Source organism: Brachypodium distachyon, chromosome 1, assembly GCF_000005505.3.
Source record: "Brachypodium distachyon strain Bd21 chromosome 1, Brachypodium_distachyon_v3.0, whole genome shotgun sequence".
Taxonomy (NCBI): Eukaryota; Viridiplantae; Streptophyta; class Magnoliopsida; order Poales; family Poaceae; genus Brachypodium; species Brachypodium distachyon.
Window position 1 is genome coordinate 62,474,774 of NC_016131.3, and position 68,688 is coordinate 62,543,461.

Consider the following 68,688-nt stretch of genomic DNA (forward strand, 5'->3'; position numbering starts at 1 on the left):
GTTTCTGGCAAGCATTTGTAGCGATGGGCACGTGTGGGCTGGCGCCAACGAGAGGCCGGATAGCAGACAAGGCTCGGCGGCAAAATCCGCCCCGTGAAAGCGTTTCCTTTGGAGCCTTGCATGCACCACGTCTCATCGCCTCCAAAAACAAACAAGTTCCTTGCCCTCAACTCTCACGATGTTCTATGAAAATGCCAAAAATCCAGCTAAGGTAGCCAGACATCGAGTTCTCTAGAAATAGCGCATAACTATTCAAGGAAAAGTATGTACGAATCAAAGTATCAAACATATGCATGTGTAGAGACTATTCGTGTCCTCGATCGCGGTCAGATGCGCAAGCTCGATCTCATCTATACGCCAAACGCGCACGCTACTACTACTACTTCCTATTTATCACAAGATATAATCAATATCTCTCGATATACATAACCATGCATGCCAAGAATCAAAGTAGCCGCGCGCGCCGATGCATGCCAAGCTAGCTCGCACTGACTAGCTGGAGTATGATCACATGATTATCAACCCGTAGTGTTGGTGCAATCAATGAAGCTAGCTGATCTCGAAGCCCAGCGCTGCACGGCATATATACGCGCGCGTACGCGTGATACGCATTTGTCGCGAGCTAGCTCATCCTGCACGTAATGCCGCCGCTGCAGCTGCTGCCATTGTTGTCAAGCCCACGCCGTAACAACGCATGAACACCCCCCTGGTGCATGCCATATGTGCCCCCCTTCACGAGCAGATTCCCTCGCCTTGCGCCCGGCCACACAGTCCCGACCCTGATCGACCTCGTGCACGCACGCAAGCAAACACACGACGTCACAAGCTATAGCTTAATTACATGTATATACATACAATTATACAAAAGAATTATGAAACGGAGGGAGTACGTCTATAGCTAGGTATATATCGATGGTTTTGCTCTATTGTATTGATGTGGCTGATGATATACACACCATGGTTAAATTTGCTCACTCCTTTTCTGGCGTTGTCGCATACGTTACGTGCGTACGTATCATCACATGCATGGTACGTTAGCTAGTCTGCTAGTGCATGCCGTGGTGTTATCTATAATCGACTTCTCTCGCGTCTCGGAATAATTAGAACAAAGAGAAGAAAACCTTATCTCGTCGGTCCCGTCTGTCTCTGGCTGACTGACTCCACGGATAGATCGATAAAGAGATAGAGATATAACAAGCTTCAAGGTGCTTTTGATCGATGCAATGCACGTACGCGTGCGTGCGTGCGCGCAGAGAGCAGCTAGCTAGCTTCCGGAACAGAAAATAATAATTGTCCAGGGAACAAGTTGAGCGGCCAAGATCATGAGGGCAGTAGTATAAACTAAAGTTGTGCATATACACATGAGAATGTTTTGCGACTGGATGCGTACGCGGTGGTGTGATCTGATGACTAATATAATACTAGTACTAAACTAGTATATGCAGTGACAACACGTGTTGTTAATTAATTTTTACATTGCATACATATGTTCCATTTGCGAGCATCCAAGGTGTGTTGACATGCTATCAGATTTTTCTTTATTTTCTATAGTGTTCATAGGTACATTTATTGTGGGAAGCGGAATTTGAAAATCCCGCCCCAAGAAACGTCCCCTCTTTGACCTCCACCCTCGCCCCCCCACCTCTGAGAACCGGCGACCTTCAATGGCATGCATAGCCATTAGCGTCGATGGAGATGGTGGAGGGCAGATGGATGGGACGGCTGAAGCAGAGGGCAAACATGGATACAAAATGATGGTCTAAGGGCTCAAGAGGTGGTTGGGGGTGGAGCTACTCCTCTGTGGTCATGGGTACAAAATCATCATAAGCTTAGGTGTGTATGGTATACGTGCCAGATAACTCTATCATTATACATTGACAAGCCCACCACTAGCTAGTACGTGAAATTGGGATTATGGTGGCTAGAAGTTTCAATTCAGGTGGGCGAGGTAGGTATAAATGAATCTCCCTCCAACCTTATCCTTAGGTTTTCTGGCTTGAAGTTGCCTAGGTCAGGTCTTAACTCGAGGGGATCATTTACTTGATCCGGGTGGGTAGGATCCAAGTTGGAAGTTGAGGCTTTCGCAAAATCATGGGAGGAAAATGAAAATATCGATGACCAAGGATGACCCACAACAAACAAGATCTCTAATGCACAAATGTCGTCTGCGGGTGAAACTTAACCACATACCCCCCCCCCCCCCCCCCCAACTAATTTCCATCACGCCCCGGTCTCGTCAGGCTGGGCCATTATACCCACACACCCCCAGGCCCCACACATTTATGTATACTCCTCGAATCTTCACAGGAGCCACAACACTGTATATACAGTGCCTGGTGGTGTTGATATAGACGTTGTTAGCCACCCAAACGCAACAAGTTTTCCTCAAGTGATGACTCAAGGTCAAGGTTATCAAAACGTCGGTGTTTCATGGGTTCGTCAGTAGAAACTCTCAGGTAACTTGACACGTATAATAACACAACCGGAATATGAAATAAAGACGTGAAATTATGCCTAAGTTATTCTAGATCTATGTGTTCTATACCAAGACTGTGTACTTAGCTAGATGTGCCATCGCGACGAGGAGGAACAGGTAGGTAAGAAGAAAGAATAGGTTCACCACTGCCAGACAGGTAAAATTGGCACTCCTCGGGCTTAATTAGATTGAGTGCTAAGACGGTAGTCTTGCTTGCCGCTAGCGCCAGAGCTGACGAGGTGGTTCAAGGGCGGTTGTGATGAAAGAATTGGTGGACATCTGGAAGAGCAGAAGTAGGAGGGGGCTCTCCCTAGCTAAGAAAACAGGGTGTACACCTCAATTGTGTCCGAAAACTCGTGATGAATACATTTCTCGATTGGTTCTCACTCATACACATGGTGTACCATGGATGTTAGGAGGCTCTCCGACATGATGGCATGGTACGTAACCTCACCGTGGCGCTAGTTAATGGTTGGACGGTTCGAAGGTTCTAGAAAATCATGAAAAATATTGGACACATTATTACGATAATATAAGATGATCGAATGGTGTGATTGAAAAAAAAATACGACTATAATGTGCCCACGGTGGGAAAAAACAAGCATCTTGGGCATATATGTCTACTGGCGAACGAATTTTTTTCCCTACATACACACAGAGCCAAGATGCCGTGGGTAAAAAAATCAAGATTTCTGAGAACTTAGGGTAGAAGGAGGTGGATGAGGATAGGAAGAAAACGAAGGTTAGCAAGCCACTCACTGACATGTGGTCCATAGTGCATAGAGGAGTTACTCCCTCCAATCCCTAAAGGAGAACATCTTAGTTTTGTCCTAAGTTCTCGATTTTTTTTAAAGTTTGACCTTCTACTGATAAGAAATTCGACATCTACAATGTCGAATCAATACTAATATGTTGGCATGAAATATGTTTACATGGTATATTTACTTAGTATTATAGGATTTGATATTTTTATCAAGAAACACAGTCAAACTTCAAAAGATTTGACTTATGAAAAACTAATATGTTCTCTTTTAGGGAATAATGGAGGAAGTACTGACTGATTAGCCAAGACATTGCCATCTCAGTCCCAAAACAGTTCTCGAGGGTAATTCGTGTACTTCTGAAAATTAAGATCCAAACAAACGATTCTAAAGTTTAGGGTTTTAGTGGGACCAGATAGGGTCTAATTCCATATATTTTCACTTGTTTACCAGAAAAGAAATGGGAAGGATAACAACAAGAATATACAAGGAAAAGGTCACGTGTGGCCACCGGGAGCGCACTATATAGATATGGAGAGCAAGCTCTAGCCTTCTCAGTCCTCCATCGAAGTAAGCTGTCCCCAAACACAGTTCGCTTTCCTAGCCTCTGCCGTCTCTCTACCTATCTATCTCTCCCTTTCCGTTGGGCTGTGAGGAAGAAGGATAGACAGAGAAAGGGATGATGTCGAGGGAGCGCAAGAAAGTGGCTGCTCTGCAGGAGAAGCTGCAAATCCTCCGCTCTATCACTCACTCCCATGCTGTAATTGATCTTCTTAATTAGTTTGTCGATTTCCGTTTCAGTTATCCATATGCTTTTCTTAACTCTCCATTGATTAATACATATATATAGTTCTGTGATCTTTACCTTGCTAGCGTGATCTTTCTTTTGGGTGATTAAATCGATCTAATGCATGGCTGCAGTTGAGCAACACGTCCATAATCATGGACGCTTCGAAGTACATCAAGGAGCTGAAGCAGAAGGTCGTGATGCTGAACCAGGAGATCGCTTGCGCGCAAGACTCTCGCAGCAAGCAGAGCTCCTACCCGACGGTACGTACGATTTATAGACGTACATATATACATATTACTAGTATGCGTGATTTTGTTTCGTACCACTATGTATATACATATTACTAGTATGCGTGATTTTGTTTCGTACCACTATTTATACACGGTATTATATCAGTTCACATGATAACAAGTCAGTGAAGTTTGGACCGAAAAGGTGAACAGTAGATATGTGTAGGACCCGCGTGTACTCACATGCATAAAAGCTTCCAAAGCCCTGCATTTATCAGTTGCTGATCGATCGCATCGATTTGGTCGAATGAAATCAAACTAGTAAGGATACATATATATGCAGGTGACCGTTGAAACCCTAGGACACGGGTCGTTCCTCGTCAACGTGTTCTCCGACAAGAGCTGCCCGGGGCTTCTCGTTTCCATCCTCGAGGCCTTCGACGACCTGGGCCTTGGGGTCCTGGAAGCCACCGCCGCTTGCGCCGACACATTCCGCCTAGAAGCCATAGGAGGGGAGGTAATTAATTGGCAGATTTTAGGCCGAATTAACAGATCACAGAAGATCAAGGTGCGCCATGGCGATCCAATGTACTAACCTCGTACGTAAAGTAATTTCCATTTCTTGTGCTGGCGCAGAACCTGGCGGAGAACGTGGACGAGCACGTGGTGAAGCAGGCCGTGCTCCGGGCCATAAGCGCCTGCTCCTCCCAGTCCCCGAGCGCCGGCGCCGAGCACGACGACGAGCAAATATAGCGCAGTACGACGTCGAGCTAGCGCCCATGATAGCATCTCCGGCGTCGATCGATCGTGTGAAAATCTGCATCGATCGATCATATATATTAGTTAATGATCTGTATCATTATCTCTCTATATATCTCTCCCTCGATCTCATTCCTTCCTATTCGTTCACCTGTGTGTGGGCACTAGTGCGATCAATGCATATGGCTCGTCGTCGTAGCTAATTAATTCCGTGAATCAGCACGATATATATATCCTGTAATGCTAGCAGTCAATTAGGGGATGAGCGGGGGATAATATGAAAATAATCAAGAGTGATCTTGATTATGCATGTAACATGTGATGGCCAGGTCTGGAAGCTAAGCTAATCGGAGCTAGTAATTGGCCTATTATTGTATGAACTCTTCTTTATGCATGATGAATTGGACCGATAATAACATGCACGTCCATGAATAATGCCCCCTTGTCCCACCGATCGAATAATACAATAGCTAGCTAGCCCCATGCATGAAGCTGATGAGATCATCAGGGCCTGCCTGACCACGCATATGCACGAGCACAACAGTTCTTGCGTCGTTGCAGAAGAGCTCGATCTTGCTAGGCTCCGAAACGATATACTCCTATATAATGAGTCACTAAAAAGGCAGAACAATGGAGCCCAATGTTTCACCGTACGTAATGCGATCATTGGTCCAATTTTTGAAGAAGCGCGCGACTCAATTATCTTACAAGTAGTAGTCACAGTCATCAGATAGTACTGCAACCCAGAACTGGTCATTAGTTCTTTACTGTAACCCATGAGATTAATTACCCTGACGATCGATGAAAGGGGGAAGGAGCAGCAAAGGCCGGCCGGCCGGGTTCCAAAAACCGCGGAAAGCAACCAACGATAAGCTCTAGATCTCTCGGCCCGTGCACGTACGGTGAGAGTGATTTAACCGGCCGCGGTCACTCTCGCTACACTAGTTTGGTTCGACGGGCGCAGGAGGGCTCGGAGCAACGTCGTGCCATATCTTTAGGGAGCACGAGTGCAGCTCTACCTGTACGTTGCTATACTGCTAACTAAGCACAGCCTACGTACTATCCTATGCTCCCCGTGACCACGGGTGTGGCTCACGCGCCACGCGATTCGTATCCTTCCTGCTCCTCTCTTCATGAGTGTAACAGGGTGTCCTGCTCCGGTATATGAGTCCAAAGTCCAGGCTCCAGAGAGTAGCCAGAGCCCCAGAGACCGAGCGATCAGCGTTGCCGCCTCGATCCGGCCGGGCTAGCGCTGTCCTGATGACGGAAGAAACCGGCGAATAGCTACCACTGGCACCGCAGGCGGCGGCATGCAGGCCAGCCAGTCCTTACGCCTCACGAGAGGGATTTGCGCAGCAACCCGTGGCTCGATGTGTCGCTGCTCGGCTGCTGTCGTCGTCGGGGTCTCGCCCTGGCCGGGCGCGTAGCCTCTGCTCGTTCGTTGGCCAGATGCAGGGGTGCTGTTGCGCGCGAGGCGACAATCAGGACGCTGAAACACTGCGCAGGTCACTCATTCCCTTGCCCCCGGGATGAGAATATGACTGGTGACGGGACGTTCGGTTTGAGACAGGAGGTCGATCGGGATTAGATTAGCATCGATGTGAATCAGTGTTTGTAAAGGAGTTCAGATGCTTACAGCCTTAAAAATACGAATTTAAAGAGCGCATGCATGCAACACGTACTACTGCTTTATTATGCCTGCCTGCAGATTGGCACTTGCAATGGCTACCTTTTTCAAAGGAGAAGTAGAAACAGTCAGTGAATCAATCAAACAGAGACTTTGCTGTTGCATTTGGCAAACGGGACACTTACAGTCTGCGGGTCATCCTAGTCTAATCAATCAATGGCTCAGGCTCTCAGTATTGTCCCCGTGAGAGAGAAAAAAAAAAGGTAAGCCAACTTTGCCTGCCCACAAGTCAGGCTCCTGTATGGGGAAATGCTTGGAGGAGAAACATGATTTGCATTTCAGAAAAGGGATTTAGTTTGGGTTCTTGTCCACCTTGTGGTCAGCTTGACAAAGAAATCAGCCACCGCCAGAACTCTTTCGAGCCGTTTTCGCTCGAATGTAATCCTCTCTCCATGCTGTATACGCTGTCCTAACTTCATCCAACTGAGAATCCGGTATGCTGGTGAAGTGGTCCAAGTTCTCCACCCATTCCTCCCACGGAGGTTCGGATGCATCCAAGTATTTTGCCAGCTCAGGCACAAGAGCTGCCTTGTAAAATTCCATTACTCCCTTCTTGACTTCTTTAGATTCGTTTATCGATTGGATGCCAGGGCGAACAATGCTGCCTTGCTTGTTCCTTGTGCAGAAACTGTTGTCTCTAAGGATCAGAACTTCAGATGGAGCGATCGGTAAGACGATGCGAGAAAACTTTGCGAGAGACAGTTCTATAATCTCTTTCGGTAGTAATCCACGCTTCACTGCCACAGCAGTACCAACCATCTTGCGGATCTGAGGTCAACAAAAGGAACAGCAACACTACAAGTCAGAGATCCATGTATGCAGAGTATTTTTCACTGTCAGGACATACATTCATCCTAAACATCTTATCAATTTGGTACATCAGTAACCAATTCTGCATCATAAACCCAAATTGAACTATTTTACAGGTGATGCTAAACATCGTACTAATCTGGTAAACATCAGCAATACATTCTACTTTGAAATGCAAATTGAACTATTTTACAGGTCATGCGTACATCTAAGAAACGACTACATTAATACATTATTGACACTAAATACTGAATACTATTGTTCAGCAACCATATATCCCACTTGGAGAGAACTAGCTAGTGAAGAGGGGGACTGTATTCAAGTATACAATTCCGTTGAGAAAAATCACTAAGCCTAGAAAGATAGTCTCTTAACAATATATGAAATTTAGTTTGCACTAATGTTGGGGGGCCATATCTTAATGGAATCTGCATACCTGATGTAGCATAAAAGACACTCCACATATAGTCAGTTCAACAAATTGAATTCCTGAAGAACTCTGCAACTCTCCACATGAGCAAGTGATGATGTCTCTGAAGTGTGAAGCACTTAATCTATCATTTTCATTAGGCTCATGGAGCCATCTAGCTTGAATCTGCACATGATTCTCATGATGTTTGGGATTATCCTTATTCCAATCGTTTTCTGGTAAACTGGAATCAACTACTGACGAAAAATTTAAGTGTTCATCATCTGCATCTGAAGTAGCACCATCATCATTAGGGCTTTGGTCCACAGCCAATTCAGAGGGAATGGAATTTATGGTTGAGCTTGTTTCCTTGGACCTTCGGTGCGCTCCAGCTAGAACTTTCCTGTACTTCGCACGGGCAGTGTAATTATGAAATGGGTGGTTCCCCTGCAAGCAGAAACAGTATAATGAAGCCTGTGAAGATGTAGAAGAATAACAATTGAATGAGCAGAATTACTATCTGATCATTTCTTCCATTAGTGTGCTGTGTAAAAACGAAAGCAAAACCACTTCACCTGGGCCATATTAAAGATTTATCATAGAAAGACATGCCGAATGTAAAAATGGGAATATCACCCTGATCTGATCAGTCAGGTCTTCTACAAATTTATATTAGTTCTACAAAGGTACAAACTGCAAGTCTACAATGTGAAGAGTACATTGAACCACCATATTGCATCACTTCTTCAGTTATTTCACTGTCCCCTAGTGCTTATTTAACTTTTGATTTCAGTCTGGCGGAAAGCCAAAATTGTTTAACTGTTCGCTTAAGTCTTTTCATCGGTAAAGTAACTGGACAAAGACAAGGTAGACCACAATGAAGATACAAAACCTGCTTAATTATGCCATTAGCCCATTACCTCTATGATCACGCTTACTTTACGCAGCTTAGGTGTTTAGATGACAATTTACATTCTGATAGGCCATACCCGAAAAAATAAGAAAGATGACAGGCTAAAATTCAAATTTAAGATCTAATTATTGGACTAACAGGACAGCTTTGATTACCCCTTGTGTAATCTTCTTCTGTCGCGTCTCATTCTTATTAGTCATCTATATGCTTATATCAATGTCTCCCTCAAAAATATGTTTGTTATCAGATTATTCAGCAAAGACGATATTCATAAGCCCTGTTCTTTTGTACAATCAACTCCAAATAATACACAAGGCATATTTAAACACACGATTACCTCAAAACCTTTCAGTATGCTATTGAATTCAATCAAGTGCTCCTCTACTTCTTCAGAGCTACAACCGCTTTTAATTCCGATAATTTCAGCAGGGAGAAGATAGAAGTATTCCCGGTACAAGCATTCCCTCCTTACATCAAAACTCCTGCAGTGGAATGTACAGTATCATGGCAGGAAGTGGTATGTTATGAGTAATTGAGTTGATCATCTGACAAGGAATATTTCTATAAAACACCCCTGCTACCTTTGCGCAGGCAAGATACTGAAAACTTTGATATTGTTTGGTAGATTCGAGTTAATGAAATTCGCAAGAGCTATGCCATCAGGATCGTTCTCCCATGCTCGATCAGGGATTTCCATCTTCAGAGAGATCATTGTAGCCAGTGAATGTACCTGAAATTAGTCCATACTAAGCATGCATACAAGCTTTGTTAGCCAAGAAGATATAGAACACATGTTTCCAGTCTGTGCAATTCAAGCCCTACCCCTTTATCGGTTCGGCTACTCCTTTCCCAACCAACTTTTTGCAGCTTTCCGTAATTACTCTCAAGAATGCCCCCTGCCTTGAAGATGGCAGATTCCAAGACTGACTCAATGGCTACAGAAGAAGATCAGAAAGTTTTAATAAGCATATGCTGATTCTCCATGATGGTACTTGAAATTTGACGAAAGAACTAGGGTCATCTCAGAACCTCCCCATTTTGGCACCTAACTAGATAACATATAGTATGAGTTTGATGTGTTGTTCATACTTGTGTACCTATATAGCATGCATGTTATATACTGTAAGATGGAGGCATAGTCACCAGTTTCGCGGTTCGCTCGATTCGCAATTCGAATTCACGGTTCGGGATTCGCTGCCTTATACGAATTGGGTTCGTTAGGGGGTATACATCTCTGATTCACGAATCGGATATTTCTGATTCGCATATAGTAGTACAAAGTCTATGGAAAAGAAACCACAGAAGATCCCAGATCAATAACACAAGAGAAAAATTAAAATATACAGAAAAGCTGTGTTAGCCAGCCAGCTCAGGCTCAGCCCAAAGAGGCCCACGGCCACCATCATGGATGATTCCAAGACTGACTTAATGGCTACTCATAATCACCTTGCTGTAACATTACAGGACAAAGAATTATTGAATTGTATAACCAGTTGACCCAAAAGCCAAAGCTGAGAGGGGGGATCGGACATTACACTCGAACACTCCCCTCAAGATATGCTCCTTTGGAACTATGATGTGGGTAGGGTAAGTGGGGGCGGGCTGCAATTATCTGTTAGTTAACTGGGATTTGAACTCAAATACTCACATTTGCAAGTTGTGTGCACTTAACCATTTCATCTACCAGACCAAGCTGATGGTGAAAGTAGCGCAATATATTTCAACAATCTCCTGTGAAGTGGATGGGGGAAGTTGGGGCCGGCTGCAATTATCTGTCAAGTTAACTGGGTTTTGAACTCAAAAACTCTCGGTTGCAACTTGCAAGTTGTATCACCTAACCATTTCATCTACCAGACTAAGCTGATGGGGAAAGTAGGGCAAATTATTTCAACAATCTCCCTCACATATAGGATCTTGAGGCCTTAGGCATGGGATCAATGTAGGCTGCAAATAATATTGTGTTGGTTTGGTCTTCAACTCGAGACCTATTTGCTCTGATACCGTATTGAATTGCATTCACCACACAGTTCACTCAAAAGCCTAAGATGAGAGAGAGGGGTCGGACATTACACCCTAACAAGCATAATTCCGAGTATTCCATGGTAATGGTAGCACTAAAAATAACCAGCAGAGACATTGACTTTAATTTACTTTAGTGCAAGAATACACAGAAGGAGTAAGAACAATTCGGCGTACAACTAATACAGTAAACAAGCAAATCTTCCCCCACAATGCTTTTTTGCAACTCAACTGCTAAATCGCCAAGAACAACAGCTAGTACCAATAATTCAAACACATGAGCAATTAAGTTACGGCAAAAACATCGAAGCTTACTGGAATCCGCGCTGAGCTCTCGCTGTTTCTGGAGACCTGAAAGAAAAAGAGAACACTGCACTGAATCAATCCCTCGAGTGAAGACCAGCCTGGTAACCCATCAATCATTAGGATACAAACCCACGAGCGAGACATCCCATCCAACCTCGGTACTCGCTGCCGACGTAGCCTACGCGGAGCACGACTCTCTTCTTCCGCGTGGACTCCCACCTCAGACCGCCACCTCCTTCGCCGGAGCAGGTGGTAAGCGGAGGCGCAGGCGGTGCTGGTGTTGAAGAGGCAAGGGCGGGAGCAGACGCAGAGTGCGAGAAGCATAGAGGGGTAAGGATAGGATTCGCGTAGCGCGCGAGGACAGTAGAAGAGAAGGGTCTACGGAGAAGCCAGAACGACGTCGCGGCGGCGGCGGCGGCGACCGCCATAGGTGCGGCGCGGCGGGAGGTCCAAGGCTCTAGCGGATGTGGAGGTCGACCGGATTAGAAATATGGAAGTTTTTTTTTAGCAAAGGATGGGCGGATTCTTTTTCTTAGGTGGGCCGGATTTGATTTGCGAACGAATTTCATATTGGGCCCTTTATTGGGTTGAAATAACGCACGAAAGTGCCCGCATTAGTCATCTCCGCCTACCGGGTCAGAGAGTTCTACTCATTGCAGATCTGATGTATCCGATCTTGCAGATTTTGAGTTTGTATTCTCGCTGATGTTTTATGCGGATTTGATGAGTTTTTGTTCGGGTGTCATGTTACTTTCGTGGTATGGTCTTTTGTGGCTTTGGAGTTCTCCTCTGGTGTCTTAGTAAATATTTTGTGATTCGACGACTTGTACTTTTAGAGGAACATCCACGGCCCATGACTTCCCATCTTGGATGGGTGACTCAACGGGCTTTCTGAAACCTTTAAAGGCAGTCAACTTCGTACAGGGCACGAGTGGCTGTGTTGCTGCTCAAGTCTAATTGCAGTCCCTTTGCCGGAGCCTTGACGAAATTTCGTGTTGCAAAGATTAATATCATGAAAAAGACGATTTTGATAGATTTCATTGCAATTCTCAGTTATATGAGTTGCTTTGAAACACTGTACCTGTAACAATTATTAAGTTTAATGAAGTTACAACCTTGCGTGTGATTCTAAAAAGCGGGACAGTTTGCATGCAGCGGCACCATCTAGAGCAGCAACAGCATCTAGGACAGCAGCATCAGCTAAGCACTCATGTGCATGTGTCAACTAAGCACTCAGTGCCACACGGTGTCTTATTTTGTGTATACAACTTCAAAGTGATCTATCTTTTAAACCGTACATTGAATTTACGATCTGTCTTCATGGTTAACTTTATCTTGATAAATATTTCGAAACAAGATCTCATATTGATATGTTTTGACAAAAAACAATCATCTTAAAAGTTGCCACCCTTTAGTATATATATAGCCGCCACCATGTAATATATAGAGTTGTCGGTATTCGATATATAAAGTAGCAATATCGTGTCACGGTGTCAGCCAATCCGTGTCAGCTCAAATGGCCTTTTCATGCCAAGTCCCAACAGCATGTCATGTTGTGTCTACAGATCCAGCACGCGACGGCTGCATCAGAGCAACAAGCCATGTTTATCCTTACTAGGACAGCATCAGCTTGTGGCACGTTAGGTTTGTCACCGTTAATACACACAATTGACACCAGTAATACACACAAATTGCCATGCCTAGTGAACACAAATTGCCACATCTAATGACCAATTGTCACCTCTCGTGAACATAAATTGTTACGCATAATGCAGATAAATTGCCACCTCTAGTGAACACAGATAGTCACACCCTACTGAACACATACAATTATATGTCTTTCCATTTCGATCAAAATCTAACACTCAACGTTCTCTCTGCCCGCTTGATTCCGTCGTCGCGATCCTGAATCTCGCCGGTGTGTAGCGAGTGTGCAGAGCTCCTCCCGAATCCAAGCCTTGCGAAGGAGGCACCACCGCTCGGTCCACCCCTCAATTACAATTTACGACCAAGCATCCTGATTCTCCCCCGAATGGGAAAGAGCAGCTAGGTCACCGACAAATCGGTTTCATCCTTGTGTTTCACCCACGCAACCGCCGGACAAGATGAGCCAGCAGTCGGCAGCAGCCAGATAGTCCACAACAGGTCAGCAGCCACACGAACGCGCACGCATGCATGTCACAGAAGCAGCAGCAGCAGCTCCTAGCGCAGCAGCGATGCGTTCGCGCATGCATGGCACATCAGCAACGTGACACAACAGCGAGCGGGCCGCGCGGAAACACGCGCACGCGTCATAATTTCTGTTTTTATTTGAGCAATGAAGATTTAGTACTCTAGTGGCCACTTTGGTTTTCTCTCTAACGAATGTGGGGTATCGTGTTATGAAAAATAGATTTTGCTAAAACATTATGGGAAAATCTACCTGCTGAATTTGGGGAGTGTTTAGTTCCATCGATTTGGTGGAGTTGACCATTAGCTTCACTTTTTGTGAAGATGGTGATATAATAATTTCAGGAATGCAACAAGATAGGACTACGAAGCATCTAAAATACCCATATAGGTCAGCAAGACGAAAAAAGTGAAACTAAGAATGACAATCTATACCAAATATGTGGAGCTGAAACTATCCCAAACACATGCACCCTTGGACAAGAGTTTGTTTAGGTTGTTCTATCCTCGCTCGCTGCTCGCATGTGCCTTCGAGTGCCTCATTCGCTAAAAGAGGGCATATTAATAGTCATAGTTGTTTTATTTAAATTTAACTAAGTTTATAAAACAATATTAGCAGCCACAACAAATCCAGCCACCATGAGATATGTTCTAATTGTGTATTTATTTGGTGTTATAAATATACAGATTTTTATCAATAAGGTCAAACTTAAAGTTTGACTTCGACAAAATTAACAAATCCTTTTCTAGCTAGGGAATGGACCGATCTTTAGGACGTCCAAAAAGGTAGGTGGTTAGCCGACTCTTAAAAACTACTCCTTCTGACCCATAATAACTGTCGGGAATTTAGTACAAAGTAAGTACAACTTTGTATAAATCCCCGACACCGGAAGGAGTATTGATGTTAGAGGAGGGACAAGAAATTAAACCGACTCTTCGTGAAGATCAGTTAAAAATTGATCACATTATATTACTTTTGTACATTCTCAAATTTAATACTAACAAATCATGCAAAGTCAATTAAAACATGACTTGGCATAAGTTATTTTAGTGTCGACTCTGTAATGGAAAAATGGAGAGTCGATACTAATCTTATCTTTTTAGATGTCATGGGGACTTAAGGACCCGCCAAAAAGAACGGAAAAGGACAGATTTGCTGCTTATTTTCCTATCCTAATCAAACTTAAAGAATAATTAAAGATCGACGTGTGTACAATTAATCGAAGGCACCGCATCATGTGCTAGAAAAAGATATATAAGCCATGTGCATGGACATGCATGCACGCCTATTTCCATATTCAGTTACCCCCTCAGTCTAACAAAAGATGTCTCAGTTTTGATCAAATTTGAATGCATCTATACACTAAGTAATGTCTAGATATATTCAAATTTTGACAAATTTGAGACATCTTTTGTTGAACGGAGGAAGTATTTGTTTAATTATCAAGCTAATGAAGCCTATGGATTTATTGTACGCGTTCAGATCATGATTTATTGCATATGTTTAGACGTGTACATCAACCTTCAACCCCCAACAAGCTAGCTAGCACTGGCAGCCGGACACACATGTGTGGTTATGACTTATTCCGAAAGATACAGTATGTTAATCCTGTCGTTGATCACTGTTTGTGTTAATTTAGATTCCATTTGTACAGATTTTCAAGGAAACATGACCGACTATTAGTTCGTATAGTCTAGCTAGCGCTAGTTGGTCATGGGGTCACGTCTCTAATTTGTTACGGAGTAATTAATTAATGAGTGTGTGGCTTTTTTTCAGTCGACTGAAGTGTTAGATCAGTTGACGTATCCGATCCGTTGGATCAACTCCCTGTTTCTCTCCCACTTCTATTGTTGATTAGGATCCAACGATAAAAAAATAACAGTCAACTTTCCCTCCTTAGTTACTTATTTGTACGCGGAACGCATCCATGTCTAACTGAGCTCGTGCAGCAGTGCATACTGCAGAGAGAAGCGGGGGGTATGGCAGCACGACAAACATGAGATCTAGTTGATTAGCTAGATACCAGACAGCTTGTGGGCCACATAGATATCTGTCCGAAATCAGCTCACATGGAGTTGTACAGTGACACAAGAAGAGTGGAGTGAGGAGCGTGGCCTATATACATACACGCATATGCAAAGGAAAGGCACCTGCATTGATCTCTCTACCAGACAGACAGATAGATGATCATGGGGTTTTCCGGCGGCAGCGTCGTTCCTCCAGCTGTGGCGACGGCGATCCTGCTGCTGCTGGGCCTGGCCGCGGCGGCGTCGGCTCAGCTGTCGGCGACGTTCTACGACGCGTCCTGCCCGAGCGCGCTTGCGACGATCAAGAGCGCCGTGACGGCGGCGGTGAGCAAGGAGCCACGCATGGGGGCTTCCCTGCTCAGGCTTCACTTCCACGACTGCTTTGTCCAAGCAAGTCACCTTACATCTCTCTCTGTTTCTCGCCCTCTGGCCTCTGCTTCCGTACAAATCCAGTATGTAGTGATTCAGATAAAGTGCGACCCTTGTATCTGCTTGCATAAATCAGTACTGCTGCTGCTGTTGAATTTTTCCAACGTACTCTCTCCGTTCCAAATTAACTGTCATGGATTACATGATGTTGATCATGCATGCCACGTCAAATTAACGGCTAATTTGCATTCGCTGGCTTTTATCTTGTACGTTACGTTATTAACACCGGTAGCTGGCTGCTGGCGGCCCGATCGACGTGTATCTATTTTGTAGCTGCACGTACGTACGCAAACTAGCTATCACGTCGATTTACACACTGTAGTGTCGACGGTGGGTTCTAAGCTGGCTTGCATATACATGCATGTCGTGGTGTGTGACAGGGATGCGACGCGTCGGTGCTGCTTGCCGACACCGCCAACTTCACCGGTGAGCAGACCGCTTTCCCCAACGCCAACTCCATCAGAGGCCTCGACGTCATCGACACCGTCAAGGCGCAGGTCGAGGCCGTCTGCACGCAGATCGTCTCCTGCGCCGATATCCTCGCCGTCGCCGCCCGTGACTCGGTCGTCACGGTAATTAATGGCAAGCTTCATGTCCTAGCCAATGCAACCAAAAGACCGATTTTATGAAAGTGGCTAAACAATCCATTTATATTTCAACAATTAACTCTACTTCTAAACCAAATATGATGAATATATAGAATTATATATAGATCAACCGTAGTTTTTGAGAACTAAAGGTCGATTGATTATTTACTTGCAGCTAGGAGGGCCGTCGTATACGGTTCCATTGGGGAGGAGGGACTCCACCACGGCGAGCCTCTCCCTGGCGAACAACGACCTCCCTCCGCCCACCTCCGACCTTGCCGATCTCGTCGGCAACTTCTCCAGGAAGGGGCTCAGCACCACCGACATGGTTGCACTATCAGGTAATTATTCGGGACCTCTGCTGATTTGCTTCAGTTAAGTTTCGGGGCGCAATGTATAGGCAGCAGACTTAACAAGTGAAGACGTTTCAGTTTTTCACGTGCTCGTTTAGAAAGTAGAACATGCCTCCTCGATCACAGATCATTGTTCACAGAAAAATGACACGCATTTTTTTTTCTTTTACATCAGAAAATGACATGATGCTAACAACCCTACAATTGATATGACGAGCAATGACACGTATGTTTTTTCTCTTTAATTTACACCAGAGAAATGACATGTATGCTAACAACCCAACAATTTGATATGACGACAATGACACGTATGTTTTTTTCTTTTTCACCAGAGAAATGACATGTATGCTAACAACCCTACAATTTGATATGACGAGCAATACCTACATGGCTACATAGTTAGTAACCGGCGAGTGACAAGTGACCAGACGGTGGCATCTATAGCAGATGATCAGACCTTACATTTATTTATAATTACTTTGCTACAAAATGCTCCATCCGTTCCTCATTTTTTTTACGTTGTTTTAGTTCAAATTTGCACTAAAATCGCGACAAGAATTTAGAGACGGAGGGAACAGTATTTGTTATATATGTGCATTTTTCACATTAGGGTGTCTAATTTTTTCCAAGAGTCTAAAAAACATGTGCGCATAAGAGATACGTGTATTTTTTCGTCCTTCAACTAAAATTTGGACTTTGTCTGTCAACTATATTTTGGTACACATTTTGTCCCTCAACTATTGGCATCGGTTAAATTTGGTCTCATGTCGGTTTAGGATGATCAAAACTGGATTTGACCTGACCAGCTGATGGATGGACTGATCAGTGCCATGATGTCGCAATTTTTTGTGGACCTCACCCTACCATCCCATGAAAAATCATCACATCATGTGCCAACATGGTTAAAAGTCAACCATTCATCCGTCATGTCAGGTCAATTTTGGTTTGACGTACCATGCTAAACTAGCATGTGGACCAAATTTGCCCAATATTGAAAATTGAATGACCAAGTTCGTGCAAATAGGTGTTGAGGAACAAAGTCTGTACTTTCTCAAGAGTTGAGAGACGAAGTCTGTACTTCCGCAATTATTGAGAGACGAAACTACACTTAGCCATGGACTAATTAATCCCATTTAAAAGGATAGCTGAGCTGGAACCATCAAAAGAGAAATCACGTCGTCCACGAGACCAGGACAGCTTAACAAACATTTTTGGGGTAGGCAGCCAGCAGACTTCTTCCAGCCAGTCTGCATGCTGCTCCTTACGCAGTCCGCCGTCGCCACACGGATCCCAGCCGTGGCATGCATGCACCGCTCAAAGCTGCACGATCCGGTGCACCCAGCCCTTGTTGCGTAGGGCAACAAGGCATGCAGCACCAGGGTTTTGAGAATTCCAAAAGTATACATGGCTCTTAATTTCAACATTATCTTTTCTCAAATTCTAAATATGTGACCCATGCATGCAGGAGCCCACACGATCGGGCAGGCGGCGTGCACCAACTTCCAGAGCCGAATCTACGGCGAGTCCAACATCAATGCGGCGTACGCGGCGTCACTGCAGGCCAACTGCCCTCAGTCCGGCGGCGACGGCAACTTCGCGCCGCTTGACGTGGCGACCCCCAACGCCTTCGACAATGCTTACTACGGCAACCTGGTCTCGCAGCAAGGGCTCCTCCACTCCGACCAGCAGCTCCTCAACGGCGGATCCACCGACGCCCTTGTCAGCACCTACGCGTCCAGTGCCACTCAGTTCAGCGCCGACTTCGCAGCGGCCATGGTGAGCATGGGCAATATCGGCGTGCTCACGGGCTCTCAAGGGCAGATCAGGCTCAACTGCGCCAAGGTAAATTGAGTGAAAGTGACAAAACCCATATATATAAATTTGTGGAGCATTTGCGACTGCCAGTTAGTTGGGATGGCAACTTTACAAGAATTGAGTAACAATGAAAGTCTTTTTTTCCCGAGTAATATCAAAGTGAACCATATATAGCTCCTCTGTGTAAAACAATACCATATATATTTCTTGATATTTTTTTAATCTAGTGGCCCTTTTCTCCATTTCAAATCAAAGGACCATCGATACGATCTCAAATTTTCACTACCTCCTCCGATCCATATTAATTGTTTCGATCGAGGGAGTAATACAAAAACTCATCATCCTGAACAAACTCCAAGTCATCACTGACACTGGCACACTGGACATGTTTGTGATGAAGGTCTATGCCACCTCCGGGTGGCGCATACACCTCACAGAAGGACATCTTTGACGAGCCTCTAGATAAGAAGCGTCAGAGGTGGTGAGGTCTCCTCAGATGGGCTGCCCGTATAACACGTCAGCGGTAGGAGGTTGCGGGACCCTTGGACGACATAAGCGCTACATTGATTGCCCTACAAAAAAGGCTAGCCAATATTTTGGTCAAGGTTTGGCTCATCCATGAATTTTCCAACATTGAGAAGAAAAATGAACTCAATGCCAAATTAATGGACTATTAGCAAGCAAAAAATTGACAACCATCCAAACAAAAATTAATCAAGTATTTGGTCATGACCAAACAACTGGTGGGGTTTAATTTGGCCACAATCCAAACAGACCCTAGTTGGCCATATTACAACTCCTCCATGACCCAATAGAAAAGTCATCACACACTCATTGATTTAGGCTCCAATCGCCATTGCAATGTAGAACCAACTTTGCAAGTGCAATACCACCCAAGAGATGACCACAAAACAACACAAACAAAAACCAACGCAGATACAGGCTCCTCAACAACCTCCAAGGAGGGAATATATGGTTCCACAGCCGGCCCATCATCACATGATTTGTTTCCTCCTCCTAACGACCTTATTCTCTAATCAACATCTATGTTGCAAAATGATCAACCTTCATCACCGCTATTTTCCAGACACAACAACTTCCCCACCACAGAGGCTTCTGTCACAACTGCAACCCAAACAAAACAGAACCACAATCTATGATTGAAAAATATGTATTACCATTGTGAAATTGGGCCTGCCTCTTTTTAGTTCTGACCTTTTGTTCAATGTTCTACGAAGTGTTTTGGAGTTTTTGAGGAGTATTTTCAGTCGTACTCCTTTTACTACTCCCTCCGGCCCGAATTATTTGTCCAAATATTACATGTATTTAGACGTTTTTTACACATAGATACATCCGTATTTGGGCAAATTTGAGACAAGTAATACCGGTCGGAGGGAGTAGTAAAGTGGCACATCCAAGTTATGTGCAATTTGTACTGACAACAATTCGCAACCACGAGAATTTGATTTATTTATTTTTTGTACATTTCATATCATGTTGTTTAAATTGCACAATAAGTAGATCGTTGAGAAACTTAGAGAGTATCGTTGTGAAAGTGGGTATTCCTTCGTTCCTTTTTATCTTTCTTTTGTGTTGTGTGAAGTCTTTTTTGGAGCAGCACACCTCTTGCTAGTAAAATTGCACTTTCAAGTTATGTGCGTTTTTTAGTGATAGCATTTTGCCACTACAAGATTTTTTTTTCTCAACTACCATTTGTAATTCCTACTAATGTTGTGGCCCCATAGTGTGAAATTTAGGCTTACCAATGTAAAATTGTATGTTTATTCTCGTTAGCAGTAAAGTTACAAGGCTAAGTAGTATGCAGGACTAGTATTCTAGTTCATCTTGACTATTCGTTGTTTTTTCTCCAATTTCTCTTTTTATCCAGTCTAGGAACCAAACCAATAAAATCGGTTAGCCCAAAAACTAGCAGGAGGCTTATCATGCTCATCTGTTGCACACCTGGGCCCAAAGACCTCGAGCCCACATAGTACATCTACAACGCTGGCGTGAGAATGTGAAATACATTGTCAATTGTGAAATACAGAAATAGTTTTTTTTTAAATGGAAGCTTTTATTGATGTCAAGGTTATATCGAGCAATACAACCAAAGAAAACACAGAAATAGTATGTCCTCAGAGAAAAAAGACTGAGAAATAGTAATTTCTCACACGATGACTGACCCACACCACACATGCAAGACAGCAAGACCAAACGTAGTTCATTAAAATAAATAAAATGTATTACATGATGAGAAATCGAAATCATAAAGGACGGGAACATTTTTTCCACTTAAAAAACAAACAAACGTCGGAATCAAATGAAATGCTAGAGTGCAAGAATCCACAACGATACGTGCAGTAGACACGATTAAGAACCCTATCTGACAGTGCTTCCGAAAGAAGCACTCCATCCATTTTGACGTCTCTCTATAACGCCAGATTCAAACCTCTCGGCTCGTGAATTAACCATCGATGGCACATTCATTACTAGTAGCCGTTCACTTTCCTGCAGTTGGCGCGGATCTCGCCGCTGCTCCCGGTGAGCGGGGCGAGGCTGCTCATCCTGACCATGGCCTCGGCGAAGTCCCTCCTGAACGCCTCGGGGTTAGCGCCGTAGAACCTCACGAGCCCCTCCGTGGCACCGGCGGCTAACAACTGCTGGTCCGAGTGCAGCAGTGCCTTGCTGCGCAGCAACGAGCCGTAGTACGCGCCGTCGAACCGCGCGGGCGTCGGGTCGAGCGGCGCGAGGTTGTCGTCTCCGTCCCCGGCCGGCCGCGGGCAGACCGCCCTGAGCGACGCGGCCAGGGAGGCGTCCAGTGTGGCCGTCTCGTTGTAGAGGCGGTCCCGGAAGTTTGTGCACCGGGAGAAGCCCAGCGTGTGTCCCCCCGAGAGCACCACGAGGTCCTGCACGGAGAGCCCGTGCGAGGCGAAGTTTGAGACGAGCCCTCCCAGGTCCAAGGTCGGCGCCGGGATGCTGTTGTTCGCAGCTGCCTGGCTCGCCGTCCGGCTGTCCCTCCGGCCCAGCGGCACCGCGTATGACGGCCCTCCCAGCTGCAATTAACAACTTCAACTGTCAGGTCGATCATATTCGTTACGCGCATGTACGTATAAACGTGACAATATATAAGAGTATTATTCGAGCGAGGCGAACCGCGACGATGGAGTCACGTGCTGCGGCGGCCAGGATGTCGGCGCAGGACACCACGTTTCCCCTGCACGCGGCGTCGACGGCGTCCTTGATGCGGTCGATCACGTCGAAGCCGCGCACGGAGTTGGCGTTAGGCGCGGCGTTCTTCTCGCCGGTGAAGGAGGGCGTGTCGTCCAGCAGGATGGACCCGTCACACCCCTGAATATATAAATGAATCGAGTACACGTACATGTGGCAAATTAGCAATACGTACGCGCGGCGTACCAATCCAAAGAAAGATCGAAGTTCGAAGTGTGTAGTGTACGTACGTTGACGAAGCAGTCGTGGAAGTGCAGACGCAGGAGCGAGGCGCCCATGCGCGGCTCCACCGCGACGGCCTGCTCCACGACCGTCTTAATGGCCGGGAGCGCCGCTGGGCACACCTTGTCATAGAAACAAGCGTCCAGCGGCTGGCCATTGCTCGCCGTGGCCAACAAAGCCAGCGCCAGCGCCACGACGCACGCCACAAAGCAGTACCCGCGAGAAGCCATCATACACCAAACTTAATTAAGAGATCTGTACGTGTAAAGGGCGAGGACACAAGGCACGGCGATTAAGTGCTTATATAGCGCACCGAGTTGACCCCGTCGATCGGTTGCAAACCAAATGTAGATTCATTTTAAAAGCAAGATAGAAAGAGAGGCATGCTAACTTAATTGATTAAAGCTGTGTGCGTGTTTGACTAATGTACGGGGTGTTGGGATAATTTTCCAAATAGTAGGTGCGAAAAACTCAGGTCTCGGTCGGTCGGTCGATTGATACAGTGCGGTGAGGCTTTTGTTGCTAGTCAATTTAACTAGCAGGTGGTGTGTCTCTAGCTAACGCATGACGAATGCCAGCAACTAATTAATCGCGCAAGCTAGCTGCTGCCCTGGTTTGCTCAGCGGGCCTCAAATGAAGCTCATCTACCACTAACTAACTCACAGCTAGCTCCATGTAATCCATGTTATTAATTAAGCAGTAGCAAGATGCATGATGTCGATACCTCTATCCGCTGAAACGATCAAACAAACTGTCGACCTGTCGTACGTACTTTTTTTTTTGACGAAAAAGCACAGCGTGCTCTTTATATATCAAAAGGAAAGGAGGACGACCGGGGTCGACCACGGAGGGAATACAAGGTTCAAAAGAAAACTTACAAACTAAAAAAAACAAGGAAAAAAAAAGCTAACTCAAGTTTAAGGAACATCGAGCAAGGCACCAATACCTTTGCCATCAATTAGACGCCACAGCTCCGCCTCGTTCTTAATAAGCACCATGATCCCGGCCGACGGGGTGCTCTTTGCATTGAAAATCTGAAAATTGCGCTCCTTCCAAATAGATCAAAGAGACAACAGAAAAATAGAGGTCACACCGCGAGCGGTGAACCTAGTCATCGTGCGTCTGGCCATCTCAATACCCTCGGTCCACCACTCAACCATCGAGCAGGACGGGCTCCAAGAAGAAGGATCGAAATTCGGAACACCAGTCCAAACTGCGATTAAGCGCCAAATCGCCAAATCTGATGAGCGAAACAACAATCCGTGAAGATGTGTACTGCACCTTCCATGGCATGAAGGCAAAAAGGACACCATTTATAATTAGAAATGCTTTTTCGAGCAAGGAGATCGGCAGTTGGAACTCTGTGCTGCACCAGCTGCCAAGCAAAGAATTTACATTTCTCAGGCGCCCAACACTTCCAAAAGAGCCGGGAGAACGGTTGCTGCACTAGGTCCTGGAATTGAGCAAGGTACGTAGATTTGGCAGTGTAGGATCCTGAAGTGCCGAGCTTCCACTTGATGTTATCTGAGAGGCCCTTAGACAAGATAGTACGACAGACAATAGAGAACAAGTGGACGAACTGGTGCAACTCGCCAATGGAGATAGATGAGCAAGCCAAAAAAAGAGTCGTGTCCTGCTCAGAAAGCGGCAACTCCATTCCAGCCCATCGCTTCTCCGCAAGGCCCAACTCGACCACGCCCAACACAACCTAAGAGCTGCAGCAAAATTTCGGAGGTCAAGAATTCCCAGCCCGCCAAACAATTTAGGCCTGCAGACGACATCCCAACGAACCATGCAACTAGCACCACTGCAAGAACCTTCGCCCTTCCACAACCATCAACCATCCTCTCGCAACTTGTCAATCTTCTCGATGACCCATTGAGGAAGGTCCAGAGCAGTCAAATGAAACACTGGAATTGAGGATAAAACCGAGCGCAGAATTGTTATCCTACCACCTTTACTGAGCATCTTCGCCTTGTAGCCAGCTAGCCACGAGGCAACCTTGTCAATCAACGGCTGGAAGAGCACTTTCGAGGCTTGCATAGGGACAACGGAAGTCCAAGGTATTGTGTCGGAAAGGCCGCGAGTGGAGCAGGGAAGCCAGCCAGCAAGGCGTTGAGATCAAGATAAGGCCAAGAGACCGAATCAAAAGCTTTAGTGAAATCCAATTTAATTAGCGGCATGGGAGTTTTTGAACGGTGGTAGCTTCGCACCATATTCTGGACAAAAAGGAAGGAATTTGCTGGAGCTAAATTTCTCAGTCGATGGTGGCTTCGTGGCTTCGTGCGTACGAGTAGGCCTACGTACGAGCAGATCGATCGTGAGGTGTTGTACAAGCCTGGCTCGGGAGCCCTTTTTTTGTGTTTATGCTATTGGGCTTGCTATTATTTTTGTCTCTAGGCTTTTATATTTATTTTTTCGTCTAGGCTTTTATATTTACGTGGATATGGGCTTTTTTCTTTGCACCGAAACATGTGGGCTGTGTGTTAATCGCACATTATTTTTGTATTTTTATATTTTTAAGATTTCATATCTGGTCCTTGAGAAAAATAAATTTAATGTTTGGATGACTAAAATTGCACATGTTTTTTTGTGCAAATTTGGATTTAAAATGTGCAATTGGATATTGCACCTTCGAACAGTTAAAATTGCACATGTTTTTATGTGCATATTTGGATTTTTGAAATGTGCAACTGGATTGCACGTTTGGACGGCTAAAATTGCACATGTTTTTTGTGTGCAAATTTGGATTTTGAAATGTACAATTAGATATTGCACCCTTCGGACGTCTAAAATTGCACATGTTTTTTTGTGCAAATTTGGATTTTAAAATGTGCAATTCAATATTGCAACTTTCGATGGCTAAAATAAATTTCAGGCGCAATCTTAGAAATTGCACATCAAATCTCTCGTTTAAATTGCACATCAAATTTCTTTTTTAAAATTGCACATAAAATTAGATGTTAATTTTTAAAAGTTGCACATTCAAGTTAAGATTAGTCAATGGAACTGATATTAATTTTTGTCTTTTATATATAGACCCAGACCTAAATATTAGCTATAGAAGCTCTCATAAAACCCGTAAACAGGCCGGCCACACATAAAAAGCCCATGAGTCAGAAGACGGATGAAACATCGGGGCAACCCATCGATCAATCGATCGATCGAGGACATTGGACTGCCTGCTCCTTCGTCGACCGAGAAACACAACATTGCTCCTTTGTCGACTGAGAAACACAACTTCTCAGTCGACTGAGCCGTAGCCATTCCCAAAGATTTTTTTTTTTGTCTTGGAGACATCTGCCAGAGATGAACGCACTTTGACGCTGACGAATCAGCGACGGTAAAGTAGGCGCAATTCTGAAAGCGAGCATCTTGGCGAAACAGTGAATCATGCTAATGGGTTGATAGTCCTTGATATCAGATAGTTAGTGTTGATGTACTCTCGTGCCGTACTACTGTCGTCTATCTTCACTGTACGTGTCTCCATAAGACCATAACTATTAGGAGCTTTTCATATCTTGTTAAAATGTAGTACCCCGCCAGCAGCTCTCTCACTGTATATCTATCGGTTCTTAATTTGGGAGTTGAACTGAGACTATAAGGGCAACCGATTGGTGTGCTTCTGCCTACTTGTCCATTGATCGTGTTTGTGCGCGCACCTTCATGGAAAGAAGACCATGAAAGGTAGTTTCAAAAGAAAAAAAAGAAGACCATGAAAGGTAGAGCAATGCATGAATGCATTCATCAGATTGTTGGTTTTTCGGGCTAAGCGCGAAAATAACAGGCCAGAAAGATGCGTTGGAGCTGTTGTCTGCTCGGCCAGCTGGGCCTCAGACATGCTAGTCCATGGTCCGGGTCGCTTACCCATTATGCATTGTGGGCCTCTTTGTCAGCTCACATCTCGGAATCTCACCTTTCCTTTGTTGAAACCAGAGTCTTAGGGCATCTCCAAGCGCAATGGTCAAATGCTAACCATCCGTTCGTTTTTGTCCGCGGATAAAAAGAAAACACACAATCCAATGGGGCTTGCTAAATGACAGCCATCCGTCCGTTTGTTCGCGGACAAGCCAAACGCTAGCCAAATTTGGCTTCGATTTGGTTTGGCGGACAATATCCGCGGACGACGCCACATCATCAATTATAGGAGGCAGCGTTGGTTGGCGTGGACTGGACATGATGGTAAGTCGAGACCGGTGTATTATTTCAGATACCATATACTTTTCCGTGAAGATCATGCATTTGAAACAAGTCACCGATAGATTCGTGAACTCGTAGTTTGCTAATGGTGGTTACCACTGAAAATCACATTGGATAGCAAATTCGTCTTAAGGTTCTCCATCTGCCATGTCAAAGCCCGTATGCATTTTTCATTACTCTCCTTTTAATCTTAGTGTGTTTTGCTCCTTGTTTATTTTTTGAGATATATTTTTCAGCAGAAACAGGAGCTATTTGAAGAAATTGGAGAGGCTATCCATGCAGAGGGGCAAGCTGCACAACTAAAGAATGAGCTATTCATGAAAGAAAGAGAAACGCTAGATGTGCTAATGGAATTGGAGTCGAAAATCATAGCATAATTAAAACTGAAAAATACAGAAGAAGAAACTGAAAAATCTTCCACAGCTGCATAGTCTGATAAGGTATCTGAAGTTCGGGCGGCAGAATCTACAGAACGGCAACCTGAAAATGTTGTCATTGATGAAGGCCATCTACAACAGCCTTCAGTCTTGATGGAATTTGAGCTGGTTCAAGCAAACCTAATCAGAACTACAAGTGATCTGGATTCGATACGAGCCGGGGTTGAGTTAATGCAAAATAGCACAGGGAAAGAGAAAACTTTTCTTGACAGCGTCCGAGAGAAGTTTCATTGAATGCCTTAATTTGTCGGGGGAATGACTCCGGGTAGGGTCATGACAACACTACACTAGCCGGGATGACAGAGGCAGCTCTAAACCGAGATGCAGGAAGTCAGGTCGGCTTAGGAAATCTTGCCTGCGTCTCCAGGTTTGGCTAACGCTAAGCCGACATACCTAGCTTATGTCGGCCCGGCGGTTCTATGTTGCTCAGCTCGTAGGATCAAGAAGAGTACGGGAGTCTCGGCAGGAGTCGAGATCCCTCAACGGTCTTATCCAGGCTACGCGGCTGGAGGAAAAGCAAGCTTATCATCATCACGGGAAAGCGGTCAGCGCCTGCATCCGGACGTCAGAGGACCACACGCTGGACGCACCGAAAGAAGATTCCCTGGCAGAGTTGGCAAGGTAAAGTAGTCTTGTTTCCCACCGCGCGAGCTGAGGGAACAAGGCCGCGTGCCGGCGGGCCCCCCGGATGACGACAGGCAATCCCGGCCCACATGGCAGTGAGCCGGGAGGCGCCCATAAATAGACCCCCACCCCTAGGTGAGAGATGGGGGCTCCCTGAGAGATAAAGATTTTTCCCTGTTCCTTCTCTTCTTCTTCTTCCCCAAGAATACAGCTCAAGGAGCGCCATTGTAAAGCTTCTCAATCTCGGTTAATACATCTAGGCAGGAGTAAGAGTTTTACCTCGACAAGAGGGCTCCGAACCTGGGTAAATCGGGGTGTTTTTGTGCGTTTTGTGCGTGTTCTTCTTCACGTCCTCCCTCCTCCGGATCCCCCATCGTCCATCGGCCCCAATTCAAGCCATCTCATGGCATCTGCCGTGACACCACCACGACATAATTTCTTCACTGGAAGATGAGCTGGATGTGACATCACAAAAGTTGCTAACTCTGAAAGATCTTCAGACGAGGCGGGAAGACCAGTTGGACATTTTTATTGAGACCAAGAAGATGACATTTGAGATAGGACAGCTCAGGAGAATGGCAGAGGCTTCAAAATCTCAAGCTATAATGCTGACTGCAGAAATTGAGCAGGCGAAGGCCAGCGTTGGCGCAGCCGAAATCAGATGTATTCTGGCCAAGAAGATGAAGAAGCAGCTAGAGATGCAGATCTCTAGCACTTGCAGAGATTAAAGCTCTTCTGAAGGCAGCTATATCCCTGATTTAGTGACTCTTTCAGTTGAAGAGTATTCCATGCTTCATTCCAAAGCTCAAGAGGCTGATGAAAACTCAAGACAGATGGTAGAAGAAGTTGTGCAGCAAGTAGTTGCAGCTAACATTTCAGAGTATGGCTTAGTTAAAAAGCCAGAGGAACCTAAACTAGATGTTGAAGAATGCAAGAAGGCACTACAAGAAGCCCTAAAGAGGGTAGAAGCCGCTAACCATGGCAAACTTGCTCAACGTAGATGGAGATATGAGAATGGACACAAAAGGCGCTCAATCGGCGTCTCTCCGAAGTTCAATAGGGCCGCTCACCACTGTAAAGATTCACATAGTATGGATATCATTTAGTTCCTGCAAGCCAACAATGTAATTTGGGCAGATGCTAAGTATAAAGTTAACAGGCCCTGACGGATATGACAAAAACATTTGTGACAACAAAACATGTGAGCTACCAATCGTCTCCCTTTGTCAAATTCTGAACAGAAAGAACTGAATTTTGTACTGAAGATATGACTTCTGGTAAAAGGATTTCAGGAAAGAGGAAGAAATTTGCATTGCCAGAACTTCCAGTTCTCTTGGCAAAGCAATCAAAAAGGAAGAAGAAGAGAGAATCCTTTTGAGCCGATATTATTGGCACAAGGAAATTGATTGCAATAGTAGTGTTGTACTAGGCAGGTGTAGTACAACCTAATGAAAAACGTAGACTCTCTTGAGCCGACAGAGATTAGGCTAGGGAAATGGATTGTAATTGTCGTGTTTATTATGTAGCTAGAGTTCATCTTGAGGATGTATAATATCCGGGTATTTTAGCCCCTGTTATATTGGCTTGAGGTTATCAGCATCAGATGGTGGTGCTACTTAAAGTACAACGTTACTCTCTCGTTGCTAATTATATTTTTCTTACTGGATTTAATGCTTTAACCATGGTTTTTAACAGTCGTTTTGAGTTTTTGACAATCTCGAGTTTAAGACATTTGCATCCGGCGATCTTGAAGTCCATTGTATTTACCAATAAGTAAGATATAAACACAAAGTGAACAAGTTGTCGATATGTCCGAGTGGTTAAGGAGACAGACTTGAAATCTGTTGGGCTACGCCCGCGCAGGTTCGAACCCTGCTGTCGACGCTAACTTTTCTCGATTCCCTTTTTTTTGTGGTGGTTTCAGTGATTAAGGCAAAATGAAAGCGTATGAAAAAAGAAGGAGGCTGTCACACAACCAACGGATCCTGCTCAAGTAAAGGTCGTGCTAGTCGAATCCACTGCTAAAGTTTTTGAATTTTGACTAAAAAGAACTGTGACCTCTTTGTCCTCTAGGAAAGGAAGACCTGAACTCTGAAGCACAGTTAACACACGCATGCATAACCCATGTTCAAAGACCTCAAGTTTGAAAAATATTTGCCTTCCACTGAACTGTACTTGAGTGATTAATATCCATGGCAGTCAGCATACACTTTACTCTGATCCATTCGAATTTGTCTTCCTTTCACACAACAAATCGCAAGAAATTCTACTGATGAAGCAAAGTTTGCAGCATCAGGACGCAAAGTTCCTCCAGCCCATCGAACGGACTAGCACACAACTTTCTATCCATGTCCAACAGGCAACAGCCTACAGCCAGCGACGTGTGTGTAGAATACTAGAATCAACAAACAGTGCAAGTGGGGGATCGAGCAGAGCACACGATCTTTCCGTTCCGGCGAGGCCAGGTCTCTTCTCCAGACCAATTATTCATCGCAAGGAAGCTTCTTTGAGCAGGCACACACTCTCGCCTCATCTGGATTCGATGCAATTAAACCTGGGGCCAGGGCAGCAGCTCCCACTGCAACCTGTCCAGAGGGTATCTGAATATCTGATCTAGATGTTCCTGAAGCATTCCATGCCTCGCCAAAGTAACACTGGAGCCTAAAGGCGAAACGAACCTGCTGTACCATCGGAGATCGGATGCTGGAAAATTCATCCACTTGTCTGCTGGCATCCGGTCCTTTTCCGAACCACTGAGTGCTTGGTGGAGCCAGTGGACGGGAAACATCCAGAAACATGCTTGCATCGATTCGGTTCAGCTAAAATAGCTGTGTTGGTGATTATCCATTCATGTCGAAGATATTTTCTCCATTGTATAATTCTTGTCTCAAATTTGCCAAAAAATACATATATATTTATTTCTAAAAAGTGTCTAGATACATGTAATATTTCGACAAAAATTATGAAACGGAGGGAATAATATTTATTGGCTCCTTATTACCTTGCAAAGATATCCGAACAAGTTTTCGTGTCCATTTAGAACAAGAAGGTTATTTTGGGAACATATCTTACTAGTTTTTTCTTGACTTCAAAATCAAGCATAACCAACAATACATGCTTGATGACACATCATCCAAATGTTAGAGTACAGAATACAACAATCACATATGGCTAATTGGTTATGCCAACACTCCATTTCTTCCCGATTAATGTTACACAAAGCAGTTTTGACAGAGTAAAAGGACTGTAATAGGCCATACTGAAGTTCGCTCTTGGTTCTTGCATATTCCAAACATCAGAGATTTCAGTTTCTAGCATGTACCAATGAGAAAGCAAGCTTGTTTTCAATTGAATGGTGAATAGAAAAACAACATTTCAATGTGAAAACAGGACATTGGAAAGTTAAACTACCAAAAAGTTAGAGAAGTACATTATTGCGTCTAACAAAGAGATGCTGCACATCCTCACTATTTCTACCCCTATTTACTTGCCACAACATTAACATGGTTCATTCTGCTGTTGGGGCTGCTCACCTTGCCAAGCCCAAACGATATCTTTCAAAGCTGGCCTCATACTTTGTTTCATAACATTCTGATACTCGAGGGTATCACCATTGATCTTCTTGATTTCCACCAAATGAAAGTTTGGCGTAAACTGAAATATCTCAGTATTGATGGACATTGCACCCTTCCTTCCTGGTTGCAAACTTTCCATCTTCAATAGACCACCATCTTTCTTGATGAGCTTTAGCCGCAAGCTCTTTGCAATGTCCTCGAGTTTTCTGATAATTGTTATAGCTGTGTTGGTCGATGTAAATTTTGACTCCTTGTTGCAATTATCCCCAAACATACCAGAGAGATCAAACCCAGATGATAGAGCAATGATGTCAAAAGCATTCAAGTTAGTGACTTTTCCTGTTTCTTCTTTTCCATCATCAGTTGTATTGTTGTTGAATGGATCTGAAGCTGGATCCATGTCAACATGAACGACATTCTCTGTTGGTATGCTATAATTAAGTAACTCTGAGTTAAGCCCTGTTGTGAACCAAGGATTTTCCATGATTTCTGAGAAGGAGATCCGTGTAGCAGGGTTTGGATCAAGAATACGCCGCAAAAGCCTCCGGGCATCCGAAGAAAACCAGCTTGGCCACTTGAGTTCTGCTTTGTAAATCTTCTTATACATGTCCATCAAATTCTTGTCTTGGAAAGGGAGATAACCAGCCAACAATACATACAAGATCACTCCACAAGCCCAGATATCAGCTTTTGCACCATCATATCCTTTTTTACTAATCAGTTCTGGAGCAACATATGCAGGAGTACCACAAGTTGTGTGGAGCAACCCATCTTGTCTCTTGCATTCTGCAAGTGCACTTAAACCGAAGTCTGAGATCTTCAAATTGCGATCTTCATCAAGAAGAAGATTTTCAGGCTTCAAATCACGGTGATAAACCCCTCTGCTGTGACAGAAGTCAACTGCACTATTTAGTTGTTGGAAGTACTTCCTAGCAACATCTTCTTTCAGCCTTCCACGTTGAACCTTGTTGAACAGTTCACCACCCTTCACATACTCTAGCACAAAATATATCTTGGTTTTTGTTGCCATCACCTCATACAATTGGACTATGTTAGGATGTTTGACCAACTTCATCACCGATATCTCCCGTCTTACTTGATCCATAAGCCCACATTTGAATATCTTCTCTTTGTCAATCACCTTGATGGCGACGCTCTGCGATGTATTAACATCACGGCCATAGTATACTTTAGCAAAGCTTCCTTGCCCAAGCAATCTTCCCATCTCATATCTCTGCATCAAAATATTTCCTTTTTGCTCTGGCATCTTGTCCAATATATTTACGCACACAAAGGCGGTGATGTTGTAACTTGAATCAAGCCGGGGCACTCAATGATGTGGAGGGAGCTTACTTACGATCGATTGGAGATGGTTGAGCTGCCGCATCTAGCCCCATCTTGCGTATGCACATGGAGCAACTGTTGTGCACACCCTTGTACTTCAATGTCATCCAGAGCAAGAATGGAAATATGTTTGGCTACCCTGCCAATTGCATGCTAAGCAAGGTGGCTCTCTAGCACGCGAAGACATCGTTCAACATTTCCTTGTTATTTCCATCCAACTGAAAGCCCAATACTGTAAGGAGAAAGCATGAATGATTAGGAAACAATGAAGAAATCACAAGCAAACTAAACAATTGAACAAAGAGAAAGTTTACACACATGATTGTTGTATTTGTTTATATAAGAATATAAATTAGAACAACTCTGTTGTCTCTTAACACAAAAGATTGTTTGTTAAGGCCAGTACTCTCATAGAGCTAGGAACCTTTATGAAATTTGAGTTATGATTCTTTTGATTTTGAACTACCAAAACTTATGTTTATCCTTCAGTAGATTCAGAAGGTAGACGGCTGCAGCCTACAGGACAACGGATGGGTGAGAACTGAGAACTGCATCCTCCAGTTCTACAAGAACATAACTGTTTCCTTATAGTGAAAATGTTTCACGTCGGGAAGTCTACAGCGTACAACAAAATAAAGACCGTGTTACCAAGTTTGTTCATGACATATCATCTATCTAGTCTTGTACAATTATTGCATATAAACGAGAGAAAGGGAAAATATCTTAGAAACACACCAAACACTAACGGACAAGAAGCTCTAAAATTACAGAGCCTGTAAACTAAAACGTCCAAATATTTCGCGAAACAAAACAGGCAAAAGGTTTTTTTAGATCAAAGCAGCAAAGTTTGACCTAACTAACGAGCATCCCAAGGCATACGTCTATATCAACAAATCTACAGAGTACATCCAGGATTGCATAATCTACAGAGTACATCCAGGATTGCATAATCTACAGAGCACTTATGGATTTGGGGAATCTTGTCAACTAGTTCACCGAACCACGAGATTAAAATGGCAAATTTATGTTACGGAGTAGATGATTCACGTAAACATTCCCCCAAAACAAATATTCTAATCCTTGCTCGTAAGAAACGAACTCAGACGAAGAACGGACCGATCTAGATGGTGCGCCGGCCGGCAGACCCAAAATTCAAGGAGGTTAATTAGTTCAGGTTTAAGTAATCATAGATGGCTAAAAGCTCATACCTCAAACACCAATGTCCAAGATTGCCAGTGGGTGGAGACTCAAAGGATGCCAAGTCCCAACGAGGCAGCAGTAGCTAGCGCGATGGCAGCAAACCGCGAGAGAGGCAAAATGGTTTGGGGCTGGTGTACAGAGGCTCAGGCTGATGTGAGGCGCCGTCGGCGTTGACACTACGCTGCTGTGGCAGCACTAGGGCACAGCGCTAGTAGAGATCTTATAGGCACAGTGGCCAGTGGGTCGGAACCGGATACTCGGATCTGTCGCTTACGTCGGACAGCAGAAATTTGACCGTATCAAAGGAAAACAAACCGCTGTAACAGGTACACAGTTGATGCTAATTCTCTCACAGATTCATAACTTTTGAGGTAGGGCTTGTCAAATAATTCAAAATTTCCAGTTTAATGGGTTTGACCGTGTTTCTAACATGTGTGGCCCACATGTAAATGTCTGTGTTGCAAAAATACCCGGTCAGCGATCCAATCCATTAACCCCTATCCAATCCTTGGACATGGGAGAGATCAAGAATGGGTTGAGTACAGGTCGAGTAAAAAACCCATTAAGAAATGACTTGACAATTAATTACATGTGGGCCCATTTATCAGTATCCCGGTCAAAACACACTATTTGAGTTTTTTAGAAGACATGTCTCAAGAATAGTGCTTCTGTGAGAAATTTAGTGTTAACTGTGGTTACATGAAGCTCTAATCACAAAATGTGTTGTTTTGTGAAATTCACTCTAAAATAATGAACATTTTCATATTTCCCTTTTGAACTTCATAATCATAGGAACAACTGAAATTGTTTTGGTAGTAGCTTTAAAAATAATCAAAACCACAAGTCCACAAGCTCGACCAAAGACGCTGGGGTGCTCTGTTTAACCTATCTAGCCACACATCGTGGGTGCTTAAAGATTTGAAAAAGAAGGCAAAAGCTTCCAACATTTGTATTCCCACATATACACAAGCATATTTTTTACTAAAAAATGATGGGCATCAAGGCCCACATCAGTTTACAAAAAGTAAAAAAATAATCAAAGATCATCTCAGCAGAAACAAACATCGGATCAACATATAAAAGCAGTATCCCATTCCAATTCGATGCCTTCAAGATGGGAATGCCGTTTTGTACATTGATATATTTTAGGCTTCATTTGGCATGACGGTGGATTATCATGATCTCGTTTTTTTTACCCGTTTTCACGAAACTATTTTCGTGTTTGACTAACCAACTTTTTTCTATTTCCGTGTATATTTTTTCACAATAGATTATAAAATAAGTCCAGCACAACACATTCAGCAATGCCAAACTAAACCTAAGTCTAACCAATTTGGTTAGACATGATGAACCGAACAACTAAGTTTGTATTGGAAGTGTAGAAGTAAAAGTTATTTGAGAGAATTTAAAGAACTTGAATGCACGTATATTTTGAAATGGAGGTTGTATACACCTACACAGAGACATCAATCGTGTATGAATTCTTTGCTCCTTAGGCATTCTGAGGTACACGACATCGCATTAGCAATTTAGCATTCGTTCTTCGACGCTGCTGGACAGAGTTATACTATCATATCATAATCATATTCAGGTTAACATAATTACTGACATTTGCTAAACATATATTTCACGAAAAAAAAAACAAAGGACAGGATGCTAGCAGTAAGCTAGGTTGTACCGTTATACGTGCAAAAAAATCTTTTTATTAGGTTGACATGTAAAGCATTATATCGTCTTGTGCAATGTCTACACGACCACACCCAACATTATCTTTAATTTACACTGCGGTGCGGATGTTACACACTTGCTTACGCCATGTCAGTACAATTGAAGCTAATCCTCTCGTCAATCGGCACAAAACAAAATGCCGCGCAAGAAGAACAACATACATACGGGCGCGTGCATCGAGTGGATAAGAATGGGATCGATAGAGCCGAGATGAGATGAAGCTGGTGACCTGACTGGCTGTAGATCGATATGCACCGAGGGCAAGTGGTAATAACAAATAGAGAGTGAATTGTGACGCGCATGATAAGTCCAGGCGTTCCCGAAAAAGAACTGAAAAGGAAGGGGGAGAAAAAGGAAAGGTCGGGGCGCAGAGACAGGGATATAAAGCATATATTCGAGTGTTCGAATGGGAGCATGCCGGGGCCCGGGGCAGGGACTTGCACTGTCGATGCGCACGGTGGCGGAGATATTTCCGATCGACGGGTAGAGCTGCAAAAAATTCGAGCGAGAGTGTGGGGGTCAAGACACAACGCCGCCGCCGGGTCTACAGTTCGTTTGTTTCCGGGCTGACGTAGGAACGCCGGAAGTAAAAAGAAAATATCTGGAATCTTTGGGCGAGATCCTATTGGGTCGGTCGTCGCTGTCGCGCCGGGGACGGCGTGTTGGGACGGTGGAAGGGGCTCTTCTGAGGCCGAGAAGCCGCCGCTGAGGAGAGCTCACGGTTCTTCCAGGACAAAGATCGCGGTGCCGGGAACGTAACAAGTCCACACGAAATTGCTTTGAATTCCTCCCAGAATCCTCGGCTCTCTACGTGTAGTTCATACCAAAAGTGTTCTGCACACTTGGTGTATCGTCGTTGGTTCATCCATGATTGATAGTTAGGATGATTCTTTCTCCATGAAAGGCGCGGTTGAGCGGGACATCTGGTGGACCGCTGTCACACGACAAGTAACATAGGCTACAGTGCTGTGCTGTTCATCCATTCGTTAAATATCTTTTCCAGGTCGCAACCTAGAGCCGTGCTGCACATCATTGATCTCCTTTTTTTTCTTTCTCTTGGAGTGACGTCATTTATTCGATGCTTCTGCCTTAATCCCCTCCCAAGATATTTTCTCATGTAACAGAATATGAACGAGTTGGCTTGCGTTGCAGCTTATTATAAAATGACCCTGTCATTTTCCTCGGCTAAGACTAATCCACTCAGCTAATTAACTCGCGCAAACACTCTGCGATATATTTGGGCCTACCATGTTTACAAAACAAGCAATTTCTTTTTCAAATGTACCTATTGGAATCTTCCTGCAAATGGCAATCATCGAGCTGATAAATATCTGCTTTACTTTACTTTCCTTGTGGGGACATCGGTCTCGGGTCTCCCCGGTCCAAATGCAGATAGACATGAGGCTCTAAGCCCTGGTAAACAACTTGTTCTTTGCTTGGTTAAGAAGCTAAAAACAACAAGAACAAACAACAACTTCAAATTTAAGAATGTTTTTAGTACTACCTCGTGATAGACTTCTAACATGACCAACAGCAGGATACTTATCAAGAAACACACCATGCCAAACTGGCCTGACGGGTCAGATTTGCAATAGAAGTAATGATGAATTGATTTATTTTTTTCAACAAGAAGACATGCCTCACCTCGACACTGGCTGATCTCGGTGCCTTCACCTGAACCAAGCAACGAGGCTTAAATAAACAAATGCCACCTTTCTACAATGGAGTGGCTCCAAAGTGCTGCAAATCATGCCTTACTAAATTATGAAGACCTAAAGAGGAGTTAGTACGTACTACCGGCACTGCCATATCTCATAATTTTTTTACATACTGATACAACACATGCTTACAATAGTACAACTCGACATAGGTTTAAAAAAAGAGTACACAACTCAATGTGCTTGTTGTTTCTACCAACTCTATAATTGGTATTGTTTAATCTTCATTTGCCCTGCAGAGATATCGCACACTACTAGCTAGGTGAAGTATTAAAGTGAAGTGAGCTATAGAGATCCCAGAAGATGGCATTTTTTCGTCGAAATTGCAGGAAAATATTGGTCGAACACAACGGTATGGTAGACTGTTCGTCTGTTCCGCATACATGCTCTTGACTCTGGACCGCAAACTTCAATCTGTTTTGCTCTTTCCTGGGGACAATATAGCCGTCAAAGAAGGATGCAAAGTCAGAAAGAAAAGTGGAACACTGCAGTTTGCTTCATCTATAAGCAGTATAGATGGTAACTCCACTCGTACTCGTAGAATGTTCGGTGGCTTTTGGTTGAGATATTTTAGTGAAGGCTTCTCAAGCATAACCTATTGCCGTTTGCTCTTTGCTACAATAAAATATATCTTCACTAGCATCTAGGCACTACTGGAGTATCAGAAAAGCCGAAAAGATGTAGACCATGAGTCACCAACATTTGGTTGATCGATAGCCTACTGATGAGAAAAATGACACAGATGAGAAAACAATCGCGACTCCCTCCGATTCATATTAATTGTCTCAAATTTGCTCAAATATGGATGTATCTGTTTCTAAAACGTTTAGATATATGTCATATTCCGACAACTAATATGGATCGGAAGTAGTACACTTTTTCCTTCTTTCAATACAACAGTGTACTTTTTACTTGGAAACACTGCTCAGGATGGTATTTGCCGCATATACCTCGTAGGACAAAGTGACAAACACACAGCAAACTGAGCAAAGGATTGCGGAATCCTCATATGTGCCAGATTATTTCTGGTACATATATAGCACTACACTGAGCATGCTCTCACGAATAAATCATTCAAATCAGTCATCCAGAAAATTCACAATAAGCTACATATAGTTGAAGAGTTTTCCAAGATTTTTGAGCAAAACCAATCCGAGACTAACAAACTAGGAATTCCTTAACAACAAACCATGGAAAAAAATGAATAAGCTTCACCAAGTAGGCCATAACCAAGTTATTTAGGGAGCTCGGAACAAAGTTAGCCTGAAGAACAGCATCAGAAAAATAAAGTGAACTTGCAGCTTACATTTTTCAGATGTGTTTTTCTTACAAAAATATAAATTGCTGATTTTGACTAGGAAATAAGACTACAGTACACATGGTATAAACAAGCAATCACTTTCTTACACCTCAATTAGTATATGCTTACAAGATTACAATGAAATGGATATTGAAAGAAGAACAAGGAAGCATTCATAAAATGATGTGTTCTTCAGGTACCCTATGCTAGACATGTGCTTCCATCTATTCTCGAGCAGTGGAATCTACAACTTCTGCCGATTGGTAGAATGGGACAAATTCAACTAGGTATTTCAGTATCTGATCCCTTTTGCAACCTCAAAGAAATGGGCAACATTTTCCTCAGGAGTCCCCACCTTAATACCATGACCAAGGTTCAATACATGTCCTTCATTACCAGCCTTCTGCACAGTGTCATAAATTCGCTTGCTGATGAAGTCTTTCGACCCAAAAAGAACACCAGGGTCTACATTCCCTTGAACTGCTATGTTGGATCCTAATCTTTTCCTGCCCTCAGCCATATCAACCGTCCAGTCCAAACTAACAACATCAACACCTGTCAACGGAAGCCTTTCAAGCAATCCACCCGATCCACTTGCATATAATATCAGAGGTAAGTCAGGATGTGTTTCCTTGACAGAATCCACAATTTGCTTCAGATATGGCAAGCTAAACTCCTCAAAATCAACCGGGCTGAGTTCTGTTGCCCATGAGTCAAAAATTTGGACAGCTTGTGCGCCATTGTCCGCTTGATATTTAATGTAGTTAGCCATGGAGGTTGTAAATTTCTGTAGCAAATTATGTAGAATCTACAAGAACAAAGGTCGGAGATCAAGGTCAAATTTTATTTTCACAAGATCACACATCAGAGGGGGTCAGACGAAAAGAAAATAGAAGCTAACTATGATCTGTGATTTCATTAACTGAACAATAAATCAGGCCTATGAATAATCACGACAGATTTCACATATGCTTCATCCTAAGAAAGCCTAATACTTTCGTTTGCCATGTTTCATCAAATAATCATATAGGTCATTATGTAATTGCTACAGCCTAGCACTATTAGCAAGTACACTGAGAAAGGAACTATAGAAGGTTGCAACTCGTTCAGCATTCTATATATGCCAGCAGCCCCGCACGATTCGAAAGAAGAGATAATAAATTGCCTTTAGTGGAAGGAAATGTGTGCAAAATATTTGATTAGCAATAGGATTGTTTTCAATACCGCTGGCTCTGCGAACGCCATTTTCTTAATCTTCGAGAAGTTCTTTGATGAACCTCCTTCCACACAATAAGATGCCAACGTAAAGGGAGCTCCAACAAAACCAAGCACAGCAGCTTCATTCTTAACCTGAGGAAGAAAACAGTGGAATCACTCCCTTCAGATAATTACTGTCAAACCAACAACAGTAAAGTGTGCTCATAAAATCTCTCAACTTTATCGGAAAAAAAAAACTCCCTCAAAAATTAAATACCATTACCATGCAGCGACCATTCCCAAATAAGCAAAGTAGGGCGTTCGTTAGTTAAAAAATATACAGAGCCGCACTGGAAAGCAAACTACAAATAGTTTACACCCCGTCCTCCAAACCACACATGCACATACACCTAAAACCACTTAATTCTATTAATCCTCACAAACTTATTTGGTCAACAGATACTTGAACTGTTGCAATCATCTTAATGGAACTGCTGCATCTGGTTATAACTCTGAAATGGTGTTATCAATGAATAATTCAAAGATATTAAAATGAAAGTACTTTTAACAACCATTGCTATATCAAGTGTCCGTTGCAATCCATATAATAAAATATGGAGTAAGTGTATTGCCATGGAGAGGAGGAAATGCTAAACTGTTCTATAGCCTAAGACTCTCAGCAAGCCAGTCTCCAGAAGTCCAGAATGTATCAACCCTATCTAAAAGTTTGTAAAGGATGGATGCTGACCAAATAAAAGTACACAGGATAAATTAAGAAAACGGATTATTTTATGGCTTTTAAAATGCCTGAATTCTTACGTTTTGCGTTGCAAAAGCACGCACATGAGCTCGTCAGATTCACTAATTACGCTACCGCCATGGCTCTGACAAGCTCCAAGTAGTGCGGCATTCAGAAATCAATACAAAACAACAGCAACTTAAGATAATTGATCTATTAGTGTAAAACTTGGAAGAAGAAAGGTATGGACTGACCACAAAGATGTAAAGGACTACCTATTTTTATCCTAGAATGTGACTGAAACCACCAATTATTTCCAATTTCCATGCTTGGATCCTGAAAGAGCGTACTAACCTCTTCCCGCAGTGTATTTAAAGCCTGCCCTACATAAGGGACCCACTCTTCTGGAACAAATTCTCTGACTTCATTAACAGCCGCTGCTGTTCTCAATGGATCATATATGACTGGACCTTTCCCTTTCACGATGTCAAAAGGTATGTTCATCCCGGGAAGTGGAGTAAGGATATCTGAGAATAAGATAACCTAAGAAAAGCAAAAATTGTATCAGTAATTGAACATCATAGAGTGGCAACATCTCAAGTCATGTAAGCCTTGAGACAATTGCAAAAGAGAAATTTATAACGACATACAGAAGGCCCAAAGTCCACAGCTTACTCCGTCAGGCTTGAAAACCTTCCATGGTTGCAGAGAGATCTCAACAACAAGGTCAACATTTTCTGATCTTTCACGGAACAAAGGATAACGCTCACAGAGATTTTGATAGCTCTGTTACAAAAATCACAAAGCCAACAAGTTAGATGAAGAAGGGCCCTCGTCGCTTGGCTTAGAAGAAAAATAGCCTCAAATAAGAGTCACACGTCATGATTCGAACAGGAAAGCCATAGATCACTGCTTCAATGCAGAATGGTGTACACCATGTAACAAACATGTCGTGTTTACTTTGAACAAATCAAGGGAAACAAACAAGTAACCAGCTAGAGGAACCTATATTTTGTCATCCAATGATCTGCCTTTGCTTTTTATGGACATAAGCACATACCTATAGATAAAGTTGCCCCTGAGAGGCTTGTTTTTAGAAGAACTCTGAGGCCTTGTTTGGCACTAGTGTATTTTTTTAGTCACTGGTGTGTTAATATATTTGAGGGGATTGGATGTTCGCCAATACTCTCAAAAAACCCTTCCACCCCAAAACACTAGTGTTATGAGAAGTGTTTTTAATTTATACAAAAATGAGGTGTTTTGTGGGGGAAAACAAGGGATAATTCCCTCTAATCCCTCCCTACCAAACAACCATTGGGGGTTTCTAGTGTTTTCCAATTTGGAGTGGATAATACCCTAGAAAACACTACAAAAAAAATTAGTGCCAAACAAGGCCTGGGTGGCTTTTGGAAATAGGATACACTAGGAGTGGACATTATTTCTGCATCTATGCAGAGAGTTTTGGAAGTATAGTTCTTCTAGTTACCTTAACTAGTCCACGCCCCTCGTACCCTGCTAGTACGATTTAGTCCTCTAGTATACTGCCATGTATTATCTTGGTACAGTTATAATTTATTCCAACCTGATGTTTTGCTGAAACCATAGCAACTGCAAGCAATTTAGAATTTTAGATTGTCTTCCTCTAACTGCATTTCTCAATCGATTTCCGATCCTAGCTCTCCAATTGCACATTTGTGTGCAAAATGTACAATGCTTGAGTAAAAAATAAGCAGAGTTGTAGATCATGTGGTAAAATTAAAAGTGAACCTGCCTTCATGTACCTCCCAGCCTGCCTCATGAGCCAGACCGGCGGTCTCTCCACCTTCTTCCCCCTGATCGCACTCACCAGCAGCGGCTCCTCCGCCGTCCCGGCCACTGCTGCCTCCGCAACAGCCTCTGAAGCACCCGCAAAAACAAATCAATCCCTAGATGCCTACTTTTACCAGTAAAATCTTTCAGCGAAGAGGAGAGGAAGCAGCTCACCTCCGACGGCGCTGCAGCGGACGGAGGGGAGCGACCGGCGGGCAGCGCCGGCGCGGGCGGACCTCTGGAGGAGGGAGGTGGACGGAAGCGAGAGCGGCGAGCACGCGGTCGCCATTGGATTGAGCTTGTTGGGCGAGCCACGGAGTGGGAAGGCGACGACCTTGGCTGGCTCCGGGGTAGTCGAAGCGGATGGGGGTGCGATGAGACATCGGGGATGAGACGGACGGAGATGTAGGGAGGAGATGGTGCTTACGCGGATAATACTGTGGGTCAGCCACTGACCACTGTGATTGTTTTTATTTAGGGAAACCACTGTGATTGGGTGCGTCGAGCTCTTGTGTCTTGAGATAGGCCACTCCTGGTGAACCAGTCGGTGCAGTTTTGCGGCCTCCCAGCTTGGGCCGAGCAGCTGGCCTCTTCATGGGCCAGATCTAGGGTTTGGGTACATACCCTCACCGGGGTAGTAGCATTTTATTTCCCCTGGCACCTCCACCGGGTGGAGGCCGGAGCAGTTTTTTTTCTTTTCAAGAAGGCGAGGTCATATATTAAAATCAACCAACCTTACGGAACCTCGTAAAATAAAATTACAAGAAGTTCTTGTAGTAAACTTGTCTTCCTTCTGCACTTGCCGGAGGCGCGCCGTGAGCGAAGCTCGATGCTGCCTCTGGACTTACGTAGCAGCCGGAAAATCGCAGGTCGGAGCCAGATGACGCCGGCGACAATGACCTGAGGATTAGACCACCGTCCTGAAGAAGAAGACGACGAAGAGGATTGGATGACCATTCCAGATCTGGCCAGACGGATCCGAGAAGATCTGACCGCACTAACTCCACGATGAGGTCGAAGCTGGCCGAATCTCCGGTCGGAAAAGGAACCAATAAACTGATACGCGCAGAGGACCTGCAAAGTACAAACACATAACCAAATCCACCACTCTAGAAGAGTAGCACCAACCGTCCCGCACTTCTCAACGCCACCGGCAGGATCGCCGTCGACGAGGTGGATGAGGAGTCGAAAAAACCTTATTATTGATCCGCATAGGGCCGCCATCACCGCCCTAAATTTTGAAGACCTACTATATAGCATCAAACTTAGAAGAATCTTGCCGGCCAGCCGGGAGGAGAGAACGATCTGGACGCCCCTGGGTGGCGGCGGCTAGGACAGAGCAGGGCTTTTTTCTATCGGAGACCCAGATATTTTCTGCTGAGGCTGGAGCAGTTAGTCGTCGTCGTTCTCTCCCGTCATAGCCTCATGGGCTCTCATAGGCATAGCCACCCCCACCCATTCTCCTCCGCCGTGGCCTTTGCCTTCACTCTGTCTGTGAACACGCCGGTTCACCCTTCACTTCGCCAAAACTCATTCATGTGTTCTTGTTCGCCGATCTGTGCTGGAGTGTCCGCGGTTTTACAACGAACCTACAGAACGCCTATACAGGCGACGATATCTCAAGTTTTAAAATTTTAAACTATGATTTCAGCATTGCTCGCCGTATGCCCGTATACAGCCGGATGCAAAATACTCCAGGGAGCAGGCCATTACAGGTTACAACATCACCGACAAGTTACCTACACGCTGGTCAGCAGACTTATGATACAGGAACTGTGTGTGTATATAAACAATCTCTATCAGAATTCGAAACAGGGGCAAAACGAAGAGGAAGAAGAAACACGCCGTTTCATAGCACATACACCATGCCGACCTCCAGGAGCGACGCCGGGGGCACGCGCAGCACCACGTCCGGGCCGCGGCAGTTGCGCCGCAGGAAGTTGTACCCGACCACCGTCAGCTTCTTCACCACCGACGACCCTGGCTTGCACTGCACGTGCGAGTGCCCCAGGATGAACGCCGTGCCGGCCTCCCTCGCCGCCGACAGCGCCTCCAGCTCCTCGGTCACGTGCTTCTCCGCCTCAGGGCTCGCCACCAGGCTATCTATGAAGAACCTCACGTGCTTCGCCGAGTTGGCCTGCACCGTGAGCTCCGATTCCGTGCCACTGGGGCTGTCAGCAGGGCGCATTTCAACAGATGCGGCCGAGTGCTGGACGCTGTCTTGGAAGTCGTAGCCAGAATGGTCCTGGAGCAGGTTGCTTCCAACCACGGTCAGCCCTGGCTCCCGCTCCTCCAGCTGGTGCTCGCTGGCCTCGCTGCACCGGTAAGAGGCATCTAGCTTTATGAATGTTGCAAGGCTCTCGATCAGCTCGGTCTCAAAGGAGTCGACATCTTGGTGAAAATCACGGTAACCATATCGCACAATGCACCGGTAGGACCGGTGGCCTGGGGGACCAACTCGGCCAATGAGATACCGTTCGGCGGGGAACACGTATGGCACAGGAACTGACTTGACGCATACAAAGACCAGGACTTTATGGAACGCCGGGAGGTTGGTCACAAAGCGGGAAAAGTTGGCAGGGACACCTGAGGTGAGGTCGGTGTAGACGAGTCCAATGCCCGGTACACGGACCATGCCAAGCTTGTCACCGAGGGCGAGAAGCCACTCCAGAGTGACCTTGTTCTGCAGGTCGAACTCATACTTCTTGATGGTCGTGAAGTGCCAGACGAGCATGACGGCCATGAGAATAAGGGCAAGAAGGATCGGGAGCCATGCGCCCTCAAGGAACTTGATGAGTGATGCCGAGAAGTAGAGCGCCTCGATGGAGCCGAAGAATAGGAGGAAGCCCAGGGCCAGCAGTGGTGGCTTGTGCCAGCACAGCATGATGACAAGGGATGTGAGGAATGTGGTAACCAGCATCACCGTGATCACTGCTAGTCCTGCACAACAGCACAAGGTTCAGAGAACAGCTCGTCACCACAAACAATATAAAACTCTGAAGATGACAAAATAAACATTCATAAATCAAGAAACTCCAACAAGATTGTATTGGCAAGAAGTGGTAAAAAATAAATGCAGAGTAGCTTATCTTACCGGATGCATTTCCCATGTGCTTTGTGTCTCTAAATCCAACGGTCACAGCAATGCAGAGGATCATGAGCAGCCAATTAATCTCAGGGATATATATCTGGCCGTGAATTTTCTCAGATGTGTGTACAACTTTTACCCGAGGGAAGCAACTTAGGGACTGACTCTGGTTGATAATTGAGAATGTTCCACTGATGATTGCTTGGCTTCCAACCACTGAAGCCAGAATCGCCAGTACAAGCACAGGCCATCTCACTTTATCTGAAGTTTGTGTTAAAAAAAATATTACTTCACATAGACTCAAATGGTAATTGGGTTGTTTCTACTAAACAAGAAACTAAGAGAAGAGTTATCACTCATCAGAAACAATTTTACAGGGTTTGTGGTATACATTTCACAGAGTTAAACCAGCGGCATATGGATTTAAGTGGATTGCATTGCAATCACAAGTTAGATTTACATGTGGCAAGACAGAACTGACATTATGAACATACACAAGACCAAATATGAGATATCAATCATCTGGCTATTCTTTCATACTAATATGATATTACGATGTATTACTTGCTTCAATAAATTGTATTCAGACAAAAAATTGCTGATCATCATATGAAGTGGTGGAGCTGTTAAAAAAAAAAGTGGAGTTATTCAGTGCAGTAAATTTAGCAAGCCTAAGTTTCCGATTGAGAGACTAAACTCTCAGAGCCCTTTAGTTTGGTATGTGAGGTGACAATAAAATGAGAGAGGAATATGATTTGATTTTGTTCAGAAGACTAAGATTGCCCAATATTGAAGCTGTGCATACTAGTTTCCTTCGTAAGATCAGAGGAGCTGCAAGGTGAGTGCATACCTGGAACTGCGATGTAAAATCCAACTTGGGAGTTTGAGTAAAAGTCATGATGTTTTGATAAGTATGCAGCCTGACCCATGTATGCCAGAATCAACGCAGGGTAAACTAAAGAAGTGAAGGCAAGCTGTGACAAAACAGCATGATCAGCACATTAAAAAAATATATACAAAATATTCTGTACGAATTCTCATGCATGATCAACAAATTACCTGGATTGCACTGTATGAGAAGTGTCCAAGATCTGCAAACATTGCTTCAGATCCTGCATGGTCAAGAAAGGTAAATAGTTAGCTCCACTTCTACAATTAATACGAACGGGGGAATGGAACTTCAATTCTGTTAATATTCATAACATGTAATGTCATGTATATGTATAAGCATACTGTAGCATACCTGTCATGCAGAGCAAAATTCCACCAAGTGACATCCAGCCATATTTTCTAGTCTTCTTTAAGAACTTGAACATGTAATAGGGATTTAGAGCTTGGTAGACATGAGGATTCCAATGTATGATATTATAAAGGCCAAGAGCACTCATGCAGATTAACCATGCTAGAACTATTGGGGCAAAGATAAATCCGACCCTATGTGTACCATAATGTTGGAGGGCAAACAGAAATGCTAATATGACGCAGGTTATCGGAATGACAGCATCTGCATGTAAAAGTGATCAATCATCAAGAGTCAACAAAGAGATCTCAATTGGGATAAGGAGAAATATCATGGCAAGACAGTTTACAAATGTATTGTAGCGCCAAAAGATGGTTTTTCTAACTGTTCTTTCCTTATCCGCTTGACTTGTACGTATGTTGAAAAAAGAAAAAGAAAACAGGTGTATTGACCCATTTAATTTGGAAGTGTAAACAGACTTTTTATTTGTAGTAGCAATGTAGCATAGCAATGCAATCATGCCGTGGAGCTTGCCAAATTGCCAATGCAAGCAAAAAGTTACTAACTGATAGGCTGGAGTTTCCACCAGTATCGATCTATGCTCTTGGCCAACTCTATCCAAACCTCTTGCAAACATTAGTGAAAGAAAAATGAATTGAAGAGAAATTTTCCTGAAATAAACTTACATTCATGGTGATCTTTGGACAAGGAGAACTCAAGCCCTGACACCGCTGAAAACACTGTCACCGATGAAAAACAAGAAGCCAAATTTAGTACTATAACAAAAATGTGTCATTAGTTTATCGGAAAAAAGCCAAGCAGGCTCAGCAAAAAATCCTGAGGGTACCAGATATAGCCGGCGTCAGAACACCATCCCCAATCACCATGCACGTGCCAATCAGCACCATGATGAGGAGGGCGGTGTGCAGGTTCTTGTGCTTCTCGAGCCACACCTTGACGAGAGTCTTCTCGGTGGTTTCTGGATTCCGGTCAAGCTTATACGTGGAGAGCTCCTCATCAGCAATCTGCCTGTTTGGGAGAAGGCTCACATTGGCATGCCGGCAAATCAGAGAGTAGAGGGCAAAAGTCCCTCCTGCGAAAGAGATTGACAGATTAAAAAAAAAAACTAAAAACATGAGAACTTAGTGAACAGGTGTTGCATTTTAGAAACATGTTGGAGCTACAAGAGTTCATGGCCGCATACCCTCGCCATTGTCGTCGGCTCGGAGGACAATGGAGACGTACTTGATGAGAGGGATGAGAGTGAGTGTCCAGAAGACAAAGGAGAGGACGCCGAAGATCTCCTCGTTGGTGTCCGAGTGCTGGATATCCTCGGCGAAGGTGCTCTTGAAGACGTACAAGGGGGATATGCTCAGGTCTCCATAGACCACTCCTAGGCTCTGGTACGCCAGGAGCATGGTGGTCTTCCATGAGTCCCTCTGCAAGAACCCCCAACCAAAACAAACATTGTTACCCTCGCAAATACTCTACACAGCCTCCTAGATTACACAGCGTTTTGGTGGAGAAACACAAACCTGCAGCGGGGATCTCATGCCCCTCCCGAACTCAAGATCCATTGCTCCGTGAGAAATCAATCAGCCTCCTTCACACATAACACTCAGCTTGGTTGATTTCCTGCTGCAAGAACCACACAATTAATGAATCTTTACATGCACTTTCGTTACCAGAAAAATCCAAGCAGATTTTGGTTGCAAGAAAATACAAGAGCGGAAGATTAACACTACCCCAAAAACAGACAAGGAAGAACAGTGCAAAGATTGAGCGAGGGGCTTGGCTGAGCACTCACAAAACGGGACTGAATGATAGATAGAAGGGGGATAGGGCGAAGGACCAGCCGAGCACTGCCGACCAGAAAAAGCGAAAGGCACATGCCACGGTGAAAAGAGGGTGGAGCCCTCTCTCCCGGGCCGGAGCCCGGAGGGGTTATTACCGAGATGGGGAGAGGTGAAGTGAGGAAGGCCACGTGTTCTGGGAGCTCCAGACCCATCACTCTACTCTCCCATTCATTCCCTACCAACACCAACAACAACCAAGTGCCAAGAAACACACAGCAATGCAGAAGATGCTCTACAGTACGGCCGAAACCGGATGGGAAGGAGCGAGGAGCCGGAGAGACAAGAAAAACAATGTCTTTCATGGTTACATCTATTATCTAAACGAATCCATGGACGGAGAGTGTGGAAAAGTGTGTGTGTGTGTGTGTGTGGCCTAGAAGCAATCCAAATTCGCGAGTAGTTGTAGGGGAAAAATTGAGCAAAAGCCATGTGAAACTACGGACAAATGCATGTGGATGTGGTCGCCCTTCTCCCCCACTTCACTGTGGAGCGAACAATGCAGAGCCATGAAAGTCACCCCTGTATAGATCAGTACCGTGTCATAATCCTGGAGAAAGTTCCAAAGTTGGAATTCTTCTGCCCTTTTTCCCCCGCGTTTAGTAAGAACAACCACTGCTCGTTGTCACGATTAATGCAAGAAACTAGCGGTGGTTATCGATGTCCTAATCTCCAAACTCTGTGGTTGCCGCTCCGGGATTCCTGTCCGCTTCCTGGGGAGGCAGAGATTGGATGAGCCACAAGGTCTACATCGACAAGGAACCGATGTAACGGATCAATCACAACTTATAGCGCAACACACATAGGAACTATTCCCTACTTACCTACTAGTAGTAGTCTAGTAGACAACAAGCGCCTACAAATGCAATGTCCTTTTTTAGCTCATGAATCAGATCGAGAGTTACAAATCCTTTGCTGCAGATAAGATAGCAAAACAGGGTGTCAAATCTTCTTCCTTCTTCCATGGGGGGAAAAAGGCGTTTCCTTTTCTTTTCTTTTCCTATCTTTTCTTTCTGAGGGTACGTTTCCTTCTTTTTATTGCTACCAATAAATCGAGGAGGTACTACATTAGTAACGAAATCAGGCAATGAGCGTGTCAAAGTCTGAAGAAACAGGACAAGAAATTAAGGCTGGGCGGTTCAGGACAGGCAAAGACTTGCAGAGCCACCCACCCATCCATGGAAGCATTTACTTCAACGCCCTACGGATCCCCACCAATAAATTTCGAGGAAACAACTCTAGCGTACCTGGACTCTCGAGAAGAAAGAGATTTTCCCAGCATTTAACTTGGAAACTATAGGGTGGCAAACTGCAACGAACAGATGAGTACTTCCTGCCTCTCTCCTCGTGGACGTCGTCGTAATGCCGCGGACGGGCAGTACTGAACGCATATGCTCCCGCTGAACGGGGGCGGAGGGGATTACCACGCTGTCTGATCACCCTACTGGGTTGGAAATGTTACCCGATCGGACAAGAAGCGCTGCTACTAGCCACAGTACTATCTGCAAAACAGTTGGCAAAGCTAGTACTAATTTTGACCAATTAGTACTTGGAGGTCTTCTGTAATCTCTAGTGCAGCTGCAGCTGGTGAGAATTCTTAAGGGGAACTGTGACGCGGTGTGCGGGCCGGGAGAAAGCTGGGGCAGATACCGAGGGGGCTGTTTTGCTTGCGTCTGGGTTAGCACGCCGAGCGATTTGTTTAGTTCTGATTTCATTTGATTACGCATGGTGTGAGGAGTGAGCAGGGACAGTGAAGCGTGGGGATCAAGTCGCTTTCTCGTGACGGCTTCAACGCCGGAAAACACGAGTCGCTGGCCGCGGACGCCTGCGCGTAGGCCGGCCGGGGAACCTGCGCTGCGGGCAATACGTGCTGTTTTTTAAGCCTTTGTTTAGGGAGGTAAATGCATCCGTGGCATTACTTATTAAGTTGGTGTCACTTTAACCTTTCGTCCGTTGTTAAGTGACTTTCTATTACATATATTTAGTAGACGCTTTTTAGTCATAAATATATCCATATTTAAGTAAATTTGAGTCACTTAATATGAGACGGTGGGAGTAGTAACTAAGTAAAAGACCCGTACAGAAAAATAAGCGTCAGAGCACCAGCTCAACAACGAAACTGTAGCTGCGTAGTTAACAGCAGATCAAAACAGAAAGGAACATTAGATCCGGTGTTCAGCCGAAACACGCACAGGAGCATAGCTGTAGCATCCCAGCATCGCCTGGAGCTTCAGGTGGATCAAGGGCGCTGGGAGGCTCCCTTTTGGAGCAGCATGAAGGATCGACCGGCATGACAGCAGCTCGTCGGAGATGCAAAGGGAGGAACATCCGCCAGAGACAGCTTCCGCCAGTAATGATCCCAGCTCAGGAGTCGCAGGAGAGAAGGACGAACCAGCGGCCAACTCCAGTGTCTTTTTCATTTCCAAGATAGCCGAACAGGCGCCCGCAGGAGAGACACAATGTGATTGCAAAAACAGGTCACCGCCTGCTGCATCTCCTCTTTGAACAGTAGAGACCACTTGCGAGAAGAGTTTGCAAAGTCAGCCTCCAGATCTGGTGCACACCAAGCCAGTGCTGATGATTAAAGATCAAATCATTACGAAAAGTCCATAAATTCCATAGTATAGCAGTGTTAATGGTGTTCATGGCAGCATGACGTTTGTTTGCAACCCAGTAGCAAGCAATAGAATCATAGAAAACCCCTAAAGTTTTATTGAATAACAGGGACGCTTCCTGCCACATACATCTGGCCACTACACATTGAAAAAAATAAATGATGAATTGACTCTTTTTCAGAAGAAAAAAAAAGCACATCCCTCAGGTTTTTTGAGATGTCGTTTTTTCAGGTTATCTCTGGTCATAATCCTGAGACTAGGCAGAGGAAAATGTGAAATCTAGATGGCACCACTAGGAACCATACAGCAAGAACATAAACAGGCATAACTCCTCTACAGTTAACAATTTTATAAAGGGAGCTTGTGAAATAAACACCAGTGTTGTTATACTTCCAAATAAGGGCATCCTGCTCAGGCAGCAGGACAGTGCCCTATACAATTTGCTCAAATTCAAACCACTTCTCCATCAGAGAGGGGGAGAAGGTTCTCCTAAATGATAGCCTCACAGTAATGCCATCCCAAACATCACTGAGGGTAGTTAGCTGTTCATTACAAATTTCATATAAATCCCAGAATTGGACAGCAAGGGGAGATGTACCAAACCAGGTGTCTTCCTAGAAGTGGATCTTAGTGCCATTTCCAACATGCCATCTATAACCCATTTTAACAGCCTGTGCAGCCCACATGACCCCCTGCCAAAACCTAGAGCCCCCCACAGCATTGCAGTGCAAAATATCCCCCTGAATGTATCTCTTCACCCAGGAGCCAAGCAGACACAAGTTTAAGTCTTGGAGACATGGTATACCTAAACCACCAAACTCTTTTTTCATGCAGAATAAGTGCCAGTTAGCAAGATGAAGTTTCCTGCTACCTTCAGCATCACTCCACAGACAATGGGACATCTGGGAATTAATCATTTCCAGAGCCCACTTTGAAAATTTAAGAAGGAAAGAAGATAGACAGGAATACTAGTTAGACAGGATTTAATAAGAATTAATCTACCAGCATATGAGAGCAACTTGCCTCTCCAGCCAGCAATTCTTTTGAGGATTTTATCCACTAGTGGTTGGATATCTTCCTTCTTGAGCTTATCATAGTGCAAAGGAATACCTAAGTATTTAATGGGGAAGGAGCCAATGCTACATCCCAAAATTTGTTTAAAAGGATCAACCTCAGGTGGTTCCATGTTGATAGAGATTAATTCACTTTTATTATAATTAATTCTCATACCAGAAACTTGTTCAAAGCAGGACAAGATCCATTTGAGATTAATTCCAGCAGAAATATCATTATCAACAAAGAGGATGGTGTCGTCAGCGTATTGCAAGCACATTATCCCCCCAGGTTGGATCTTAGGGCACACCCCTTTGATCAGGTTGCAGTGTGAGGCTTTAATCAGCATTTTGGTGAGGGTATCTACAACTAGATTAAAAAGGAAAGGCGACAGAGGATCTCCCTGCCGCAGCCCTTTACCAGTGACAACAGAGGGGCCTTCTGAGTTATTTAGTTTCGCTCCCACAAATCCATTATGAGTAATTTGCTCAATCCAGGACATCCACTTGGCCCCAAAGTTCCTTCTGCTAAGCAGTTCAGCTAGGAAGTCAAGATTTATTTTATCAAAAGCTTTTTCATAATCTAGTTTAAGGATAAGACCTTTTTGATTTGATTGGTGAACAGAATGCAACACCTCATGTGCTCATACAACGCTCTCTAATATGTATCTACCTTTAATAAAGGCAGATTGGTTTGCTGGCAATTAGGTGGCCCATAATAGCTGCCAGCCTGTTAGTTAGCACCTTAGTGAAGAGCTTAAAAATGCAGTTAAGAAGGCTGGTGGGTTTGAATTTCCTGATTTCAGTAGCATCATGTTCCTTGGGAATTAAAGCAAGAGTGGCGAAATTCAAACGATAGATGTCCTAGAAATCATGAAATAGGAACATGATATCTATTTTCACCAAGTCCTAGAACTTTTGATAAAATAAAAAGGAGAGCCCATCGGGTCCTGGTGCTCCTTCTGCATAAGAGGAGAACATGGCAACTTTGACCTCTTCCTCAGAGAAGGGGGACTGTAGAGCAACATTTTGCTCTTCAGTGACTAGTTCATTAGGGGAAAAAAAAATTGGCCCATGGAGAAACCTTGTATGTGTTCAAAACAAAATAACTGTTTGTAAAAGGGAGTGGCAATGTCCAGCATGTCTTTACTTTCATGGACAGGGCCATTTGGGCCATCTAAAGAGTGTACCCAACCCTTCCTTCTACGTTGGTTAGCCACAGCGTGGAAGTAAGCTGTATTTCTATCTCCCTCTAAAATATTCCTGTCCCTTGACCTTTGCCTGGCCTTGCTTTCCTCTTTGAGCCAGATAGAACTGATCTCTTGGAGGATGGCTTTCAACGTCTGTTGTTCCTGCTCTGATAGTTCAGAGGTTTCTGACTTAATATCTAATGCATCATACTCAGTCATCAGGTCCTTTTTAATGTTCCTAAGTGCAGCTTCAATGTTCCTACTCCATCCTCTAAGTACTCTCCTAAGTCTCTTGATCTTAACCTTCCATCTATCAATGACAGTTCTACCAGCAGCTGGAGTGTTCCAGGATTTTTCAACAATGCCCCTGAAGCCCTCTCTAAGGAACCACCACCTCTAAAACTTGAAGCTGCTAACATGTGGGATCTGGTCAATATCAGAACCCCACAAGATGGGGACATGGTCACTACCTAATCTAGGCAAAGCTTGCAAAGAAGAAAGGGGATAGAGCTTATCCAACTCAGTAGTGCAGAAGGCTCTATCAACGGTGGACATGATTAAATTGGCTTGGTTATTGGCCCAAGTAAATTTTCTACCTGAAAGTTTAATTTCCATAAGACCCCAAATATCAATCCACTCATTGAAAGAATGATGTTTCATGAACACACATGCTTAGAACGATTACCATGTGTTTATCTGCCATGAAGCTATGCTCTGGTAAGTGCCACCACATCTCTTTGACTCTCTCCCTTTGGCCCATCTCTTGGCCGAGCGCTGCGCAACCCAGGACGAGACTTCTCTTCGTCTTCCTCCTGGCATATGGCCACGAACAGAGAAGGCACGCAGACGCAGGTGCAGCCATGTCGTGAATCCAACCAAATCGGTCGTTTCTCTCCAAATTAAAACTGGGAAACTAATGAACTAATCCCCACTGATTGTCAAACCAATCCTGCCCATAAATTCTTCGTTTGCCATCCTCTTCATCTTCCTTTGAAAACAGCTGCCATTAGTGCCCGACAAGACCCCTCTAGCCCCTTACTGTTTTGAAATTGAGGAGAGGAGGTTGGTTTGGTGATGGATGCGTTTTGGGACCGTGGAGGGGAGGTTGGTTTGGAGATGGATGCGATCTGATCCAGGAGGGGTGGAGGAGGCGCATCACGTGTGCGTAGGTGGGGACTTTTTTTTTCCGATCTAGAGCAAAGGACGGGACTGAATGAGCTCATTGAGGGAAACAAAGAAGGGACGACAGCAAGCGGCAAGCGACATGAGTGCGGTGCGCCGGAGGCCGGCGAGGGGCGATGCAGCGAGAGCTCAGTCTGGTGGCCGACGTGGGAGATGAGACAGCGGCGGAGACGGTGGGGAGGTGGCGGGGCGGAGGAAGAGGGAGCTAGGAAGTTGAGGCGGTGGGCGGGGGAGCCAAGTCGGGGAAGGGTGTCATAGGCACCGACAGGAGGCTTGCAATGTCGATGTTGGTCAGTATTTTTGTTCGGGCTGATTTTTTGTCGTGCACGGTGTTATATCCGTAATTTTGGTGAAGTGAAGTACGGAGACAACGCCCGTACCATCACCACCAACTCCAATTTAATATATTGGTATAGATTATGAAAATTGCACAGTTAGGGCAACTCCAGCGGGGCGACCTATTTGGGCCGGACGTGTCCGTTTGGACCGAAACGGACCAAACGCGCGCCTAGCAGGGCGACACATTTCCACCGTAGTCCGTTTTTTGGTCTGCTGAGACGCATTCCGGCCTCAAATCTGGGCCAGGTTTGCGTCTACACAGACGGAGAAACGGACTGGCGCGCGGTCGCTCAGCCGCCTACGGCAGAACGAGTCAACCCATTTCACATTCCCCAGGCGCCAACGACCCAACAACGCTGCGGTCCTTTTTAATGGGATCGAGTCGACCCCATTTCCCCACCCCACCATACACCCCACTCGCTCCCCAAAACCCTAGTTTACCGCCGGCGACATGGATTGCCGATGTCTCTTCCGCCTTCGTTCTCGACGAATGTGCCCGCCGGCCACCGTGGAGGCGTTCATCCCGGCTGGGGAGCTTTGCTAGCCAGTCGTGGATCCGGCGGGCGTCGCACTAGGCTTGCCCCGAGGCGTGGCGGTGCGCTCCGGGTGCCCAAGATGGAGCACGAGGAAGAAGAGGCGGCGTCAGAACTGGAGGCGATGGAGATCGAGGAGAAAACGTCAGCGCCTACTGCGGCGGCGCAACATCCTCTTGGATCCGGCTTCCGGGTTCTCGGGACAAATGATGAAGAGGAGGAACGCCTCATTTTCATGTGCAAGGCCTCCGAGGAGCACGGCCCAAGGACGACGCCCGCCGGAAGGCAGCGGACCGTGCGTTTGGGCTCAACCGGCGAGCGTGGCTTGCGAACAAGGGGCTGGTGCCACTCCTTCGGTACTCTGTCGCCGAGCCGCCGGAGGTGCTCCCCCGCGTGGAGGAGGACGATCAGTAGCAAAACTGATCACATTCGTCTTTCCACAAACTATAGGGGGCTTCCGGGAGTGAAAAGATAGTTATACCAGAGTGGGTTGTGATCCATTTTGGAAATTACTATGACTACCTGTAGCCCCGGACCCTAGTGTACGAGAACGATCAGTAGTAATTTGTATCTTGTTCATGTTTGATGTTTAGTAATGAAATGAAGCAAATCTATTGAGTGTTCATGTTGTGATCTTCCCAATTTATTTATTTTATTCCGAATTTATGTTACCCCGTTGGACGCACTGCCCGACCGGATGAAGGCCGGACAAAACCTTTTTCTGTCCATCCCACGACCCAAACGGACCAAAACGACCGCAAAGTGCGGTCTGTTTGGGACGCCCCGCTAGAGTTGCCCTTAGGTCCTAAAATATATTTTAAGTGGTTCTCGCGAGATCCTGTGTTGGTTCTGACGCGTTTGATCCGCCTACGTGGCTCATTGACCCGATACATGTCAGCAAGGAGGTCCACATGCCATAACCAATTGTAATGTAAGTTAGCAGAAACCCTCTCGCCAAAGGGTCATCTCTCTCATTCTCCCCTCGTTTACCTTCCGCGATAATAGTAGAACCCCGGATGCATTTATCTCTTTGTTTAGGCATGAACGAAGATCAGGCGGGCATGTTATGAGCACCGAAGTCATCATCAAAAGTGTGCATGTTATGGATTTTTTTTTCAAGAAAAGGTGGTAAGAGTTTTTTTTCCCGCTAGGGTTTTGTTGTTTCTTGGGCAAGAAATGATAATTTCTCGGTCAACCACGACAGGAAGCCATTCGATCATGGTGTGTCGACAGGTTGGGTAGCTCTGGTTCCGACTTTTCTTCATCACAGTTTAAGCACTAACGAGGCTAGTGGGCCTTTTCGTTTTTCTCAGCCTTTAACATTTTTCCTTATTTCCTCTGGAATGGGATTTTATTGGGCCACAGGTAGAACATTACTCACCCTACATTTTATATCAACACCCTAGATGCTTGTTGTTGTTCTAGAAAACAACAGGAGTACGGGGTGCCAATGCTCGATGGCTCAAGTGCGAGAATAGTATGTAGGGTGTGTACGCCGGCCTTATAGCGAAGGTCGCCGTACACTTGGATAAGTTTGACACGTTGATATTTTTTGAATAGGTTCGGTCGACCCTGCGGGTACGACTTAGTCCTATGTTAGGAGAGGCTTCGAGGGGGTCGTTAGCCGGGTGTTTGGGCCGAACTCATTTTCCCAAATCACCTATCGCGAGAGATTTCTAGGGACCGCCTCGGACTTGGGCCACGAGGTTGGGATACCCTCGAGACTCTAACCCGATCCCTCTACTTCGAGTCGAGATCGTACTAGACGGCCCAGAACCTCGAAACTAGGCTTTCTAAGTCGCGTCCTCGAGGTCGAGTCGAGGCTAGGCTCGACCCAAGCACTCAAGAGCAGGCTCCTTAGGTTGCTCTAGCCCTCTCCCCTTTGATCTTATTCCAATGGAGAGTGAATGATACATGCCCCCATGGGGGGTATTTATAGCCTAGGTGTCCATGACAAAAGACCATGGCTACCCTTGAGGGAGGTGGAAAGTGAGGGCAAAGTGGTAAACTCATCCCTACACCTTTGTTGGCTCCTACTCTATCTCTTCTTCTCCTTTGACCATGGCATGGGAGGCTTGACCCGTTGACTCCTTTGACCGGCGCCTAGTTGGCATGGCTACGCTTTGTTGGCGATTTAACCGGTCTTTGGGATTTGTTGACTTGGTCGTCGCCACGTAGGACTATGGCCCGGCCCATGTAAGGATTTTATTATATTACAACAGTAGCCTCCTTGAGCCGGTCGCATTGAGAATGCTTCCGGGTCAACTTCAACGTTGATGGCGTGCTGAGATTCTTCTTCCGATACCTAGAGCGTAACTCTCCTCGGGATGAGCCACCGGCTAGGTAGGTTTCACGAGGAAACCGGGCCTAGGTGGGCTGCCTTGTGAGATACTCGTTGTTTCGGGAGTGACCTTCGAGGCGTTGCGTTGTGGGAGCCACCGGCTAGGTAGTCTTCCTCGAGGAGGAAGGTAGACCTAGGTGGGCTTGTTACACAAAACTTGTGGTTTTGTGAGCTTTTGGCGCGTCCAAGTGCTCCTGGGAATTTTCCTGCGGAAAATGAGGGTCCTAGAATCTTCGGTGCGGAGAACCACCGGCTGGGTTAGTTTCTCGATGAGAAACCAAGCCCAGGTGGGTTCCTTCGCAAGGTTTTGCTGGTCGTGAGGTCTATTTCGGAAGGAATAGACACTTTCGAGGTCTTCCTTGCGAGAAATCATGGCTACGAAGGTCTTTCTTGTAAAATTTTCAGGTCGAGGGACTCCTTTTGCAAGATAGTGAAGCCGCAAGGGTGTTCTTGTGAATTTCGGATTTTCCAAGGGTCCCTGCGCAAATTTTCGAGCCACCAAGGGGCAACTTGTGATTTTCCGCGTCTTGGGGGGTGTTTCTGGAAAGAAACCCTCGCTCTGGGCTGCCCATTGCGCCCGGGCGTATTCCTAGGCCGCGCTTGGCTTTATGGGCCTCCTGGGCGTGCGGGCTGCATCCGACCGGGCCTGGGAGGCCTCTTCTCCCTTTTTTTTATCGGCAGTTAACCGGGCCAAGGCCCAGCCGACCCGAACGGCCCACATACCGGTTCGGGAGCTAAGTGGCTTGATCGGACGGACGGGGTTACTCCCGAACCCTACATCCGACGGCTGTTGTGCGTCTTCCTCCTTCGTACGGGGCGAGAAAGGAGGTCGTCCTCCATTCCTCTTTCGTCGGGGAGCTTCGTCACCATGGCTGACACCGGCGGCCGCGGGGCTGGGCTAGGACGGCGCGGACCCGTCTGGGGCGACCAAACGGCCATCTCCTGCCCCCTCCTTTGTTTCTTTTTGCTTTTCCTCCTTTCGTTTTTGTCTTGGTGCTTGGACAGTGGTTGCCCCACAGCCGGCGACGTGTCGAGATGTGGGTGGCTCGGTCCGGATGTCGAGGAGGCCACTTGGCCTATAAAATGGAGCCATGGGGTGTTGGGGAAGCCATGCCCACTCTCGTTTCCTCCCCTTCCGGTGCCGAAGACGAGTTCGGCGGCATCCGAAGGATGGGATGAGACCGGTGGCATTTAGGAGCTCCTCGGGAGCGCGTAGCTCATCCAAGAACTTGCCTAGCCCGCCACGGATGCTGAGGATCGTCAAAGCTTTGTGGGGGACGCGACTCCATCGAGCTTCGGGCTTCGAGCGGTGCCGACACTGCCTACAATTTGAGCCGAGAAGAGGGGGCGCCCGGGTGCTTCCATGCCCCTGTCGAGGTGAGCTACGTCTGGGCATCCATCCCTTGCCCCATGGTGGCGCCTGTGGCGTGCGGCATCGCGGACGGTAGTCATTGGATGCTCAGGGCATTTTGTCGAATAGCCTCGGTGCGCGGTTGGAGCGGCGCGAGGGCGCGCATGCCGCGGCCCGGGGCGCGGGTGCGGGACGAGGCGAGTCTTGGAGTCAGAGCCAGGGAGACATGGTCACGGACGCCGGCGAGGCGGGACGTCCGGGGCGTGGAGTCGGGCGCGTCAGGTCTTGGTGTTGGAGCCGGGGTGACATGGTCACGGACGAGGCGAGGCGCGCGCGACGCCTGTGAGGCGTGACGTCCGGGGCGTGGAGCGGGGTGCATCAGGGGTGCCGGTTGCGGTGGGGCGTACGCGCGACATGTCAAGGGGTTAGGCACGTAGTGGGTGCCGGTCGGGGCGTGGCCAGAACGCGGCGCGGCGCGTCTCGGGGCGCCGGCCATTTGGCCGAACACCCTACGGGCGCGCCTTTCCCTTCTTCCCTCTTTTTTTTCGGGCCGTTCGAACAGCCCTCTCACTTGGGCCGTGGACAAGCGCGGGGCCTTGGGCCCATTTTTCTTTCGGCCGAAGCGGGCCGGAGGCGAAGACGGTGTTGGGGGAGGAAGCTGGGCTCCCTCTTTTCATCATTTTTTTGTTGCACTAGGCTGGGCCGGCGATGTTGTACTCAGGCCTGGGCCTATTTTCGGAGGGGACTCCTCCCTCTCTCCCTTTTTTTTACCGACGGTTGTGCGTGACCTCGCGGCGTAGATTTTCCCTAGTTGCTCCCTTCGGGATTTTTTGTGACTTCTACTAATCTTTTGGCGTCTTCTTGTAGGCGAGATGGTAGGGTCCGACGCGGAGCATCGCGCCGGCGCCGGCAGGAGTGTCGAGAGGGAGGCTTCCCACGGGAGCGGGGCTGAGGCGCGGACGTCGGGGGGCAAGCCACAGAGGTCAAAGAAAGTCACACGCCCGGAGAGAGGACCTCGGCCTGAGCCGTACCCAGCTGCACCGGGACGGGTTCCCGACATCCTCCCGGCGTTAGTGACGACCGAGAAAGACTTGTCGGACCTTGTGGAGGCGGGCTACTTCCATAAGGGCCTTGCCTCGCTTCCTGACGAGGGTGAGCTTCGACTGGAGCCGCAGAGGCGTCGAGGGCACATCGTCGTGTTCACCAGCTGGTTTCACGCCGAACTATGCCTGCCCGTACACCCGTTCCTGCTGGAGTTCCTGGATACCTAAGGTATCGAGATGGCGCAGTTGCTTCCTTTGGCGATCCTGCGTCTGAACGCGTTCAGATGGCTTTGTGAGACCGCCTTACGGGAGCCTCCGACCATGAGGTTGTTCTTGTTGCTGTTCACCGTCCACTTGGAGGAGCGTCGCACCCCCGACGAGAGTACTTGGAGTGCTTTTGGGTCGGTCGCGGTGAGGCTCCGTCCCGGCTTCCATGACGAGTTCCCCCTGATGCCGGCGAAGAGCGCGTTGCGTCTGTTCGACGGGTGGGACTCGCAGTGGCTTTTCCTCGACGTTTCAGAGACGAGCTTGCGTCACTCCGGTAGGCTCCCTCGACACTCTGGGCCTGGGGGGCTTCGGGACGTCGTTCGTCCCATGAGCACGTCCTTGGTCCAGGAGTGGGAGCTTGCCGGGATCCAGTCGGCTCGTTTGGAGCGTAGCTTCCGCGACAATTTGGAGGAGATGGTGATTGGCGTCATCCAAGAGGGTGGATTGTCGATGACCATGCTGGTCTTCGAAGTTTCGTAAAAGTCATTTGCTTCTTCTCCTATGGATGCGGCACGGATCACCTCGAAGAATGCGCCGGGTGGCAGAGGTTCCTTGGAACCGGCCGTTCGGGCCAATCTGTCGGCGAGGTGATTTTCTCCTCGTGGGATGCCTCGCGCCTCCATGCCTAGGAAGTACCGTTCCATCTTGCAAACTTCTTCAATATACTTCTTCATCCTTTCATCAAGGCATGATATGACTTGTCCATTTGGTTTATAACAAGCTGGGAGTCACCTTGGATGAGAAGGCGTCGAACATCCATGGCCTTAGCCAATCGGAGTCCAAGAAGGAGTGCTTCGAACTCCGCCATGTTGTTGGTTGCGTTGAAGTCGAGGTGGGCGGCGTACTTCAAGATCTTCCCTTCGAGGCTGACGAGTACGACTCCAGCCCCAGCACCATTGTGGTGCTTGGAGTCATCGAACCTCATTATCCAATGTGGTTTGGGGGGCCTGGCCTTGGGCGACGTCTCTTCGGGCGGGGCTAGCGGCGCATTCCACTCGGCCACGAAGTCGGCGAGGACCTGGGATCTTATAGTCGTTCTCACGGTGAGTTCCAGCAAGAAGGGAGCCAGTTCTGTTGCCCATTTGGCGATTCTCCTGGTGGCCTCCTTGTTGCCGAAGACTTCTTTGAGTGAAGCGACCGCCCCTGTACAGGGTTCGATCTCTGTGCTTATTTGTGCTAGTCCCTGGATCGACTCAATAGCACACACAGTTTCAAGATGTAATACCAAGATACAAAGGTCAAAAGTACTTTATTACATCGTATCATCCAGAATTAATATTACTTACAAACTTGCATGACCCCTTGAGCCAGCATAAACAAATATAGTTTCGAAAACCATAAACATGGTATCATAAAACTGCAGCAGAAAGTTAGAGCAAATGGGCCTCAACTACTCCCAGAGGAGAGAGCATGTTGGAATGTAAGCACATGACCCCAAGAACATCGACGAACCTCACTCTTCGTCAGATTCACCTGCATTATTGATTGCAGCCACTACGTGGTCAATACATTGAATGTATTGACAAGTTCACCTGAAAGTTATAACAAATGCTACCAAGTATATGCAATTGAGGTATAGTGGGATCAGGCTTTATGGCGTGGTAGCAAAACATAGTTTATCTTGCTACAATTGAATGTTACAATATTGATAACTAATGGACATCGGGTAGAAACACCGATGCACCTATTAATCTAAGGACATTGAGTAGACACATCAATGCTCCTAACCCAAGTTCAAACCATTCATTTTATTAAGAAATTGGAACGAGTGAGACCTTCCTTACAGCCCCCAAATCTAGTTGCTCATAATCGTCCGTAACCGGGGACACGGCTAAGTACTTAGTTTGACACTCTCGAGAGGTGGTACACTTTACCCACAAGAAATCGATGTGTTAATCCCTTGCTGTCCTCAGGGTAGAGTAGCAACGGCATCGATTACAGGAATTTTCAGACCATAATCACGCAGACCACCTGAGGGACCTACGTTCCCACCTACACGGCTACATCTGCACAATCCCTCGGATCCAGGATCATATGTCTTACATCCATCCTGGCAGAGCCCATATTACCATGTGGTTGTACTGGAAGCTACTAAACAGGAAACTAGTCCAGTCTCTGGTTACCCCGGTGGCATTAGACATTTTGCGATGCAGGCGCTCCCATAGAAATGCCGAGACGACTCATAGAAATGGACCCATAGAAATGGACCTGACGTCGCATACATCTCAAATACTCAAAGCAGCCCACCCAGGACGGTTCATTAAAATTGTTTTTGCCAGGTTTCCAAAATACTTCATAATAATTGTTTCAAGGTAATTGAGGTTCCCTCCCACGTATATTAACATAGCATAGCATTCAACTACTTACGATGGCAATTGGTGGAAGGGTAATGGCAAAGGTAATCCTATCACTAATAGGCCAAGTCATAACTAGCATAGATACGAATAATATCCCTATCAATGCAAACTACACAACACTAGTGTATAAGTATTTAAAATAGGAATGCAATGGGAATTTATGATCAAAGTGAAACTTGCCTTGGTAGCAGTTGGAGTTTAAACACTCGTCACAGTCACAAGGTTCGCTCTCCGAGAAAACTATACGAAATAACCAACATACACATACATAAACACACAATTCACATCACGACAAAATAAGATATGCTATGATGCGATGCAACATGTGACACGAATTGGTTTATTTTATTCAGGTGATCAACTGGTCCTAAGCATTGGTAATTAAAACAAATGCATTAGGGTTTTAAGCAAAAAGGCAAAAGCAATTGATTAAAATCCTAAATTATAGTTCCATTGGCATCAGCCAAATAATTTAATTCAAATTTTTTTTATCTCTCTGTCCCAATGGACAGAGGAATAAAACAAATTTTTGGGCATTGATTTCAATTAAGAAGGGTTTCTAAAAAATTAGTTATGAATTAAATGTCATAAAAGGTCTTTCTGTAAATTGACTGTGATTCAAATATTCAAATTTAAATTTACACAGTGCCAAAAGATTCGACAGGTCAAGAGCTTTCCAGAAAGGTTAAATTTGTCAAATTTGGCCAAAGGGTTTAAAAATTATGATCATTTGAAGTGTAGGAGTGTTTCTGCAAAACTGCGATTTATTTTAATCCGGGATTAAAATTTTATTTTTGTTTTTATTAAGCAGTGCCACGTGTCAAGCCGTGATTGGCTGGTACGAGTTCACTTAAAGGAATTAATAGGATCTAATCTCGACCTTGACGAAGAATGGACGGCTCAGATCGAACATGGGCTCACCGTGGCGGCGCGAGGGTTCCGGCGGCGGCGCGGTGCGGGCGGGGCGGCGGACGGCTCTCCGGCGGTCTCAGGTCGTCAGGGAAGGGTCCGGCTGGGCGGCGCGATGAGGTGGCGAGGATGACGCCGTCCGTTTGCTCCGGGGCGACGAGGTGCACGGCTAGGACGACGACGAGTGGCGGCGGCGTCACGGGAACTCTGGCGAGGACGAGCGGACGGCGTTCCAGCGGCTACGAGGCACCAAAGACAAAACCGAGCGCGTCAAAACGTGCGCAAGATCGAGGGGATCAAGAAATTTGAGGGCTCGGGCAACATGGCTCACATGGCTCACCGGCGGCGGCGGCGTTCTTCGGCGGCAAATTCCGGCAGCCTGGGGGCGCAAGCGAGGGAGAAAGCAGGGGGAAAAGAAGCGGGGAAGCTCGGGCTTTATAGGGCCACGCTTGGCAGGCTTCAGGGGGCACGGGAACGGCGGATCCCGGTGATGGCGCTCGCGGCCGTCACGCCATGACGCGCGGCGCTTGCCGTCCGGGGAAGACGGACCTGACACGCGGGCCCCGCCTGTCAGCGTCTCGTGGCAAGCGCACGCACAGCGCGGGGCCGGCTCGGTCCGGTTCGGCGCGAGGTGTGTTGGGCTGGTTCGGTCCATTTGGCCGGGCCGGGCCGGTTTCTTCTTTTTTTATCCTTTTAGCCTTTTCTCTTTTTCTTTGATATCTTTTGATTTTGAACTCCAAATTGATCCAAATAAATTTCAGAAAATTTGTAAAATCATGTTTTATCATGATTCAACTTTTGGGAATAATTTCCCCGCAAAAGAAATATATAAATAAAAACCTTTGCCCTATAAATGCCTTTAATGCTGTATAACTATTTAAATAAAATAGTTTTTCAACTCCGTGGAGAGTTTCCGGAGTTTTTGCTTCACGGGCACCTTGTCGGGCCTTATAGCGAGTCGATGCTCCATGACGTCGCGTGAGACTCCTCCCATGTCAGAGGGGGACCAAGTGAAAAGGTCGGAGTTCTCCCGGAGTAGGTCGATGAGCTTCTTCTCGAGTTCGATCGAGAGGTCGGCCCCGATCTTCACGATGCGCGTGGCGTCATCGCCGGAGATGCGTATCTCCTTAAGGGGCTTAGGGATGTAGCGCTCCGGGTGATTGGTCTTGGACTCCCCCATGCCCGAGAGCTCATGGACACTTTTGGATGCTTCTCCGTTCTCGGCGCACTTAGTCTCGTGGCGATATAGTGTCTTCCTATCGGAGGATTGCTCACCATGGACCGTGATCACGCCTTTCGGGCCCGGGATCTTCATGCACAGGAAGTTGTGGTGGACGGCAGCGCAGAGGCAATTTAAAGTCATTCTGCCAAGGATGGCGTTGAAGGATGCCTCCATGTCCACCACGTCGAAGCGCACGAGCTCGGTCCGGTGATTACTGGCATCTCCGAAGGTCGTGAGGAGCTCAATTTGGCCGAGCGGCTGGATGGACTTGCCTAGGACGAAGCCGGTTAGGGGGTAAAGCGACGGTTGCAAGGAACCGTTCTTGTATCCTCCTTGTGGTTCCATCAGCTTCTTTAGCGTGCTCAGGTACAAGATGTCGGCGGAGCTTCCGCCATCCACAAGTATTTTCTTGAGCTCCCAATTTGAGACAATGGCCATCACGAAGAGGGTGTCGTCATGCGGGAAGCGTATCCCCTTAGCGTCTTCTTCGGTGAAGGAAATGGGTACACTCGCCCACTTGGGCGGTGGTGTTGGGGTGAAGGTTCCAACGACGTTGACTTCGCGCGCGTACTCCTTGCGTTGCCTCTTTGACCCTCGGCCTGTGGCGGAGCCCTCGAGTATCACCCCGACATGGTGAGCGGGTTCTTGAAACAAGTTGCCGGGGCGCGGAGCCTTGGGCACCTTCTCGTCCCTGCGTCGGGCTTGCATTCGTGCTTGGAACTCTTCACGAGCTACGATGAGGGTATTGCATTCTTCGGTGCTGTGGCTCGCCGAGTTGTGGATAAGGCATCTTCCGGCGCCTCCCTCGGAGGAGAGAGGAGGCTTCTTGGGCTGCCAAGTCTTTTGGGACGAGTTTTGCCCTTCGACGGCGAAGATCTTTCGAGCTTGATCGCCGGGCGCCTTCTTCCCCCGCCTCATCTTCCTCTTGGAAGATGGTGCGGATGCCTAGGGCTGATCTGATGAAGGAGTCCCTTCTGGCGCGCCGCACGGTGCGTCCTTCTTGGCGATGTCTCCATCTTCGCCCCGTGCATATTCTTGCAAGATTCGGTAGAGCGGGAAAAGGTTGCACATCTCGGTGGGACTTCCACCCGCCGCTCGTATGGCACTGGAGTAAATGTCCAGGAATTGAAAAGGGTTGGACTCTCCATCGTATGGCCGTATCGGCGGCGGCTTGAACCTTGGCGGGAAAGCTGCGTCTTGGATCTCCCGCGTGAGCGGGTTACAAGATGGTCGGCCCTTCCGGTTTTTCTGGCGACGCGATCCTCCTTCGTCGGGGTCGCTCTCATCGCTAGAAGGGTCACTCGGAGAGGGATCTCGGTGTCTTCTTGGAGGGTCGGAGCGTCGGCGAAGGTTTCTTTCACCGCCGGTGAGGGCTCCGGACTCCGCGACTTGCTCGTTTCCGTGCACGATGGGATCTCGTTCTCCGCGGGGCACATCTTGAGGCGGAGATTGGTTGCCACCTTGCTCGGCCCCGGCGGGGGGAGCAAGGGGCGCTTGCGGGGCGCTCGCAAAGCGAGGTTGGTTCGGAGCGTGTGCAACTTGGAGGGCACCATGCGGCGGAAGTCCCCAATATGGGTCGTACCAAGGAGCTCCATGGGCGATCGCAGCGAGCGCTAATGGAGGTAGTTCTGGGTTGGAGGGGTCGTAAGCCAGGACTCCTTGGTTTTTCGGCGCGGATCCTCCTGACGCCACATTGTTTCCCCTTGTAGGCTCCGAGGGCAGGGTTACTACCAGTTGCAGGGGAGGTGGCCGAAGCCCATTGAACGAGGCATACCAAGTTCCGCGTCCCTTGCGGGGGCGGTAACCACAAGTAGCTCGCCGATCCTTGTCACCACGCCGGTGAGGACCGAAGTACCGCCTACGACGGTTCCGAGTGCTTTGGCTCCTTCGGGGACGGCCGGGAGCGGGGGTGCGGCCACAACTTCCGTCGTAGCGTCCATGCTTGCGGCGGCATCCGGATTGGTGAAAATTTCTCTGTCCTCGGGAACCCCCGAGGCGTTTTCTTTGTTCGTTTGTAACCGTGTAGATTTCGCGGCAAGTTGGGCACCCGATGAAGTAGGCTTCGTCGGTGCCATCAAATCTTCAATTGCTGCGAGGGTTCCCCACAGTCGGCGCCACTGTTATTGTTTTAGAAAACAACAGGAGTACGGAGTGCCAATGCTCGATGGTTCAAGTGCGAGAATAGTATGTAGGGTGTGTACACCGGCCTTATAGCGAAGGTCGCCGTACACTTGGACAAGTTTGACACGTCGATATTTTTTGAATAGGTTCGGTCGATCCTACGACTTAGTCCTATGTTAGGAGAGGCTTCGAGGGGGTCGTTAGCCGGATGTTTAGGCCGAACTCGTCTTCCCAAATCACCTATGGCGAGAGATTTCTAGGAGCCGCATCGGACTTGGGCCGAACTTGTCTTCCCAAGTAGCGAGGTTGGGATACCCTCGAGACTCTAACCCGATCTCTCTACTTCGAGTCGAGATCGTACTAGACGGCCCGGAACCTCGAAACTAGGCTTCATAAGTTGTGTCCTCGAGGTCGAGTCGAGGCTTGGCTCGACCCAAGCACTCGAGAACGGGCTCTAGGTTGCTCTAGCCCTCTCCCCTTTGATCTTATTTCAATGAAGAGTGAATGATACATGCCCTCATGGAGGGGGGTATTTATAACTTAGGGTCCATGACAAAAGACCATGGCTACCCGTGAGGGAGGTGGAAAGTGAGGACAAAGTGGTAAACTCATCCCTACACCTTTCTTGACACCTACTCTATCTCTTCTTCTCCTTTGACCATGGCATGGGCGGTTTGACCTGTTGATTCCTTTGACCGGTGCCTAGTTGGCATGACTACGTCTTGTTGACGATTTGACCGATCTTTGGAATTTGTTGACTTGATCGTCCTCTCGTAGGATTACGGCCCGGTCATGTAAAGATTTTATTATATTACAACAATGCTGATATTTTTTGATATACGATAGTTCAAAATTTAAAAAGTTTGATAGCCAAACAAAATATGACGTTCTATGTTTTAGAACGGAGGGAGTAAACATCACTCGGCATGGGTCCAACCCAGTACGACACACCTCTGTCTTCTGGCCTCGATAGATCCCGCCATACTGAGCCCTCGTGCAAAGTTCCAAAAAGAATTTCTGAACCCACCGTTGTGCAAAGCATTCATCATAAGACTAATCGCGATGCTAACATCGAAAAGACTCGTTGAAAAAACAAAACACTGGGAAACTAATCCTACCAGGACATTGTTCCTCCGAAGCTGATCATGTCTACCTCCATCCACAGTGCACATCCACACCAGGAGCTGGTCGCTCGTCGGCCCAAGCGAGCCTAGACAGGGGAGACGGGCTCTCAAAAGCCGCAGAAATCGCCCTTCTTGGGCTGGCCTTGCTCCCCGACCTGCTGGCAGCCTTCGGTGCAGGCGGCGGCGCAATCGAACTTGTTGGGGTCCGTGCCCAGCGTCATGCACTGGTTCTTCATGCAGTCGCAGAAGCACGTACCCGCGCCCGCCGCCGTGTACGCGCTGCAGATCAACATCGCCACCGCCAGCAACCACACCGTGGCCGTGGCCGCGGATGCTCTCTTTGCCATGGCGATTTCGTGTACGTGGAAGCTGATTCACTCTCGTTAAGTTTCGGGAGCACGGAAGAAACTGGATGAGATGGTCGGTGGTGTTTGCTTGGGGCCATATATTACAGCGGATGGGGCTATTCTTGGGCGCGGAAACCACTGGTCCGGAGTAAGACTAGGCATGACCTCTCTAAAAAGAGGAAAAGAAAAGGAGCATGTGAAAGTAGGAATGGTTGAAGGATCTAGGCCCCGGTCAATTTGCTCAAACGTGTGACTGTGACTCCGCCGCCCGATGACTCGATGCGTGTGTGTCCTGATCAAAAGATATACTCTTTCCGTCCTTTAAAGAGAACATATTACACTGCCAGCGGCGGTGCTACGACAAAATTCATGGGCGGGTCAAGTAAAAGAGAAAACAAAATTTTGCGCTCAATCGCACCACTTCACAGCATATTATTCGTTCCTCAAATCTTTTGTTCTCTTTGGCTACATAATATTACTACAAACAAAAAAGTTACAGGATCTTTTTCATCTCCACTTATATCAGCTCGTTTTCGTTTCAAGACAACATTAATTCTTCTTTGAGAGGGCTTCCCCATGGCTGTTGCAATTTGTAGAATCAAAAACATATTCAGGGAACAATCCACCGACCAAATTGACAAAGTTCAAACTA

General features: G+C 46.2%; 7 protein-coding genes, 2 long non-coding RNA genes, 1 other non-coding gene and 1 pseudogene across 14 annotated transcripts in view; 5 read left to right on the forward strand and 6 right to left on the reverse strand.

Moving 5' to 3' along the window:
* Positions 1–3,771: 3,771 nt before the first annotated feature.
* On the forward strand, positions 3,772–5,444 carry LOC100836923. The gene is made up of 4 exons (XM_003561611.4): positions 3,772–3,997; positions 4,159–4,287; positions 4,601–4,774; positions 4,894–5,444. Exons 1-4 carry the CDS (start codon positions 3,917–3,919, stop codon positions 5,008–5,010), a joined length of 501 nt encoding a protein of 166 aa, XP_003561659.1. The 5' UTR covers positions 3,772–3,916; the 3' UTR covers positions 5,011–5,444.
* A 1,238-nt stretch (positions 5,445–6,682) lies between these two features.
* LOC100837227 (putative tRNA pseudouridine synthase) lies at positions 6,683–11,651 on the reverse strand. The gene is made up of 7 exons (XM_003561612.3): positions 11,315–11,651; positions 11,170–11,205; positions 9,658–9,770; positions 9,417–9,565; positions 9,173–9,317; positions 7,950–8,369; positions 6,683–7,471 (listed from the first exon to the last, which is right to left on the reverse strand). The coding sequence occupies exons 1-7, from the start codon at positions 11,586–11,588 to the stop codon at positions 7,040–7,042; spliced, it is 1,569 nt and encodes a 522-aa protein (XP_003561660.1). The 5' UTR covers positions 11,589–11,651; the 3' UTR covers positions 6,683–7,039.
* A 3,716-nt stretch (positions 11,652–15,367) lies between these two features.
* LOC100837536 (peroxidase 2) lies at positions 15,368–18,714 on the forward strand. Its single transcript, XM_010230345.3, has 4 exons — positions 15,368–15,747; positions 16,167–16,358; positions 16,549–16,714; positions 18,192–18,714. The coding sequence occupies exons 1-4, from the start codon at positions 15,514–15,516 to the stop codon at positions 18,575–18,577; spliced, it is 978 nt and encodes a 325-aa protein (XP_010228647.1). The 5' UTR covers positions 15,368–15,513; the 3' UTR covers positions 18,578–18,714.
* A 2,031-nt stretch (positions 18,715–20,745) lies between these two features.
* LOC100822159 (peroxidase P7) lies at positions 20,746–22,277 on the reverse strand. The gene is made up of 3 exons (XM_003557907.4): positions 22,000–22,277; positions 21,695–21,889; positions 20,746–21,594 (listed from the first exon to the last, which is right to left on the reverse strand). Exons 1-3 carry the CDS (start codon positions 22,222–22,224, stop codon positions 21,031–21,033), a joined length of 984 nt encoding a protein of 327 aa, XP_003557955.2. The 5' UTR covers positions 22,225–22,277; the 3' UTR covers positions 20,746–21,030.
* Positions 22,278–27,671: 5,394 nt separating this feature from the next.
* On the forward strand, positions 27,672–28,797 carry LOC100837844 (annotated as a pseudogene).
* A 257-nt stretch (positions 28,798–29,054) lies between these two features.
* TRNAS-UGA lies at positions 29,055–29,136 on the forward strand. The gene has a single exon. It is a non-coding gene; the product is annotated as a tRNA-Ser (tRNA).
* A 1,435-nt stretch (positions 29,137–30,571) lies between these two features.
* On the reverse strand, positions 30,572–33,579 carry LOC100822784 (CBL-interacting protein kinase 10). 2 transcript variants are annotated; one of them, XM_024456894.1, is made up of 3 exons: positions 33,380–33,579; positions 32,185–32,403; positions 30,572–32,061 (listed from the first exon to the last, which is right to left on the reverse strand). In XM_024456894.1, the coding sequence occupies exons 2-3, from the start codon at positions 32,212–32,214 to the stop codon at positions 30,751–30,753; spliced, it is 1,341 nt and encodes a 446-aa protein (XP_024312662.1). In that variant the 5' UTR covers positions 32,215–32,403; positions 33,380–33,579; the 3' UTR covers positions 30,572–30,750. The 2 variants fall into 2 exon arrangements, with proteins under 2 accessions (XP_024312662.1, XP_003557957.1); XM_003557909.3 differs by having other exon boundaries at positions 30,572–32,403.
* Positions 33,580–36,736: 3,157 nt separating this feature from the next.
* Positions 36,737–38,219, forward strand: LOC112269837. The gene is made up of 2 exons (XR_002962005.1): positions 36,737–36,885; positions 37,057–38,219. It is a non-coding gene; the product is annotated as an uncharacterized LOC112269837 (long non-coding RNA).
* Positions 38,097–42,255, reverse strand: LOC100822473 (uroporphyrinogen decarboxylase). The gene is made up of 6 exons (XM_003557908.4): positions 42,037–42,255; positions 41,825–41,949; positions 40,729–40,839; positions 40,408–40,596; positions 39,342–39,467; positions 38,097–38,925 (listed from the first exon to the last, which is right to left on the reverse strand). Exons 1-6 carry the CDS (start codon positions 42,149–42,151, stop codon positions 38,410–38,412), a joined length of 1,182 nt encoding a protein of 393 aa, XP_003557956.1. The 5' UTR covers positions 42,152–42,255; the 3' UTR covers positions 38,097–38,409.
* A 1,260-nt stretch (positions 42,256–43,515) lies between these two features.
* On the reverse strand, positions 43,516–48,135 carry LOC100823609 (putative potassium transporter 8). Of its 4 annotated transcripts, none has more exons than XM_010230346.3 (10): positions 47,936–48,097; positions 47,726–47,825; positions 47,395–47,629; positions 47,038–47,283; positions 46,877–46,930; positions 46,194–46,454; positions 46,010–46,062; positions 45,801–45,924; positions 44,957–45,211; positions 43,516–44,802 (listed from the first exon to the last, which is right to left on the reverse strand). In XM_010230346.3, exons 2-10 carry the CDS (start codon positions 47,765–47,767, stop codon positions 43,712–43,714), a joined length of 2,361 nt encoding a protein of 786 aa, XP_010228648.1. In that variant the 5' UTR covers positions 47,768–47,825; positions 47,936–48,097; the 3' UTR covers positions 43,516–43,711. The 4 variants fall into 4 exon arrangements, with proteins under 4 accessions (XP_010228648.1, XP_010228650.1, XP_010228651.1 ...); XM_010230348.3 differs by having other exon boundaries at positions 43,712–44,802; positions 47,726–47,828; positions 47,998–48,135; XM_010230349.3 differs by having other exon boundaries at positions 43,712–44,802; positions 47,998–48,132.
* A 20,271-nt stretch (positions 48,136–68,406) lies between these two features.
* The window catches only part of LOC112271885, a 465-nt gene continuing 183 nt past the window's right edge, over positions 68,407–68,688 (reverse strand). The window contains exon 2 of the long non-coding RNA XR_002965405.1: positions 68,407–68,616. This is a non-coding gene — a long non-coding RNA (uncharacterized LOC112271885). The remainder of the gene's footprint in view (positions 68,617–68,688) is intronic.

Coding starts and splice junctions, on each gene's coding strand:
- LOC100836923 (XM_003561611.4), top strand. CDS start 3,917: ATGATGTCGAGGGAGCGCAAGAAAGTGGCTGCTCTGCAGGAGAAGCTG. Junction 3,998..4,158: donor CTATCACTCACTCCCATGCT/GTAATTGATCTT, acceptor GCATGGCTGCAG/TTGAGCAACACGTCCATAAT. Junction 4,775..4,893: donor TAGAAGCCATAGGAGGGGAG/GTAATTAATTGG, acceptor GTGCTGGCGCAG/AACCTGGCGGAGAACGTGGA.
- LOC100837227 (XM_003561612.3), bottom strand. CDS start 11,588: ATGGCGGTCGCCGCCGCCGCCGCCGCGACGTCGTTCTGGCTTCTCCGT. Junction 11,206..11,314: donor CGTCGGCAGCGAGTACCGAG/GTTGGATGGGAT, acceptor TTTTTCTTTCAG/GTCTCCAGAAACAGCGAGAG. Junction 9,566..9,657: donor GTAGCCGAACCGATAAAGGG/GTAGGGCTTGAA, acceptor GACTAATTTCAG/GTACATTCACTGGCTACAAT.
- LOC100837536 (XM_010230345.3), top strand. CDS start 15,514: ATGATCATGGGGTTTTCCGGCGGCAGCGTCGTTCCTCCAGCTGTGGCG. Junction 15,748..16,166: donor TCCACGACTGCTTTGTCCAA/GCAAGTCACCTT, acceptor GGTGTGTGACAG/GGATGCGACGCGTCGGTGCT. Junction 16,715..18,191: donor CGACATGGTTGCACTATCAG/GTAATTATTCGG, acceptor CCATGCATGCAG/GAGCCCACACGATCGGGCAG.
- LOC100822159 (XM_003557907.4), bottom strand. CDS start 22,224: ATGATGGCTTCTCGCGGGTACTGCTTTGTGGCGTGCGTCGTGGCGCTG. Junction 21,890..21,999: donor TCCACGACTGCTTCGTCAAC/GTACGTACACTA, acceptor TTATATATTCAG/GGGTGTGACGGGTCCATCCT. Junction 21,595..21,694: donor CACGTGACTCCATCGTCGCG/GTTCGCCTCGCT, acceptor TGTTAATTGCAG/CTGGGAGGGCCGTCATACGC.
- LOC100822784 (XM_003557909.3), bottom strand. CDS start 32,094: ATGCCAGAGCAAAAAGGAAATATTTTGATGCAGAGATATGAGATGGGA.
- LOC100822473 (XM_003557908.4), bottom strand. CDS start 42,151: ATGGCGACCGCGTGCTCGCCGCTCTCGCTTCCGTCCACCTCCCTCCTC. Junction 40,840..41,824: donor AGGCTGGGAGGTACATGAAG/GCAGGTTCACTT, acceptor TTTTTGTAACAG/AGCTATCAAAATCTCTGTGA. Junction 39,468..40,407: donor TAAATACACTGCGGGAAGAG/GTTAGTACGCTC, acceptor TTTCTTCCTCAG/GTTAAGAATGAAGCTGCTGT.
- LOC100823609 (XM_010230346.3), bottom strand. CDS start 47,767: ATGGATCTTGAGTTCGGGAGGGGCATGAGATCCCCGCTGCAG. Junction 46,455..46,876: donor GTCCAAAGATCACCATGAAT/GTAAGTTTATTT, acceptor TTTTACATGCAG/ATGCTGTCATTCCGATAACC. Junction 44,803..44,956: donor GCACATGGGAAATGCATCCG/GTAAGATAAGCT, acceptor GCTGTTGTGCAG/GACTAGCAGTGATCACGGTG.